This window comes from Schistocerca gregaria, chromosome 5, assembly GCF_023897955.1.
Source record: "Schistocerca gregaria isolate iqSchGreg1 chromosome 5, iqSchGreg1.2, whole genome shotgun sequence".
Classification (NCBI taxonomy): Eukaryota; Metazoa; Arthropoda; class Insecta; order Orthoptera; family Acrididae; genus Schistocerca; species Schistocerca gregaria.
In genome coordinates, this window is record NC_064924.1 from 284,314,546 (window position 1) to 284,386,634 (window position 72,089).

Below are 72,089 nucleotides of genomic sequence, written 5' to 3' on the forward strand. Positions count from 1 at the left end.
TAGTACAGTTAACAAACGTGGGTTTTTGTTAAGGCAGCTTGACTGACGGCACGTAAATACGCGTATTGTTTTTGGTCTAGTATTTAAGAAAGAGAGCACGTAGCGACTTCCAACGAACCTTATTCATGATTTCAAATAACATTAAACTAATGCAAGGTTTCCTATAACTAATTCTCGGTGCCCTCAGTTGCACCCACATAATTTCTGTCCCACTGACCTCTCCATGATCGCCTGTTACTTCAATACCATTATTGCTATAACTTAAGTTTCGTCTGAAATCTGCATAATAACCGAGAATTAGATGAGGGTTATGTTTTATCGACTTCAGCTGAGCGCAACCCTCCACACATTAAAAAAAAACCCTAAATGTAAATACATATTGGAACAATTGTTTCAATGACCAACTTTCCTGGTAATAATGTAACATGGAGCAGAATGAGGCAATAATGCACAGTTAGTAAACAAGAATTTTTAATTATGAAAGGAATAAATCCAAACACGTTTATGACTGGTCACGAGAAATGACAGTTAATATTGGGCACAAACGCACGGCTCATTGACAAAAGCAAGCAGTTGCGATGAGTTTGATCACTTATGCTTGATCGAAACCTTGATTTATTCATTTTCATCACCGAGAGAAATCTTCCACAATTATTTGTCGACCCGAACCTGGACACAACTCTCGCGGCTTCTCGGTGCAGGCGTGGAAATTCTTGCGAAAAATTTTCGTGGAATTCTTTTGTACTTCGCACTGCAAAGAACTTGTCCTTCAGTCTTGTATTGCACGGTAGGTCGATCAGTTCCGCCTGTGGATCATTCAGAGCATCAACTGACGACGAGAACGGTCGAGCAAAGAGGCGAATGACAAGAGACAAACTCGTAACACCTGCAAATCGTGCTCGAAATTGTTCCTTAATTTTTACAATTATTGACACGTATTCGTGAAATCTAGCACTTTCATGGACCAGTCCAAGAATCGGTAATGTTCAGCGTTTTCTGTCAATAGCTGGCTCTCCCGAAGCGGAAGCTTCCTTTCAAAAGCTTTTACTTTTTCCAACATGTCAGAAATTAAATTATTTTCACCTTGCAAACCGATGTTGAGGCTGTTGATGTGAGACGTAATGTCCACGAGAAATGCAAGGTCAGATATCCAACAAGGTTCTTCCAACATAGGTCCACTTTTTCGCTTCTCATTTAAGGATGTTACTATGCCCAAACGTAAATCAAAAATATTTTAAACATTTTACCTGGACTGAGCCGGCGTACCTCGGTATAGGAAGGTATGTCGCCGTACTCCGCTCCTAATTCCTCCAAGAACCGCCGAAACTGGCGATGCGCAAGCCCATGTGTCTTCAGATAGTTTACAGTAAGCACAACAATTTGCATGACGTTTGCTAACGTTACTGTTTTAGCACAAAGCGCCTCTCGATGTAGAATGCAGAGAATTCCATGTCTCGTCTGTGCGCGCTAGCTTTCTGCGCACCCGTGCTGTGAGTCCTCTGATCATCTTGCATTGTTGGTGCTCCATTTGTGGTCACTGAGACTAACCGATTCCAGTCCATACCGACACCATCAATCGCTTGCTCACAGCTTTGAGTACGCACCTGTAGTAGTCCCTTTCAAAGGTACTAAGTCCCAGACGTCCTCTGTTACACAAATTGCGTTATCGACACCTCGTATGTATATTACAATCTGGGCTGTATCTGTAAGATCTGTTGCTTCATCGAGATCAACAGAGAAAGCGACAAAGTCTTTAGCCTTATTTACTAGCTGCCTGTGCACATCGCCGGCCACAGCATTGATACGTCTTGTCACTGTTTGTTTGGATAGACTGATATCTTGAAACCTGCTAACGTTCGTGGGGCACACAAGTTCTGCAGCATCAGCCAGACACCCTTTCACAAACTCCCCTTCGGAAAAGGGTTTCCCAGATTGTGCAATTCTTAATGCAGTTTTAAAACTTGCTCGCAGTGAACATTTAGTGTGGTTGTCATTCCGGAAAATTGAAAACAGTACATTGTACAGCTCACGGTCAAATAGACATAAATGTAAGAGTTGAAGAAGTATCTGTTACTTTGACGTACAGTAAAATCGAGTTGATGTCTCATCCACTTTCTTAAGGACATTTAATTTTGCTTGCCGTTCTTCACCGTTGAGTACACTACAATCGTCTTTGTGACATGTATTGTAGTATGTTTTAATTGAAAACTTAGGCTGGCCGCCTATTATTCGGCGGCACAGCAAACACTGAGTTTTCACCAACAGCTACAAAAAAGAATTGTAGTTCCCAGTCATTTTTAAACGACTGAGAACATAGATCTCCCGTCGTCTGCTTATTCACAGTACCTGCCATTTCTCAGTACTTCTCTGTTAAGGTAACGGTCACCAGGGGTAAAAGAGACGGGGTATGTTGCGCTCTTGCTTGTACTACATAAACCGGGAAGTGGAGCCGCTGCCGTTCATTTAGGACTCTTGTCTAATAACAGATGCCGCTGTCGCACACGTGCAGCACTTCTGAACGTCTCGCGTTTCCATAACTGTTAATTTGCATCTGGGCGTGTACGTACCAACGAGAATTGCATGTTCAAGAGGAATCTGCTATTGTCTAGTCTTACTGCTTAACAGTACTACAATATTAGAGTACTCCATATAAATGCCATAAAGGCTTATTTATAGCATTTAGTCTCTTCCGCTCAACAGTCCTCATTTCATACAAGAAAGGGTGCATAACGCAACTGATAAATCTTTAGGCATGATTTTAATTTTATTGTACCCCAGTACAGCCGTAACAAATTAGAAAAAATGGCTCTGAGCACTATGGGACTTAACATCTGAGGTCATCAGTCGTGTAGAACTTAGAACTACCTAAAGCTAACTAACCTAAGACCATCATACAGATCCATACCCGAGGCAGGATTCGAACCTGCGACCGTAGGGGTCGCGCGGTTCCAGACTGAAGCGCCTAGAACCGCTCTTCCACACCGGTCGGCAACTAATTAGAAATAGGCCTAAGGACAGTAGGCCTAAGAACAGTAGGACTCCATAATAGCAGATACCAATAGAAGATGCAATTCTCTTCTGTTCGTACACAACTAGTTACGAGTTAACATATGTAGAAACGTAGATTTTGTGGTGAGTTGAGCGAGCGAGCGCAGAACTACCTTCGTGACGTACGCACTGCGACCTGTCTTTCCCGTGGGCCGCTGTCCACGTGGCCAGCCAGCTAGTCCCTCTGTCGTTCGTGCCGTCCACTTCTTCCTTACTATGCACTTTGCTGTCCTGCTGTCAAACTGCCATCTGACCCTTTCCACATCGTAATTTGCGTGTAGTGTGACTATCATGTTAAAACTGACAATTCTTCATCACCAGTGCGGCCTCTTTGTTAAAAGCTTTTTAGCGTCCGCTCACTATAAAATATTTCCTTTTCCTTTTCGGATGCAGGCAAATTTTAAAGAATGGGACACGTCTTCTTTACCTTTCGCTCGCCATAGTGAAGACGATATTCTCTAAATAGTAAATTTTGACTTTTAACGTTGTAAGCATATTTCACACATTCTGCTACTAATTTTAATATCCATAAAATGTGTGTAGGTTCACATGAAGATGCGGCTTAAAGCTGTGAAACCGGTCATGTTTTCTTAGAAAACAATTTTACCATTTGTGAGCGGAGTTCTTCCTAACATCATGCCATATATGATCGATTGGAGAAAGATCTGGTGATAGAGCACGCCGAGGAGAAATGTCGACACTCTGTAGAGCATTTTGGGTTACAACACCGGTATGTGATCGAGCCCAATCTTGTTGGAAAACACCTATTACTATGCTGTTCATGAATGGCAGCAAGACAGCTCGAATCTTCAGATTGACGTACAGATTTGGTCAGGGTGCGTGCGATAACCACGAGACAGCTTCTGTTAATCACGTCCCAGACCATTACTGCAGGTGCAGTGCGACTAGCACGTAAACACACTGGTTACAGGCCCTCAAATAGCAGCCTTCTGCCGAGGCAGAACTAGCTTTCATCAGGAAACATAACAAAGCTCCACCTTGCACTCCAACGAGCTCTCTCTGGACACCGCTGTAGTCGCAAATGGTTTGTGGTCACTGGAATGCAGACCACAGGGCATCTGGATCGGAGCCACCCATGGAGTAACAGAGTTTCACCAGTTCGTCGTGCCACTGTTCTGCCACCTGTTGCTCAAATTCATGTTGCAGATACTGCACGATGCCTTACGAGGAACTCGACCGTCTTCCCTCTCGGTAATGCTGCGTTGACGCCTGGGATAGACCGTCTTGGGGCCGTATATTCTAGTGACCATTGCTCCTAGCACTCAAGTACAGTGGCTTAACTTCTCGTAGCTCTTTTATGCGACAACTTTCAAACTCAGTGAGGTGATGATAAATGTCGCATTAAAGGCATTCTCGACTGACATAAACTCACTACGTCCAATCTCAAAGCAAGATAGCGCTAAGGGTCGTTACAGAGTGTATTTAAAGCAAACCTGACTTGCATCCTGACAGTGGCGCTACTAACGCCACTCTAATGCGACCTGCGCGACATCTTTCAGATGTAAAAGCACTCCTGCCGGTTGTGCGACCGAGCGGTTCTAGGCGCTTCAGTCTAGAACCGCGCGACCGCTACGGTCGCAGGTTCGAACCCTGCCTCGGGCATGGATGTGTGCGATGTCCTTAGGTTAGTTAGGTTTAAGTAGTTCTAGGTTCTAGGGGACTGATGACCTCAGAAGTTAAGTCCCATAGTGCTCAGAGCCATTTGAAGCACTCCTACCAACTCACGTTTATATCACACAGCTCCATTTTGGTGATTATTTTTCCGTCAGTATTTATATAGACAAGGCTACTAGCGCTTTGAATTCTTATTTTCAAGACCGGTCTCGAGTCACACGCTCACAGTCAGCGATCCTACAGAAGGTACGTGCCATAGACAGTATTTTATGCGTATTTTGCGTTAGACTGTCTAGTCGTTACGTGCATTCAGTTTTAGGCTTTATTGATGTTTTGCGTATGACTGGAGATAGCAGTTATTTTATCTGGTTTCAAGCACGACCTCGTTTTGATATGAATAAGGCTAAGGGTGCCCATAACACCAGTGCTATATTTTCTCATCGAAGACGTCAAAGAAAATTTGAAACTCCAACCAACGTCTTGATAAGGTAGTCCGCGAAGCATTACACGTACAGAAATAAACTATAATGAAATGTTACATGGCAAAGCTTTTATTTGCGGAATAAGTAAGGTAACGTGATAACGAACTAGTTGCCTTGGGGCTAGACAGGCTTAAACGAAACTTCACTCAAGAAAGGAATCTAGTTATTAATTTCCTGAACCAATTTGCAAACTGTGACACAAATAGTTAATCTCAAAGGAGATCTGTAATAACAAAGGGAATGAAAAATTAATTCATTCTCATTTGTGCAAGTTTAGCGTGGCACAGCAAATATTACTCAGGTACTGCATAGCGGCGGCGGTGCTTCCAGTAAATTTAAATCTCATCACCCTTGAATAGAAGTAATTATATACAAATTTTTGCACGAGCGGCGCCTTTGTTCACCGTTTATGCTACGTCCTCCACCTGAGGAAGCCAAGATAAACCTTTTCTCCTGTTTCCAAATACCCTACTCAGCTTTACCGTCACTTGTCTTAGACCAATATTACACCATCATCGTGAAGAAATGGAAAAAGAAATTGTCGGAAGGACACGCTCAGCATATGGGAAAGTCAAAATAACCTTCGGTGAAATTAAATGCAAGGCGGGTAGCATTAAGAGAGCAATGGGAATTCCACTGTTAAACGCAGAGGAGAGAGCGAATAGCTGGAAGCAGTACACTGAAGGATTCTATGAACGGGAAGATTTATAGAAGAGATAGGGGATCCAGTATTAGAATCGGAATTTAAGAGCTTCGGAAGACGTAAGATCAAATACGGCAGAAGGGCAAGGTAACATTTATCAGACCCCCCCCCCCCCCCCCTGCGGGTTCATGGGTTAGAAAAGGCCCGCGGTATTCCTGCCTGTCGTAAGAGGCGACTAAAAGGAGTCTCAAACTTTTCGGCCTTGTATGATGGTCCCCTGTTGGGTTTGACCTCCATCTCTCAAAATTTTCCGAAGAGCGTGCCGATTGGGGAAGGGCGCCTTACTTGGTGCATTGTGACCATCTTGGGATCAGACCTTTCGCCAGCTTATACACCGTTGAACTGCAGTCCTGTCCGCTCTCCATCTCATGGGCATGACTCTGTTTCTGCGTGCAGATTACACCATGCACTGTGCAGTGCATTTAGAGGACAAGTTTGGTGAGGTGGAGGGCTTGTCGAAAATGCGCTCTGGGTCAGTCCTGATACAAACGGCATCCTCTGCCCAGTCACGACGGTTACTCGCTTGTGACAAGTTGGGGAATGTTGCCGTTACGATCACACCCCATAAGAGTTTAAATATGGTCCAGGGAGTTATTTACCATAGGGATCTTCTTTTGCAGTCTGATGAAGAGCTGCGCGCCAATTTAGAGCGCCGGGGTGTACATTTCGTCCGGCGCGTTCATCAGGGTCCGAAGGAAAATAAATGCTACCGGTGCCTTCATCTTGGCCTTCGAAGGGGATACATTACCGGAAAAGGTCAAGGTGATGGTCTACCGATTTGACGTTAAGCCCTATATCCCTCCCCCGATGCGGTGCTGGAAGTTTGGCCATATGTCTTCTCGCTGCACTTCCAGCCTCACATGTCGAGATTGATGACGCCCATCACATCCCAATACTCCATGTGCCCCGCCTCCCATCTGTGTCAACAGCGGGGAGCACCATTCACCTTGCTCGCCAGACTGCCGAATTTTCCAGAAAGAGCGTAAAATCATGGAATACAAGATCCTGGACCGACTAACCTATACTGAGGCCAAAAGGAAATACGACCGACTCCATCCTGTGAGAATGACATCTTCCTACGCTGCTGCTACAACACCTGTTCTAGCCCCGTCTGTTTCTCCAATTGTGGACGGATCGCCGAGTAGTAAAACTCCTCCTGCCCCCTCGCCAGTGGGGGGCTCTACCCACTGGGTTGATCCTGCGCCACCTACCTCAGAAGCAACACCATCCCACCCAACGGGGACGTCCATCCCAACTTCTAAGCCGGAGAAATGTCCAACTTCTTCGGCTTCTCACGCTCGCGAGGGGTATCTTGGGTCCCTCCCTTCCTCGGTTTACGCCAGCGAGAAGGCTGACGACCGACAGTGGCGTAAGTGCCCGCAATCAGCTGGTCGTAGGGCTTCACGATTCTCCTCCGTTCCGGAGACTGAATCGGTGAAGCCCTCCCAGCCGGTGCGACCCAAGGAACGGCGTGAGAAACCCAAGAAGAGCTCTCAGCCCAAGGAACTCGTGGTGGCAGCTATCACACCGCAACCTACCAGTTCTGCGTCTGAGGATGCGCTGGAGGTTCTGGCGTCCGCTGAGGACCTCGATCTCGCCAGTCCATCAGACGCCATGGAATGCACGATCACAGGTGCTAAATCGGAGGTGACCCAGCGGCGTAATCTCCCTTCCCAGTCCCGTCACGTCTTTCTCAGCCATGGACAACACCATCCTCCAGTGAAACTGCACCGGTTTCTTCCACCATCTAGCTGTGCTCCGCCAACTTATCAGCCTTCACCCTTTCCTCTGCATTTCTCTGCAGGAAACTTGTTTTCCGGCAATGCGAACCCCCACCCTCTGTGGGTACCGGGGTTATTATAAGAACCGGGCAGCTTATGACAGGGTGTCTGGTGGCGTCTGCATATATGTCCTGAACTCTCTTCACAGCGAGTCTGTACCTCTCCAAACACCTTTAGAGGCTGTCGCTGTTTGGGTGTCGACGCCACAGGCTGTTACCGTCTGCAGTCTTTACCTTCCACCGGATGGTGATGTCGCGCTGCATGTCCTGGCTACTCTGATAGCCCAATTGCCGCCACCTCTCTTGTTACTAGGCGACTTTAACGCCCATAACCATCTGTGGGGTGGGTCGGTGGCAACAGGTCGAGCCGCCATCGTTGAGCATTTATTGGCGCAGCTCGATCTCTCGATATTAAATGATGGTGCCTTCACACACTTCGGTGTGGCACATGGCACATACTCCACCATTGACCTTTCGATCTGTAGCCCTAGCCTCTTACCGTTTGTCCAATGGAGAGTGCATGACGACCTTTGTGGTAGTGACCATTTTCCGATCTTCCTGTCACTGCCACAGCGTCAGTCTTCTGGGCGCCCTAGCAGATGGGCTCTGAATAAGGCTAACTGGGACTTGTTCTCTTCCACTGCCGCTATTGAGCCTGTCTCTAACGATGACATTGATGCAGTGGTTCAATCGGTCACCACCGGCATCGTTACTGCCGCCGAATCTGCCTTTCGCCGTTCTTCTGGGTCCCCTCGGTGGCGGACTGTGCCTTGGTGGTCGCCTGAGATAGCTGAAGCGATTAAAGCTCGCCGGCGGGCGCTCCAGCGTTACAAGCGACACCCCTCAATCGAACACCTTATCGCCTTCAAACGGCTGCGTGCGCGAGCCCGCCGCATTATCCGCCAACGCAAGCAGGAGTGCTGGGAGCGGTATGTGTCCACCATTGGCCTCCATGTCACTCCATCGCAGGTCTGGGCCAAGATTCGCCGCCTCTATGGCTATCGGACCCCTGTCAGCGTCCCTGCGCTCTCACTGAATGGAGCAGTTTGTACTGACTCCGACGTCATTGTAAACCGTTTGGCAGAGCACTTTGCTCTGAATTCCGCTTCTGCCAACTACCCCTTGGGCTTCCGCTCCATTAAAGAGCGGATAGAACGTTGGAGTCTCTTTTTCCACCCACCATCCTGAATTGACAATGTTCCATTCAGTGAGTGGGAATTCCGCAGTGCCCTCGCCGCTTGTCCTGATACCACTCCTGGCCCAGATAGCATCCACTCTCAGATGCTGAAACACCTTTCAGTGGACTACCAGCGACGCTTCCTCGACCTTTACAACCGCGTTTGGGTCGAGGGTGAGTTTCCGTCTCAATGGCGGGAAAGTCTTGTTGTCCCCATTCTGAAACCGGGGAAGAACACTTTGGAGGTGGACAGCTACCGTCCCATTAGCCTCACCAACGTTATTTGCAAGTTGCTTGAACGGATGGTGAGCCTGCGCTTGAATTGGGTACTAGTCTCGGGGCCTTCTGGCTCCGTCTCAGGGTGGGTTCCGTAAAGGCCGCTCCGCCGCCGACAATCTGGTGAGCCTGGAGTCGGCCATCCGTACTGCCTTTGCCCGCCGTCAGCATCTGGTCGCTGTCTTTTTCGACATGCGGAAGGCGTATGATACGACATGGCGTCATCACATCATTTCTACGCTTCATGGATGGGGCCTTCGGGGCCCTCTGCCGATCTATATCCGCAATTTTCTGTCGTATCGTACCTTCCGCGTGCACGTCGCGGCCTCATATAGTTCCTCCCAAGTCCAAGAGAACGGTGTGCCACAGGGTTCTGTTCTAAGTGTCTGTCTGTTTTTAATAGCCATTAACGGGCTCGCTGCGGCCGTGGGAGATTCTGTCTCAGCTTCCCTGTATGCTGACGACTTCTGCATTTACTACAGCTCTATTGGCATTGCAGCTGCTGAACGTCAGCTACAGGGCGAAATCCGCAAGGCGCAGTCTTGGGCTGTAGCGCATGGTTTTCAGTTTTCCGCAGCCAAGACCTGCGTTATGCATTTCTGCCGGCGACGCACTGTTCACCCGGAGCCGCGGCTTCATCTTGACGGCGAGCTTCTTACAGTGGTGGAGTTACATAGGTTTTTGGGGGTGGTTTTTGATGCCCGGTTGACTTGGCTGCCTCATATTCGGCAGCTTAAACAGGCGTGTTGGCGGCATCTAAATGGTCTGCGATGCCTGAGTCACACCAGGTGGGGCGCCGACCGATCTACTCTCCTACGGCTTCACCAGGCGTTAATCCAGTCCCATCTGGACTATGGGAGTCTAGCTTATGGCTCAGCATCCCCATCTGCTTTGCGGTTGCTGGACCCAATCCTCCACAGCGGGATACGCCTTGCCACTGGTGCCTTCCGGACCAGCCCTGTGGACAGCATGCTTATGGAGACAGGTGTCCCTCCACTGCGGTTACGACGCCAACAATTACTGGCTGCTTATGCTGCCCATGTTTTTAGCTCGCCCGGGCATCCAAATTATCGTGTCCTGTTCCCGCAGTCAGTGGTCCGTCTGCCAGAACGTCGGCCCCGGTCGGGTTGTCCGATCGCCGTACGCGTCAAACAGCTTCTCTACGGGCTTGGGTGTTTCCCTGTACCACCTCCTTTCCGGGCCCCTCTGCGTACACCTATGAACCCGAAATCGAAATTAGAGGTACTTGACTGATGCTTTTTCTAGGGTTTCCGCAATTCATCACGTTAATAATGGGCCAATAAAACCGTTGACTGAAATAAGCGTCCTCAAATTTCAGAAGGCCACATTTAATGAGATACTATTCTATCATTCTCATTTTCGAGTCAAACAACAAATTTCACACGAAAACAGCCAGAAATCTACACAAGTCCGACCTGTTCATGTTTGCAATCTCACAGTCTCTGATTGAGTACTAGTTGCGAGTTTTACATTCGGTCTCATTCAGTGGTCTTACATAAAAGACGTGCTCGCCAAATACTTCATAAATGAATACAGAATATGCCACGCGGAATTTTCACTAAGGCCGAAGGTTCACCCGCTAATAACATCAAAACAATCCAGAAACTTCAAATTTTCATCAAAATGTTCGTAAATGCGACAGATTTAGTCACGACTCGTACTAAACGCGAAACAATATTTCTTCATTTTACACGTAATGAGCACCGTGTCATTTACCACGACCTTTCGCGTCAGATAGCTGGCGATCGACTCTCACGACACCTCCCACTCCCTGGATATCTAACTTTCTGCGCACGGGAACAGCTTAATCCTGATTGGCTGATCAGTCTGACTGACCAATCAGAATGATCTTTCGAGATCATTCTCGCGCTAAAACTTGCCTAAGCCACTCACTCTTCAGAAAGCAATTAACGTCATTCTAAAATGCAAATATTAATTAGTTTTATAAAAAGACCGAAAACAAAAATAATCCTGAAATTAATTTAGAAACCGATTACACTTCAAACTGATATTCAGGCTACCGTCCCACAAAAGCAGTCACACTTTGACATACGTCATCAGCACCACCGGCTCCACATCTACTGCATCTTACTGCAATAAATGTTACACGTAATAACTTGCGACATCACAATACCATCTGATTTTTGTAAAAATATTATCCGCACTATTGGGAAAACTGCAAGAGCTGACAAGTGCGAGAACCATCGCACAATTAGCGGAACAGACCATGCATCCAAGTTGATCACAAGAACAATATATAGAATGAAAAAGAAAATTGAGTATGAGTTAGGCGACGATCAGTTTGGCTTTAGAAAAGGTAAAGCCTCCAGAGAGGTAATTTTGTCGTTGTGGTTAATAGAAGAAAGTGTAAAGAAAAATCGAGATATATTCACAGGATTTTTCGACGTGGTAAGTGTTCAACAATGTATAATGGTGCTCGATGTTCGAAATTTTGAGAAAAATAGTGTTAACTATAGGAAGAGACGGGTAATATTCAATACGTACAAGAGCCAAGAAGGAAGAATATGAATGGGCGACCATGAGCGAAGTGCTCGGACTAAAAAGGGTGCAAGACAGGGATATAGTCTTTTGTCCCTATTGTTCAATCTGTACATCGAAGAAGCAATGATGAAAATAGGAGAAAGGTTCAGGACTGGAATTAAAACTCAAGGTGAAAGGACATCAGTTGATTCGCTGATAACACTGCCATCCTGAGTAAACGTGAAGAAGTAGTACATAACTGCCAGTTCATCTTCACCAAAGCAGTTATAATCCCATTTGTATCCAGTATGTTAGATTTATTACACCAGAACATTCCGTGACTCAGAAATAAAGTTGATGAACTACTCATTTGTATCGATGAAATGAATTCATCTAACGAAATCGACATAGTCTGCCTTTCTGAATATCAAGTGACCACTGGTATGGATATGTCAGACATTTCAGGATTTAAGCTAGCTTCCTACTTCTGCAGAGTTGCCACATTTATTAAAAACTGCCATAAATTCAAGAACATTGACATTAATAAATTCTGTTTAGAGCAGCATCTAGAAGCATGTGCAACAGAATTAGTTCCATAACAGACCCTATAAAATAGAAACTATTTACCGAGCACCTGCAGGAAATTATAATCTATTCGTAAATCATCTTGAAGCTCTTTTGGGTTACTTAACAGTAAAAAACAAAGAAATTTTGATTGCTGGTGACTTTAATACAGATTTTCTAATTCAATCTTCCAGTAAACATTTACTGCAGTTAGTAATGTTGTCTTTCAATCTAACTCAAACTGCTGTAAACTTTCCAACTAGGATCACTAAATCCTCAAGGAGAGCCATTGAAAACATTTTTATAGACAAATCAAAGGAACAAAATCATATCATAAAACCAGTAATAAATGGACTATCAGATCATGACATGCAGCTCCTTGTTTTAGATGTAAATTCTAAGCAGATTATCAAGACTGCAAAATGTGAGTACAGGAGAGTATTCAATCAACCAAAAATTGAGTGTTTTAGAAAACTGCTCAAAGATATGAACTGGAAAGATGTTTATAGTGCTCATGACATGAATGAAAAATATAACCCATTCATGAACAATGTCAGTACCATGTTTGAAAACAGTTTTCCTCTAAAAGTTACTCAAATTAAACAGAAGTCTATAATAAAACCATGGATCACACAAGGAATAAATATTTCTTGTAAGACAAAAAGGAAAATGTATCTGTCGACCAAGAATAGCTCCAATGCTGATGATTTAGCTAAATACAAGGAATACTCTAAAATATTTAAAAAAGCAATTCAGACATTTAAACAAATACACTACGAGAAGAAGATAGCAATGTCAGGGAACATAATAAAAACAATATGGGATATAGTGAAAGAGGAGACTGGTAGAAACAGAAAGGAACAGGAACAAGTAGCACTAAGGGTAGATGACACATCAGTAACCGATGGGCATAGTGTGGCAAATCTATTTAACAAGTACTTTATATCCGTTACTGATAAAATGGGATTGTCAGGATCAGTAAATAATGCCCTTGAATATCTGAAACTAGCCTTTACAAATAGCTTCAGGTACATGAATGTCACTCGCATCACCAAAAGAAATTACTTCCATAATAAAATCATTAAAAACAAAGCATTCTAGTGGTTATAATGAAATATCAACAAAGTTAATTAAGGTATGTTCTTGCGAGTTTAGTACAATTCTAAGTTACTTGTGTAAACAGTCAGTTATTCCTGACTGATTGAAATATGCAGATGTTAAGCCCTTATTCAATAAAGGGGATAAAGAGATGCCATCAAACTACAGACCGATTTCACTTTTGCCAGCATTCTAAAAAATTTTCGATAAAGTGTTAAACAGGCAGCTTCTCAACCATCTGACCACAAATAACGTATTATCAAGAACACAGTTTGGATTTCGGAAGGGTTCTGATATCGAAAAGGCTATTTACACCTACAGTGAAAATGTGCTTAATTCATTAAGTAACACGTTACAAGCAGCAGGTATTTTCTGTGATTTGTCAAAGGCATTCGATTGTGTAAACCACAACATCCTTTTAAATAAATTAGAATTCTATGGTGTCAGGGGCAGTTCTGCAAAATGGTTAAAGTAACACCTCGCTAACAGGAAACAAAGGGTGTCAGTGCAAGGGACTAGAGAATTAAGTCATCAGTCATCATCAGAATGGGAAGAAATTACATGTGGTGTCCCACAAGGATCCATCTTAGGGCTATTGCTTTTTCTTGTGTACATTAACGATCTCTCATCAGTTACACTGCCAGAAGCAGAGTTCGTTTTGTTTGCAGATGACACAAGTATTGCAGTAAATAGTATGTAGTGTAGTTCCAGAAAGATCTGCTAATGATATTTTCATGGATATTAATAAATGGTTTAAAGCCAACTCACTGACAGTAAACTTCGAAAAGACTCACTATGTGCAATTCAGAACCTGTAAGAGGTTTCCACACAGCATATGCATAAAGTACGAAGAAGAGCAGATAGAGGTTGACAGTCTTAAATTCCTGGGATTACAACTTGGTAATAAATTCAATTGGGAGGAGGACACCACAGAACTGCAGAAACGCCTTAACAAATCTGTATTTGCAATTCGAGTGTTCGCAGACATAGGCGACATAAAAGTGAAAACTCTTGCATACTTTGCCTACTTTAATTCCATATTGTCATATGGTATAATATTTTGGGGTAACTCTTCAAGTCAAACAAGTTTTCAGAGTCCAAAAGCGTGTAATACGTATTACTTGTGGAGTAAACTCACGGACGTCTAGCAGAAACCTCTTCAAAGAACTGGGTTATACTAACTACTGCCTCTCAGTATATTTACTCGTTAATGAAATTCGTCCCAAATATCTCTTTTTCCAACAAACAGCTCAGTTCATACATACAATACCAGGAACAAATCTGCACAAGGATTTAAAAGCACTTTAGTTCAAAAAGGGGTCCACTACTCAGGAACACTCATCTTCAATAATTTGCCAGCAAACATAAAAAATTTAGTTACAAATAGAGATCAGTTTAAAAGGAGCCAGAAAGACTTACTAGTGGCCAACACCTTCTACTCCATTGACGAATTTTTTAATAGAAAGAAATGATGTGTTGTATATATTAATACTATTAGTATTATTTCAGCTTAAAAAAATAAGTGACACGTTCCACATCCACGAGGATCTCCTCAACAGTGATCTATGGAACGAAAAACTAATCTAATCTAATCTATCTGCTGACTGGGATAAACAGTCATGTGAGTACAGAATATGGATTTATGGTACATCGAAGAAAGATGAAAGTAATGAGAAACAGTAGAAATGAGAACCGCGAGAAACTTAACATTGAGATTGATGGTCACGAAATAATTTAAATTACTGCAGCAACATAACCAATGACGGACGGAGCAAGGAGGACATCAGAAGCAGACTAGCACCGGCGAAAAGGGCATTCATGGCCAAGAGAAGTCTTCTAGTATCAAACACAGGTCTTGAATGGAGGAAGAAATTTATGAGAATGTCCGTTTGGAGTATGGCATTGTATGGTAGTGGAACACGACTCTGGGAAAACCGGAACCGAAGAGAATCGAAGCATTTGAGATGCGGTATTACAGACGAATGTTGAAAATTAGGTGTACCAATAAGGTAAGGAATGAGGTCTTGAGCAGAATCGAAGAGGAAAGGAATATGCGCAAAACACAGACCAGGAGAAGCGACATCTGTTAAGACTTGAGGGGATGACTTCCGTGGTACTAGGAGCTGTAGAGGACAAAATCTGTAGATGAAGAGAGAGATTGGAATACATCCAGCAAGTAACCGAGGATGTAGGTTGCAAGTGCTACTGAGATGATGAGGTTGGCACAAGAAAGAAATTTATGGCGGGCTCCGTAAGTCAGAAGACTGATGAAAAAAATACACCAAAAACCAGAACCACCAAAGTTCTGACAAATCTTTGACAAAAACAGACAGGAAGGACGTCAGCAATCAGTTGCGATTCAATATATACTTTGTTCAAAATGGTTCAAATGGCTCTGTGACTTAACATCTGTGGTCATTAGTCCCCCAGAACTTAGAACTACTTAAACGTAACTAACCTAAGGACATCACACACATCCATGCCCGAGGCAGGTTTCGAACCTGCGATCGTAACGGTCGCGTGGTTCCAAACTGAAGGGCCTAGAACCGCTCGGCCACACCTGCCGGCATGTACTTTGTTGCAGATCTAAATTTCAGCTACAGAATAGCAGTCAGCGCGTATGAAGTGAGTTAAACAGACTCGACAGGCTTGTAAAAGCACTACCTTAGTGTGCATAGTGTGATTAAAACTGAGGCTGTTGTTTAAAAACCTATAAAAATTAAGACAACACTTTTATAAAAGATACGATAAAATTACCCCAGTTAAGTTAAAAATTTCATAAAACGTCTTTCATCGAAGATGTTTTACTAAGATCGAAACAAAGTGCAATGCCGGTTTTATTGACCCACTATTAACGTGATGAATTGTGGAAACCCTAGAAAAAGCATCAGTCAAGTACCTCTAATTTCGGTTTCGGGTTCATAGGTGTATGGGCATATTGAATACAATACCAGCATAATACATCTGCACAGATCAGTAACATATCTAACGTGATATAGTCACGAATATTTTAGCTTTGTTGGTGTTGACACCTTCAAAGTACTGTAAACTTAGAATTTCAGACCACATTTTATAAATTCACTATACGTCTCGAAACCCTCATTTGGTATATTATTTTGGGTCATGTCACCAAATCCTATCGCATCACTTAAAAACATCTAAAATATGTGAACCAGTATGAAGTGTACGACAGGGGGTATTTTTTGCATAATATTGGGCGCTTTGTAACCTTACACTCGTAAACGGAGAGAGGCAAGAATTACTGCTTACATCGTTCTATGCCAGCTGTTACTAATTAATTTTACCGTCACTGGCTTATGAGCTGTAAAATATTTGCACACACAGACTACAGAAACGGTTTTTAAAATGTTCCAATTTGCAGTTCGCTTGGTTTTAGGTGATTTTCATTCCTTCTTTGAGATTTGCCAGCTGAAACTTTTAGTACCCCCGTTAATCGTTTGCTAGGCAAATATTCGTACTGTCCTTATTTTTATTCGCTCAATGTTATGACAGACAATTGTTAATTTAAAATAATCCCACCTGTTATCGTACATTTCCACGAAACCGACTTCATGCGTTTGTAATACTTGCCATATTACTGATTTTGACTTTGTTAACTCTGAATTTTGTGGTAATTTGAAACTCATATAATGCCATTCATATTATAAATCCACACGCTGGAAGGCACGTACGTAAGAAAACTGTCCTGAATGGAAGGATTTCCAAAATATATAACTACAAGGAAATACTTGAACTTCATAAGAGGAATAAATTCCTTGTCAAGGTATGCAATCATCACGCGAGTGAACTCTGGTCCCTGCTTATGAATCAAAGAATTCCCGTCAAGGGATTATTTTACGCTGTTAGACTTTTCCAATTATTGGATTCTAGTGGTTGATCTGCAGACGGCACGGCACTGATTCAAAATCTGTCTTTTAATAGAATAAAATAAAATATAAATTGCGTCGAAGTCTCTTCTATCTCGTACTGAGTGTTGAAATAATTCATATGTTCTACTGCCAGAACCAGTCACAGGTTCCTACACCATATAGTTAGAGTAATGTCATACACAACTTCCTCCAACTTTGGGGAGAGGGGAAGTGGGGGGGGGGGGGGGGGGGGCGACACCTTCAGCTGCATCAATAATGATTTGAAAAATGAACTGCAGTACTGATTCCAGTACATTTCTTACGTTTTTGTGTATGTTTATTTTCTTATGTATCTTCGTACTGTATTATGGTCTAATGTAAACTCACTCAAAATGATACTTATGTGTGAGAAGTTCTTCGCGATGAAGGGAGCACAATGCACATAAGTAATATTCACCAGAAATACTACCCTAGAAAAAGTGAAATTTTATCAGATCTATTTGGCGGGCTTATGGCTGAAGTGAAAACATACTAAACCACTCCGTGGATAGAGAGAACACCACACAAGCAAACATGCCGAAGCAAAACAAATCCGCTCCTCTTCGTATCCGTGCGTCGCGATACGTGCACCTTTAGATATGAGCCCCATACGCTAGCTGTGCTACAGGTTAGCGCCATCTGCCCTCAGAGGGCGTGACTGATGCTACGCTATATTACAGGGGATCGCGTCAGGAGTCGACACTTCTGCTCCGAAGTTCGTCGGCGATAAGCGGTATTTCATCAACAGGTAGGTAACCGCTCGTTCCCTTCAGATTCAAATTAGAATATATCGTAGAAGGCTCTTGGTTTGTTTTCAGCTTTGGACAAGGGCACTCGTTTCGTAACTATTATCAATATTGTGTCGTATAGTTGGATTTATCCTCTCAGTACGTGATTTCATACATGTGCCACAGAATTCCCTCGGCCATGTATGAATTACAGTGTTGCTTCAATGTTCATATATTGCTCTGTAAACTTTATCTGGCATTGAGCGTGTTGAGCCAAGTTGTTGCTTTAGTCCCAGTTAACGAGCAGATTTCAGAGTTTAAATATTTCTAGCTGCAGGTTCATTACGGTGGGACTGACTTGTTTCCGCGAGTACTACCTACTGGAAATAGTAGCAAAATTATATAGCGGTTTTTAGCTGCTGTTACGGCATTCAATTGTACGAAACTATAGAGCTATTCTTTTTATATTTGCCATAATCCTGACCTTTCTTTCCTCACAGATTTTTGAAGTGTTTAGACAAGCGTATTATGCTATAGCCCTTCATACCTAGCTCATTTTGCTAATTTAATTGGGCTACGTAGACGGGACGTTAACCGTTCCTGAATTTCATCGCCTTTCTGCTGAATGTTAAGGTAGGATAGTGATTTTCTAAAGTAAATAAATGTTCGTAGACTAATGGGAAAAGAGAAAATTTAAACCTAGAAGATGCTCTACGTATATTCAGTTTCATAGAATCGAACAGCCACTCCTTATTTCGTGGTGGTAGTGGTCTTACACCGAGTGATTCGAAACTTGAATACCTACCAAAACAGTATAGACAGCAGTAATCATTAAATACAAGCGATGCGTACTGCTAATCGTTTCCGTAAGTCTAAGAAATCACTTGTTTCTTTTTTTTATAAAGTTTCCAATCTAAGCCTCCAACGTTAAACGGTTCCAAATAGTATTATCCAGATAATAGAGTAGATTCTGCAGTGCTTCAGGTAGTTCAAAAGGTTTTATGCAGCCGTTACTAACAGTCAGTTCGTACTTCCAATAATTAAAATCTAGAAATTACTGATACTGCAGCGACTAAAATAAGTTCTCGGTTATCACTGGAGTGTACTCAGCGTTCCAAATAAAACTGAAGCCAATTGATTATTAAAGTTTTATGTTGGTCATCCAGCGACTAATTGTGTAAACTATTTCTATTGTAGCGAGTGTATGCAAGTAATCCGTTACCTACTTGTGCAGATCAATGGCGGCTCCAGCAGACGACGGCAACGAGCAGCAGCAGCAGGTGGTCAACGGTGGCGACGAATTCCCAGGAGACCAACCGCCGCCCTATGCTGGAGGTACGCAGCAAGCGAGCAGTAATTTACATACGAAAGGTGGCAGCAGTGACTGCGGTTTCCTCGTATCAGCTCATTTCGTAACGTCTTAATTCTGCCAAGATTTAAAGTGTCGAAACGCAATCAGTTAAATGAGGAAAAATAAGGAACCATGAATTACGGGTATTTAAAACCGTAGCTTCATTTGTGTAGTCGGATCGAACAGTTTACTTCCGGTAACAGAAAACTTCATGCAAGTAAATAATGTAACGTATTCCTTAGTCGCCATTGTGTAAAACGACGATCAAATGAAAGTCTGTCTGGACAGGGTTCGGATCTGAACTAATTAGAGGGCGTTGCTTGACACCGCCACTTGATTAAATTTGCACTATCGGCTCAAATGCGTTTATGGTGTCAGTGGCTCTTGCTCAGTGTGCATTTGCTAGCAATTCATTGTCACTGATCACAGCCAATCGGGTGATAGTATACGGTAGCCAGCGAGAATCACCCTAAATGAGTTCTTTTGGCAGAAGGTAATTACATGGTTTCTGTATGGAGGAACAGCGAAATGTCACTGATCTGGTTGCTAGGAATTGAGAGGTAGGTTGGTGATTTTTCGTATTTAGTGAACGGTAACTACATGGACACCCAGCCTGATATTTAGCGAATCTAAAGGCCTGAGTTGGATTTGAATCAAAACACAATTGTGAATTGCTGAAGCCAAGGAAAATTAATATTGCCGTAATAGACTGATGGGAAATGTTCCACCCCCCAACCTCCCACGCGCGTGCCATTGCACTAACATAATTCTCTCATTTCAGTGATTATTGTAATGTAATAGGACGATATACCAGCTACTTTTATTTACGAACCATACGAAATTTCGACCGAAAATTTTGTAGTTACTGACAAAGCTAGAGGTACATTGCATTAACTTAACACTGTCGGTAACGCGTGTTAACTGACACGCAACACAACGGCCGCGTGCACCGTAAGTGCACATTCACTTGATTTTTTATCGGTGTTAAAACGGTTCTCAACTGGATCACGAACGCTATTCCTTATTCACTGACTTCTTCACCTTCACCTTCACCTTATAAGGCTACGGTGGAATAATGGTTTCAGTCGGATAATGGTATCTATCTCGGAACATCAATGCAGTACAGTGGCTACGATTTTTCTCCATTTTCTTTGATACTTGGTAAAAACGGTGTCGGTTTCACCGTCCTAGTGGAGACGAAAAATTCAAATAATTCTATTCTTCCAAACAGCAATAGCCGCCATTGAAATAAAATCACAGGTTTCTGATATTAGGTAACGATGGCGGATATTTTCACATCTCTAGTTATCCTCATTACACTGAAATTTTATTGAATTTCACTAAACATATAAAATGTTACGCCGATCGGGCAACTAAGCGCTTTGACAGATTTCCAATTCATTTGCGTGGTCGAGGGAGGGCTATTCCGCTCCATGGTTCAGCCACTTGTTTACCGAGCTATTGGGAGTAAACTTCGGACCTCCCGAATTTCTTGTTGTAGAGCTTAAAATCGTTTAAAAAAAAAGCAGCACAAACATCTGTAATCCGCGTTTGTACATCGAAACACGGTGCTGAAAAAATTTTTCAACACATAAGCCTTCATTGCAGAGGGCTTGGATGGAGACTGGAATTTTTAATACGCACAGTTGTATTTTACGTATTAACGTCCACTGAATGCCGATACTTCCGACAAGTATCAGAAAACCCCAAAAACAGAAATGCAGAAGGTCCACGGACCTTTATTCTGTGCCACGCGAAACCATTGCGGATTTCTTAAAAAGATGGAAAAGAGAATTTCTTGCATTTGTTGTGCTATGCATTGCACCTGACCCAGAAACTGCAGTCGTTACCAATTTCCAGAAAATTGTCGGACGATTAGCACTATACAGCGTTACAAACAATTTGTTGGATGGAATGATGACGAGGTCGGCTATCGGCTGGTTCTCACCGCCAGACATACCGACAAGGAAATTTCGTCGGTCGATCACACGTCCGTTTGGTCGGTTGTGACTCATTAGCAGCCTTACTAATGGTCTTCAGAGTAAAATACCCAACGCAACATTGTTGCCACTAACACCGGTACGCTGCCCCTCTTCCCCGTCCAAATAAGGGGCATATCGATCAAAGAAATGACTCTGGCAAAGTTTCGCATTAGTTCCTACTATTTCAAATTGCGTGTAGAACGGCATGTAACTTGGATCTTGTCGTTTGGTAGTGGTCACCGATGTATCCGGACGCCTGCTTTGCAGGAAGCTGGGCCTATTATTCTACTTCATACATCAGATTGCTTATAAATGGCTCTGAAACCAGTTAACGTAATTGATAATTCATCCCTGGGCTTAAGTAATTGAAAGGTCCTTGCAATATGTGCTCTCTCTCTCTCTCTTCCCCCCCCCCCCCTCCCCCATTCCTATTTCATAAGCTATGAGAGATGGCAATAATAGCACCCGGTTTTTGCCTCATGTTGCAGCAGGGGACAGCCGTTGTGGATAAAGGTTTCGGCGGGTGTGCCAGTGGCGGCAGCAAGCAGCAGGCGCGCAAACAACCCCCATTGGAAACCATTTTTAACTTACAGAATGCCCTCAGATTCGTAACACCTGCGGAGAACCTGATAATGTTAAGTAATACTCGGTAATCCTACTTTGTAGGCCCTAACGGCTGGTGTTAAACTGAGAAACGTTTGGGCTCAGTGGCCGTGGTCCATATGAACTTCTCCCTGACCTTTAGTTCAAAGCTACAGAAGAGATCTTCGTTGCGTCATGTGGTTTCAAGTGCATCTATCAGAGAGGAAATTATGCATTAGATAGCATTGGTCGCTGCAGTTACGCTTAACTAAGAGCAGTTAGCGGGAGGAAATCGCTGGCGCAGTAAACGTGTACAGTATTGAGATAAAATGAATAGCGGTTTACGTTAGAAGAGCGGCGAGGAGGTAGCGGAAAGACACTATCGTTGATCCTGTTGGCATATCCTAAGATTGAGCGACGTGGCGCAATGGCTACACCAGTTGTAGTCTGGGGGGGCAGAGTCCAAATTACTCGTGCCATCCATGTTCCGTATTTCAGTAATGCCACTAAGTTACATGAATCCAATTTCGAGAAAAACTTGATATTCAGGAAAACAGGGTATTTTCTTTCCCGTACTACGAATCAGGACTCACTGTCTCGTAACTAAACCCTAATTTTTGAGTGTTTCGATGCAAATACATCACGGAAGTACTTAAACGTGCAGTGTCATGTTTCTGCGAATCATTTTTCCACATGTTCGTCTTACCAGCGGGCAATAGCGTTTTTAATTTTAAACTTACCAAGGGTCATATAACTGAACTGTGCAACGGATAAAATTGACTAAAAAAAGATCGTCGTGGTGACAGCTTGGTTGACCATGTAGTAATGTTTAGTGTGTCAAAGCTATTCATTTACTAAATTAATGATAAGAAATAAATTACTACAGATTTAGATTAGAAAATATGACTAGGGATCAAAGTACACAGGATGAATAGTTGTTCAACATGAACGATACTAAAATCCTGTCGAAGGGAGGGTAGTGTGGATATCTAAGGGTATCTAATCTGTAAAAATACAAACCTAGGGTACTTGATCGGTGAAAGCGACTACACCAAAACGATCGTTAACCAGCACGCTTAACAGATGAACTGAATGTGCCAGTAATCTTCCCATAACATCATTCGAAATTATTGCTCAGTCCCAACATGGCGCCTCCCAATAACTTCGGAGATGATTCAGTACTTTATCTGAGATCAACTCAGCTGATCAGATATGGCACGTCATTAAGCAAAGCCATGGTCTGAGTGTGCGGATGCGTCGGCTCTCGGTGACAAAGGAAACGTTATTCTCCAGATACTCTAGCGTCAGCATGTGTACGTCTTCCTGGCACCAACGCGACGATTTTAAGACACTACAGACGATATTTACAACGTTTCAGTTAACGTTGTTACCCTATGGAGAGAAGCAACCAGTACGTAACGCAAAATAGTGTTCAGTGACAGCTCATATTTTTACTGCAGTAGATTCATAAGACTAAAAACACCGGGGAGTGAATAGCTTAAAAGCTTCGCCACACAGGATCTCGTGCTACGTGGGTTTAACCGAAAACTGGTAGCTTTCAGTGCTGTAAGAGACTTCATCTCGCTGTCCGAAAAACGATCCGCGATTCACAAGACGACAGAAAGATTGGCCTGGAACTGCCAGTGTACAGGTAGAGGTAATGTTAATTGGTGTAATAATCGTAAAAATCGCTGAATGTTCACTCTAAAAATGTAAATATCGAGTAGTACCAAATCAAATGGAATTAAACTACATTATGATATAAAACTGTCAGTCAAGGAATACCGCTACACATCACGCTCAAAGCCGACCGTGCAGAGAACTCTTGTCTTACCGTCTCTACACCTACAAGGACACTCGGCAAATGACATATGTCGGGTAGAGATTTATCTGCCTATCACCATTATCTATTATTCCAATCTCGAATAGCGCGCCGAAGGAACGAACACCTGTATCTTTCCATACGAGTTCTCATTTACCTTATTTTATCGTGGTATTTCTCCCTGTATAGGTCGGTGTCAACAAAATATTTTCGCATTCGCAGTTTATCTGGATAGCCTCATATCAGAAGCTTAGATTCTGTACCGTTTTCCCCAGTCATTCACTTCCATACTGTGCTGTTCGCAAACGTTTTCTGAAATATCTTCATCAAATTAAGGCCGATATTGGATACTAGTAAACTTCTTTTGACCATGAATGATTCATTCTCCTTTTTGTGTCGTCTTTGCTTCATCCGTCACATGTTCTTTCAATTCAAAGGTAGCAGAACCAGTTCATTAGATTTGTCCCTAATTTTCGTTAGCTTTTCGCTAATGTCACTGCTGCTATTCATTACTTCATTTTTCCATTGATTCCAGTTCGTGTACTCACCACTGTTAATTCGGTTTTACGTCGTCGTATTTTTCTCTTTAACTCGGAACAGCAGTGTCAATACTGAAACATTCAATCTTTCCCGTGAAACTTCAATTCGGTTCTCTTTAATCTGCTACACTCGAATATTCTTAGCTGCTTCTTTGGTATACAGGTCGAACAGTGAGGAACAGGCGGCATCGTTGCTTTACGCCTTGTTAGAGCCAGGAATTTCCTCTGGTTTTAAATTTTAGGTTTCCTTGTGAATCTTCTGTGTACTGCTAATTGCACCATTTGACGTTGTCAACGCTTTTTCTGACCTTAATCGACCTTTCCAAATTTGTGTTCTACTTTGTCTCCGTTATCGAACGCAACGTAAGAGATGTCTCTCGCCCTTTAGTTCCTAAACCCGAACAGACCCTCTGAGAGTTTACTCTTCCATTTTTCTATGTATTGCCTGCAGCTGGACGGCGTCAACTGTCAAGGCCAACATATAGTACATCATGGTGGATGGCCTTTGTTTCCATATGGACTGGTTCAGTCTCACTACATCAAGAATTTTCTCCCTGCCCCACGCCGCAAAGGCCTTCACGGTGTCACTCCACCTATTTTCACACAACGCTTACATTAAATCCTCTTGGTGCTCTCAATGCCTACCCACCATTATTGTAGCTGCCGCTGGGTACGAGCTTATCACTCATCTGCTTTCTGTGTCTGATCATCCCTTCTCTTGTAACTCTGAATCATAAATTGGTATTGCTAGTTTAAATTTAGTGTGAACTTTTCTTCCTCCTTGCGAAACCCTAATATTTCGGCTGTATTATCAAACCACATACTCCCTGTCCGACTGATACTACAAAACGGGACTAGATTTACATATTTTACGTACTGAGTTGCCAGTTCAGTGTGGTCACATTTAGTTGACAGCAGTAAGGACACCTGGACTTATATCCGAAAATTTGATTTTTGTCGGCTTCCGAAACAGTTCCGTAATTAAATTCACTTGCGTCCAGGTATCCGAAGCGAGCCCAATTATTGTCAGTGTTCATTTGAATCAGATCAAAGTTGTTACGTACAAAGAGAAATTAATTTTTGCTATTTGGGATTTCCCTTTACAGTAATAATCCGATTTTTAACTCTGTAATTTGTTTTTCTATTGAAATATTTCCTTTGACAGTCTAAATTCTGAAATCTTTCTCCACATCGGAGGAAGATCAATGGTTCAAATGGCTCTGAGCACTATAGGACTAAACTTTTGTCATCAGCCCCCCAGAACTTAGAACTACTTGAACCTAACTAACCTAAGGACATCACACACATCCATGCCCGAGGCAGGAATCTAACCTGCGGTTCCGAGCTGTAGCGCCTAGAACCGCTCGGCCACTCCGGCCAGCGGATGAAGTTCCTTTTGATGTTTCGGCGTTATTCGGATTTTATTACAGCACTTCTTAAAATACTTGTAAGTCTCCTATTTTGTAGGTTTGAGATGTTACTAAACCTATACGTTCTGTAGTACAGACCATACATTTTGAAGCTTTTGGTCCCGGAAATTTTAAAACATATTGTTTACCTTCACTATAGCAAGCAAAACGGCAGCCGTCCTACACTGGCACTGTAGCAGTTACAAAACTCTTCGAAAGACTCAGATGCTACATAAAATAAATGGAATGCAGTACTGTTGCCCATAGGTTTGCCGGCAGGCCTCATCAAGGAAATACTATACAAACTTAAAATTGGCGGTTGTGGTATTAATGCAACTGACAATTCACCTACTGCGACACGCGTGGCATTTAGTAACCTGGTAATTCCTGTTTTCGCTAGGCTCCAGGGTCACCGGCAGCAATCTCCCTCGTATGACCCTCTAACCATAAGGCAAACTGATTATAAAACGGGCTTCACTATATTCCGTGAGTTGCGCGTCAACTTGCTTATTAGTTGGTCCTGGGCCTAGGTCGCCAAGTTCCAATACAAAAAGTTTCGTGCAGATTGTTTCCCTCTTTTGTGAGCGTAAAGCCCAGATTGACTGTTGCCAGCGTGTACACACTTCAGTTGCAGTGCGAGTTCACATGCACGCGGGCTCAATGCAGAATTGATGTTCACGAGATCTGCGTCATTGTGAATCGCTAATGATTCATATCACATAGCTTCTGTATGAGCGACAGATATTCCGGAGGCGATTTTAAAATTGCCGATGCTAGTCTAACCTTTACCCATGTTATCCAAACGGCGTTGGTTGGCTTGTCATGCACAGGTAACTCGGTAGCTCTGGTCATTAAGAGCCTGGTAGACGGTTGTTCCTTGCATGCGGTCGTTCAGCGACGTTGTGTTTACTAGTAAACCAGCTCAGATCTATGTAGTCGTACCTCACGAGCTACATGCTGCAAACAAAATTTCGCAGGTACATTGAGTGGTACGTGTGGATCTCCTCTGAAAACGTGCCGAAAGATTGATAGAAAAATATTTAAACGTTATACCTCAAGCACAGGTTTCTCTGCACCAGCTGCGAAAGGTAGTAGTGATAAATGCATGCGTGCGGGGGTTTTCAGTGAGAAGTTAGGTGTAAAGGTTATTGAAAGTCACGGAGTGCTCACATTCTACATTACTAGATTAATGTAGTCCGGGTAATCTGCGTGCTGCGAACTATGCTGCCTCAAGGTATACGTGAGTTGTAACTGGATTTAGTGTGGTACATCTTGTACATAATTACAGCTCTTCATGAATGGATTGACAGCATTTCAAATTTTTAAATTCGCTCAAGAACTGCGTAAAACTTGTTCCCTCTGGAAGCAGTGACACGTGAAACGTGTAAATAAATGGATCCACATTCCCGTATCAAGTTCCGTAATACAACTTCTGACCTCCGTCCGCAAGCCCAACTTCCCCCACAAAAATGCTTGTCCACTCTCAATCTCCTTTAGTGTACAAAGCGCTTTAAACAATCAAATAGACGGATAATGGAGACTCGACGGACACCATCCATGGCCACTTCTAACGGTAATGTTTCTTCACTACCCCCGCCGTGTTAAATTACATACCACTAACGGAGGTTCGCTAGAATGAGTGAACGAGTTGTTCAGCATCGTGTTCAAATGTTCACACTAATGAAGGGCATAATAGAAAGTAAAAATCACGTGATGGCATGATTTCGTAATTACATCCTAGAACAGAGGTCTGATATATTGTAAAAGGACACATTTGTCAATGAATTTTATTAAGGAAATTAAAAGTAGCATACGAATATTAAGTTTGAGTGTGAAGCTCGTCCATTGGGTTTTACCGTGTAAACCCATCCCCAGTACTAAAGATTGACCGAAAGCTAATCGTATACACGGCTTCGTATCAAATTACAGCGCACGTTGTGGTACTTCGCCTTCACGTTTTTTTATTTCGGAGAAAATAATGAAATCGTGACAAAATACATATTAACGTATGCGGCTAATGATCTATAACGAACACTGCACTCTAAAAAAAATAGTATTCCGAGCGAGGTGGCGCAGTGGATTGCACACTGGACTTACATTCGGTAGGAGACTGTTCAAACCTACGTCCGGGCATCATGCTTTAGGTTTTCCGTCATTTCCCTAAATCGGCTCAGGCAAACGCCCGGATGGTTCCTTTAAAAGGATACGGCAGACTTCATTCCCCATCCTTTCCTATTCCGATGGGACTGATAGCCGCGGTATTTGATTCCCTCCGGCAATCAATCAACCAACCAATTGAATGTCACAGAAAAAGCTCTCATTGTCTCAACGTCACTAATAAAACTATGCATTCTGAATACACGGTCGAAAAATACCGAGCTATTAAAATGTAATTTTTCATAATGTAATGATAGCAAAGTCATTAAGTGGAACTATTGTCCAATGAAATGAATTTTAGTAAAACGATGCATAAACGTCTTCAGTCGTGGAATAAGAATTAGTAAACAAAAATGTCATGTGTTCTTTTCTTACATAGATGAATTCTAAATTGCGTGGTTTTAATTATTTCTAAATTTTCTACGGTACACATGTATACTTTGTCTTACAGTACAAGAAAAAATATTAAGAAATAAGATTTCTGCTCACGAATTTTTTAAAAATCGGTTAGGTAGCGCAAATGTTAGAACTCACGCACACGATTCTGCGTCTTTCATAGTGGCGTTCGGAGGCATTATTCTTCTACAAATTGTTAGAGATTACCAACCTAGTTCAGTAGACCTATGTTTTTTGGCTGGGGGAAATGTCTTCGCTAGGTTCATCATATCCACAACTGTCATACGTTAACCCACAGATGCTCCTGGAGAGCTATGAGGGGCTTCCCACGTTAAACGACTGTACCACCTCATTAGTCAAAATAAACTGAAATACGTAAGGGATAGTACGTAAAATTTTGGTACTTCATCCCCTGTAAAAAAAATACTTTGTACATAATCCAACAATTACGAGCGAAATCAGTAAAAGGTGGAACAATGTAACTGGTCCTTCTTTGTTCTGAACTTTGACATATTTTTGAGCTCTTGACCATAGCTTAAAAGTACCTCGTGGCTCACTCCAGTACAGTAGAACAAACGACTGAAATCGCTCTCTCCAGTAAGCAAGGTATTTCTTCATTGTTGATAACTAAAAACGTTTCCCAACAGTCGGGTTACATACAGCCACAGCACAGGTGTTTCCCTCACTCACAGTAAAAAAAAGGTACTCTTTACACCCTACAGCAAATACAGAACAAGCTTTGAGGCTAAAATCTGAAGGACACGTATACATAATTAAAATTTCGACAACTGCTGTAGTCGACTAAGAAATTATTCCAAGAAAAATGTAACAGGAACGACTCATTCCACGTATTAAAAGCAACAAAGAGTAAATATGGAGTATCGTAGTATTTCAGAAGACCTTGAGTGCGCCCTGTGGGCAGTCACTGTGCTGAGTCTTACATCCAAACATTAAATATCACTGCTAGCAGTGTGTGGTACGGTCTAGCAGCAGGAGCTGAAACTATGCAACCTACAAGAACGTCATGTTTTGTTTGTAAAAACCGTTTATTAATTTTATAAAGTGGAAACTCTAAATGTATACCCACGGACTGAAAATGTTAATGAATTTGATAATGGTTACCAGTTATTTCATACAAACGTAACAGCTGATCCTTGTCTCTTTGTTCCACATCAAATTTTATGTGGTGGGTAAAACAGCTATTACACCTCCCCTTTTCTACTATTACTGGGATCAGAAGGTAATCATAAATTGACATAAAGGAAACATTGTCAAGATCCAGACTTAACCGTCGTTAACAGTCGAATAAAATGAAAAAAATTCTGCTCTTGAATTGTTGCAGTTTAATGGTCCAATGTGATTTTCGAAAACAAGTTTCAGTAGTTGAGCGTCCTGAAAGTGTGAAGTGGTTTAAACTGGTTCCATCGTTGCATAGGGTGGCCACCTTCACGCAAGTCCGCAGCTAGCGGTCGCGTTCTGGCTACCCGAGCACTGGTCCTGGGCTCGATTCTACATCTACACTCCGCAAGCCACCTGACGGTGTGTGGCGGAGGGTACCCTGAGTACCTCTATCGGTTCTCCCTTCTGTTCCAGTCTCGTATTGTACGTGAAAAGGATTGTTGGTATGCTTCTGTGTGGGCTCTAATCTCTCTGATTTTATCCTCATGGTCTCTTCGCGAGACATACGTAGGAGGGAGCAATATACTGCTTGACTCTTCGGTGAAGGTATGTTCTCGAAACTTTAACAAAAGCCCGTACCGAGCTACTGAGCGTCTCTCCTGCAGAGTCTTCCACTGGAGTTTATCTATCATCTCCGTAACGCTTTCGCTATTACTAAATGATCCTGTAATGAAGCGCGCTGCTCTCCGTTGGATCTTCTCTATCTCTTCTATCAACCCTACCTGGTGCGGATCCCACACTGCTGAGCAGTATTCAAGCATTGGGCAAACAAGCTGTGGGGCGGCGAAGAAGTCGTCGAATGAGTTGTTTGAATGTTCATTTCACGTAACAGACTATTGCCGATGCAACATATGTAGGACGGCGAAGAAGTCGTTGTTTAATGTTGAATGAAAGTTGAACATTGCCACCTTAAATCACGCGAGCCTGGCAACTAATTTGGTCGCCAGTCAGAAAGCGAAGGGAAACTTACTGACCTTAGTTCCCAGTCTGCACGGCCACATTCCTGTACAGCCCAGCTAAACGAAAAATATCCATAGTTCTTCACGGGATTAGGGCTGCTTCAATAAAATTTAAAGTTCCAAACAAGATTTTATTATCTTAAAGGCTCACACAAATTACTCGAAACTTCTGAAAATGCTAAAGACATTAAATATTGTTAATTCAGCCAATCGTTTAATAGTTCAGAGGCGACTTCTACAGCCAGTTCCTCCCGAATAGTTCATTACTCTAACGGTGCTCTATTAATAGTTCGCAATAATGTTAAAAAAAAAGATTAATGCTCGCCTTAAAAGTGGAGTTAGTCACCACTTGCCACGCGGAATTATACTTCACACGGACGGCACAATAACAGTTTGTTACCGAAGTCTAAACGATCCAGGACGGTGTACAGTCCTCGCGATTTTCAATGTCCGTTTACATTGCTAAGTACGCGCATGTCACAGCCCGCTATGACGTCACCCGAGGCGAGGCGCGATCGGACGTTAAGCTCGCGTGGACTAGGCGTTGGTCTAATGCGGAGTGAGCTTACTACTGCCTCTGCCGCTCTTTTTATATAGCTCCGGCGCGTACCGCCAAGAGAGCATCTGTTCTTTCCGTTCCTATGCAGATGCCTGTGCCTCCAAATGATCGCTATCTCAGGCACATAATCTTAAATATCACATTTAATAATAGCTTTACAAACTTCTCAATTTTTGTATACATACATCTGAGCAGTACAGAAGCACGTAGAAAATCTCAGCCAGTTAAAATTAAAACTTTACTCTCTAGAATTTTTACAATGGAACTAACGGTAGATTGTTACCTCTGAACCATAGCTTTATCAAGACTTGTATCAGCTGTTAATTATGCTACAAGACTAAAACTTGGTGTAGCTTTGTTAATTGTCCTATCTGATCATTGGTCTTAAAGAATTTGTTTTATCATTAAAATTTAAAGTACTTAATCTATAATGCTTATGTACATTTTACTCACAAAAGTAGTTTTTACTAAATTACTAAAAAACTAGAAGAGGTAACTGATTGTGGTATTTCCATTATTATTATTAGGGTGAACTGAAGCATCCTACCAATTTTCAATATTGTAGCTCTATTATTTCGCGCCTCTGATTTTTCCGAAAAACGCGGATTCTGGAGTCAATTTTAGTTTTATGGTTTTGGAAACCAGCACCACTCATTAATGACTTCTTACTGCACCTTCTCACCAAATTTTGGCTTCCTAGCGTCATTATTTAGCGCCTCCTATTTTTCTTTCAAAACGTGAATTTTACGTAAACTACTAATTTTATAACATTAAGATTTGTTACCTGAAACATTATTACATAGAACTATACTTTAACAAAGTTTTACACACAAATCTTAATTTTTACTTTTATGTTAAATGTGGTGCAATACTGTATGCAGGCGCGTTACGATGACGTGACGCTACTAGCAGTGAACTAGGGTAAGTCCCGTGCACTCGCTCGCCTCTGTATCTTATACATGATACAGCGCTTGCTTTGCTTCAAAGCGTACTGTAACCTACTTCCTTTGTTGTCGGATTGCATTTCCTTAGGATTCTTCCAATGAATCTGTCTGGCATCTGCTTTACCGACGATCAACTTTATATAATCATACCATTTTAAATCACTCCTAATGAGTACTCCCAGATAATTTATGGAATTAACTGCTTCCAGTTGCTGACCTGCTATTTTGTAGCTAAATGATAAGGGATCTATCTTTCTATGTATTCGCAGCACATTACACTTGTCTACATTGAGATTCAATTGCCATTACCTGCACCATGCGTCAATTCGCTGCAGATCCTCCTGCATTTCAGTACAATTTTTCGTTGTTGCAAACTCTCGATACACCACAGCATCATCTGCAAAAAGCCTCAGTGAACTTCCGATGTCATCCACCAGGTCATTTATGTATATTCTGAATAGCAACGGTCCTATGACACTCCCCTGCGGCACACCTGAAATCACTCTTACTTCGGAAGACTTCTCTCCATTGAGAATGACGTGCTGCGTTCTGTTATCTAGGAACTTCTCAATCCAATCACACAATTGGTCTGATAGTCCATACGCTCTTTGTTCATTAAACGACTGTGGGGAACTGTGTCAAACGCCTTGCGGAAGTCAAGAAACACGGCATCTACCTGTGAACCCGTGTCTAAGGCCCTCTGAGTGACGTGGACGAATAGCGCGAGCTGGGTTTCACACGATCGTCTTTTTCGAAACCCATGCTGATTCCTGCAGAGTAGATTTCTAGTCTCCAGAAAAGACATTATACTCGAACATAATACGTGTTCCAAAATTCTACAACTGATCGACGTTAGAGATATAGGTCTATAGTTCTGCACATCTGTTCGACGTCCCTTCTTGAAAACGGGGATGACCTGTGCCCTTTTCCAATCCTTTGGAATGCTTCGCTCTTCTAGAGACCTACGGTACACCGCTGCAAGAAGGGGGCAAGTTCCTTCGCGTACTCTGTGTAAAATGGAACTGGTATTCCATCACGACCAGCGGCCTTTCCTCTTTTGAGCGATTTTAATTGTTTCTCTCTCCCTCTGTCGTCTACTTCGATATCTACCATTTTGTCAACTGTGCGACAATCTAGAGAAGGAAGCACAGTGCAATCTTCCTCTGTGAAACAGCTTTGGAAGAAGACATTTAGTATTTTGGCCTTTAGTCTGTCATCCTCTGTTTCAGTACCATTTTGGTCACAGAGTGTCTGGACATTTTGTTTTGATACACCTACCGCTTTGATATAGGACCAAAATTTCTTAGGATTTTCTGCCAAGTCAGTACATAGAACTTTACTTTCGAATTCATTGAAAGCCTCTCGCATAGCCCTCCTCACACTGCATTTCGCTTCGCGTAGTTTTTGTTTGTCTGCAAGGCTTTGGCTATGTTTGTTTTCTGTGAAGTTCCCTTTGCTTCCGCAGCATTTTTCTAACTCGGTTGTTGTACCACGGTGGCTCTCTTCCATCTCTTACGATCTTGCTTGGCACATACTCATGTAATGCATATTGTGCGAAGGTTTTGAACTTTGTCCACTGATCCTCAACACTATCTGTACTTGAGACAAAACTATTGTTGAGCCACCAAGTACTCTGAAATCTGCTTTTTGTCACTTTTGCTAAACAGAAAAATCTTCCTACCTTTTTAATATTTCTATTTACGGCTGAAATCATCGATGCAGTAACCGCTTTATGATCGCTGATTCCCTGTTCTGCATTAACTGATTCAAATAGTTCGGGTCTGTTTGTCACCAGGTCTAATATGTTATTGCCACGAGTCAGTTCTCGGTTTAACTGCTCAAGGTAGTTTTCAGATAAAGCACTTAAAAATATTTCACTGGATTCTTTGTCCCTGCCACCCGTTATGAACGTTTGAGTCTCCCAGTCTACATCCGGCAAATTAAAATCTCCACCCATAACCATAACATGGTGGGGAAATCTACTCGAAATATTTTCCAAATTTTTCTTCAGGTGCTGAGCCACAACAGCTGCTGAGCCCGGGGGCCTATAGAGACATCCAATTACCATGTCTGAGCCTGCTTTAACCGTGACCTTCACCCAAATCGTTTCACAATTCGGATCTCCGTGAATTTCCTTCGATACTATTGCACTTCTTATCGCTATAAACACGCCTCCCCCTTCACTGTCCAGCCTGTCTCTGCGGTATACATTCCAATCAGAGTTTAGGATTTCATTACTGTTTACGTCTGGTTTCAGCCAACTTTCTGTTCCTAGTACTACAGGGGCGTTGTGACCGTTTATTAATGAGAGCAGTTCTGGGACCTTTCTATAGACGCTCTGCAGTTTACTATTAGCACATTAATATTGTTATTCCCTGTTGCATTTTGCCTACTCCTGCCTTGCCGCGTCTCAGGAGGCGTCTTGTCGGGCCTAGGGAAGGAATTCTCTAACCTAAAAAAAAAACCATGTGGACTCCACACGTACTGCGCTACCCTCGTAGCCGCTTCCGGCGTGTAGTGCACGCCTGACCTATTCAGGGGGACCCTACATTTCTCCACCCGATAGCGGAGGTCGAGAAATTTGCACCCCAGATCTCCGCAGAATCGTCTGAGCCTCTGGTTTAAGCCTTCCACTCGGCTCCAAACCAGAGGACCGCGATCGGTTCTGGGAACGATACTACAAATAGTTAGCTCTGATTCCACTCCGCGAGCGAGGCTTTCCGCATTCACCAACTCCACCAGCCGCCTGTACGAACTGAGGATGACCTCTGAACCCAGACGGCAGGAGTCATTGGTGCCGACATAGCAACAATTTGCAGTCGGGTGCACCCAGTGCTCTCTATCGCCGCCGGTAGGGCCTCCTCCACATCTCGCATGAGACCCCCCCCGGCAAGCAGACAGTGAACACTGGCCTTCTTCCCCGACCTTTCCGCTATTTCCCTAAGGGGCTCCATCACCTGCCTAACGTTGGAGCTCCCAATAACTAATAAACACCTCCCCCCGTGTGCCTGCTCGGACCTTGCTGAAGGAGCAGCCACACGTCCACTCAGTCAGAGCGGGCGATGCCACACGGCCAGCCTCCACATTGACCCTCCGCCTCGTGCGCCGCGAACGCCGCTGAACCCGCCACTCCCCTTGGGGAGAGGGTGGCCCAACCGCGCCCGGTACCCGCGAAGATGTCTCGACAGCAGGGATAGTGGGTGAAGCATGTAACACCTGGGGTGTACCTAGCGACGCACCAGACTCCCCACTTCCGCTACACTCCGAGGCAGCAGCCTGAAGACGGCTGACCGCGGCCATCAACACGCTCAGCTGTTCGCGAATAGTGGCCAGCTCCTCCTGCGTCCGTACACAGCAGCCACACATCCTATCCATCCTAAGAAGTCAATTTACTATAGAGTGTTAATCAACTTTTAACTAGACTGCTAATCCACTAAAGGCGGTTTATTATTGACTAAACTGTGATTGCTAACCACTTCTTGTAGAAAACAAGGAAAATAGCACTACCTGTCTCTGGACTGTATTCAAAACAAACACGAGATCTATGGAACACTTAATAGCACTCGACTATTAAAGCTTCCTAAAAGCAAAAACACGCAGAAGAAGTGACAAGTAAGAAAAATACAGTTAATACTTAAATTAAGGTAGCTCGCTGCACAGCAGACGTGAAGCAGACGGCGGTTAGGGCGACACTGATTCCCGGCGGGGTCAGGGATTTTCACCTGCCTCGAGAGGACTGGGTGTTTGTGTTGCCATCATTTCATCAATCATGAAAGTGGCGAGATTGGACTGAGCAAATTTGTACAGGGTCAGATAACGCATTTTAGCGCCCCACAAGGCGAAACATCGCCTTCACAAACAGGAAAGTGTTAATGGACATAATTCTTTGACTCGTGCATTCATACATTTCATGCTATTTTGAACCCTAAATCACATTTACGTCTTAAACGCTATTGCGTCATATCGCTGTGGTATTTAGAAACTGATTCTTACCCAAGAATGTACTGTGAATCTTGGGAAGATTCAAGCGCACATAGTAAATTTGACCATTTGACACTCTGGTTTCAGGTTGCGAACACACGTCCCTAACATAAGTCATCGAAAACACTCTTCACACAATTGTATTTGGACCTGGTATGCCGAGCCGAGAGGTACCACCTTCTGCTGCCACTAGTGTGAATTTCACCCAGTGACTTAAGGCCATCAGTGCTGAATCAGTGAAGTTACCTTTCACCTCCCAAAACTCTTTTTATAGTTCATTCGCGTTCACTTAATCTTGGATATTTCGACTGCATATTGAAAGTCACAATTTTGTACTTTCCCATTCAAAGAAAGATATTTGACAGCGTGATCAGTCCTAGCTCACAAGCTGTGATACTGGCTACAGATTTCAGTTTCCACAAAATCTTAACACAATCGTGGTTTGACTATTTCGTTCAACCGATTCTTTCGTACTGCGTACGTTGCTTGAGACCAAACTGTCCATGTGAAGTGGTGAATTCCTTCATGTACTAGTTACACAAAGCAAAGCTAATTAGATGATCCCGGTGTAATCCACGTGGACGTATCTTACCATTTCGTTAAGAACACTACAATTTACAGGTGATGCTTGAAGTTTCCTGTTGGCTGGTGAAGCCATTAAGATTCTCGAACAAAAGTAAATTCCCAAAACCACGGCATACATTGTACAGATTCAAAAAATTATCATTGCATCAAAGTTTACGAACATGTATATAACAGATTAAAAATTACAGAATGATTACAAATATTTCATCGGGTTCCGACGCTTTATAGCTTGAGATAAGTGCCCATTCATTTGCACTAATAACCGATCGAAAAGCTTAATTCAAAGTTTTGCATTGCAGGTTCCATTTTGACTCTACAGGTGGCAAGGTGATAGGTCTGCGAAATGGTGTAATCAACAGAAAGCATTTCATGTGTTGTAGTATGACAGAATCTGTCACTACTGTGAAGGGTGCGTTCCGAATATAGATATAAAGCCACCAACGCATTTGGCGATAGTATCGATGATTAAGACACAGGCTCTCTGTAAAGGAAAAGGCTCCGTGCGACCACCTGTTGCAGAGGCAATAGTGCAGTGTCAGAAATGGGTTCCTTCGCAGCCAAAAGAAATCCACTCGTCGTGCGAGCGCCGGAAAGGGTATTCCTCAGCCAACTTGCGGAAGATCCTGTGGAAGGGATTGTCAGAAACCGTATCGCATCCAGCCGTTGCAACACTTCAGGGCCAAAAACACCACCATAAGACAGGAATCTCATAATGGTTTCTAGGAATCCATGGAAGACGACGAATTTCCCCGGCGACTCCTGTTCAGTGATGAGGCGACGTTCCACCAAAAAGTGAATCGTGACAATGTCCACATACGGAGCACCCCATTGTTACAGTGGAGATTGAGATTCTCCAGAGGTAAACGTATTCCGTGCTGACCCGTAGCAACGTTTCCGATCCCTACTTTTTTCCGGGAAAACTGTGATCGATTTGAGGTGCCTAAACATGTTAAAACTTGTTGTTTCAGAGACTGTTAGCGGATAATGAACACGTCGTATTCCAAAAAGACGGAACTCGTCCTCGTTAGCATAAAGCGCTTCGCCATCTGAAGAAGGGACATTCAATAAGGTGGGTTCAACGATGTTCACCGAATGTTGCACCCCTCAGGTGGCCACTAAGGTCTCTCTACCTTACAGTGGCTGTTTTTCTTTGAGAACACGTTAAAGGCAATGTGTACGTACAAGCCTTCCGAAAATATTGGATGACCTCTAGGACATAGCATCACTACTGTGCTAGCGAATATTGACTGTGTGTGTGTGTGTGTGTGTGTGTGTGTGTGTGTGTGTGTGTGTGTGTGTGTGTGTGTGTGTGTGTGTGTGTGTGACAAGAGAAGACACAGGATGTCTACGAATATTGAAAATGTGCTAAATGTATCAATAACTATTTCGTATGTAATAATTCGTAAGATAATCTAACCACAAAACCGATGAATCATTTTGGATATCCCTGTACGTCGACACTAGATTGTGCTATGGACTGACCTTCAGAAGTACTAAAGAGTACGCTAAAACCTACATCGAAGCGCCAAAGAAAGTGATATAGGCATTCGCATTCAAATACGGAGATACGTAAACATGCAGAACACGGCGTTGCGGCCGGCAGCACCTATATGACAAATGTGTGGCTCTGTTAGATCGGTTGCGGCTGCTACCATGGCAGATCTACAGAATTGGCGTCTGAACGTGATGCTAGAGTTGGTGCACGAGAAACAGGACACACGTCTAGGATGTAGCGCTGAAGAGGGGATTTTCCCGTGCGACCATTTCACGAGTGTACCTTGAATATCAGGAATCTTGTGAAACCTCAAATATACGACAAAGCTGCGACCGGAAAAGATCATGCAAGAAAGGGCCTAACGACGACGGAAGAGAATAGAAAATCGTTCGACGTAATAGAAGTGCAAACCTTCTGCAAATGGCAGCAGATTTCTCCGCTGGGCCATCAGCACGTCAGCGTGCGAATCATTCAACGAACCATCGGTACGTGGGCTTGCGACACAGCTTAACATCTCGCCTGAGATCGTCAAAACTAATGAAAGACGGTTGATTAGAAACATGTTGCCTGGTCGGACCAGTCCAGTTCCAAATGGCATCGACTGGATGTACGGGTATGGACCTACCTCATGAATCCATGGACCCTGCATGGCAGCAAAATACTGTTCAAGCTGGTGGAGGCTCTGTAATGGTGTGCGAGTATGCAGTTCTAGTGATACGGAACCCCTGATCAGTCTAGATACGACTCACAGGTGACACCTACGTAAGCATCCTGTCTGATGATCTAACGGTTCAAATGGCTCTAAGCACTATGGGACTTGACATCGGAGGTCATCACTCACCTATACATAGAAATAATTAAACCTAACCTACGAATCACACATGCATGCCCAAGGCAGGATTTTAACTTGCGACCGTAACAGCAGCGCAGATCGGGACTGAAGCACCTAAAACTGTTCAGCTACAGCTACTGGCTGTCTCACCACCTGTATCTATTAATGTCCTTTGTGCATTCCGACGGACTTGGGCAATTGCAGGACAATGAGACACCCCACACATCCAGGATTGCTACAGTGGCTCCAGAAACTCTCCTCTGAGGTTACACTTCAGCTGGTCCGTAAACTCCCCGACATTAACATTATTGAGCCTATCGGAGATGGCTTGCAACGTGTTCAGAAGAGATCCCCACCCTCATTCTTCTATGGATTTATTGGTAGCCCTGTGGGATTCATGGTGTCAAATGCCTCCAGCACTACTCCAGACATCAGTTTAGTCCATGCAACGTCGTGTTGCGGCCCTCCTGCGTGCTCGCGGGGGTCCTACATGATACTAGCCAGGTCTACCACTAGGTTTGGCTCTTCAGTATACATCAGAATAACAAACGTAAGTGCGCATTTTTATTGTACGTTTATGAAGGGATATACTTGGGTTCTACAACATCCCAGCGCCATATATTAATCGGAAGAAAGTGCTGTAAGGGGATACAGAAAACGCAAGGTTAAATCAACAGTACAAAACGTGAGAATGTGGGGAAAACGTAAAACCTGGCAACCCTATTGTTGCAGCTTCGGTCCGGGAGGAGCAGAGGACGCCTGCGAGACGTCGCGGTCCGGCGCCCACCACGCTCCAGCTGTGTCGGCGGGCGCTGCGGCTGTGCCGGTGTGTGGTCGCTTGGCTGCTGCGGTGGTTCTCGGCGCGGCCGCTGGGCCAGCGAGCGCTGCAGGCCGTGAGCGGCACGATGATCGCTGCTGAGCGGGCAACCGTCTGGGCTGGGTCCGCCACGGCTGGCTCTGCCGGTGAGGCTCCAGTCTTAGAGATGTGCAGAGATGTAAGCTAGTCAGATGTTTCTCTTCCACGAACCAATGCGCAAGTACTCGCTTTACGATGTTCTAAAATTTCCGAGAATAATCCTGTAATAAAGATTTAATTTATGCTTTAATGTAAAGTCACCTTCAAAGTACTCCCCTCGAGCTCGTATGCAACCCTTCCAGCTGGTAGATGAATGGCTAAACAGTTCACAAAACCAGTTTATCCCATGACTCCTATGGACTCAGAAACGATGCTCTTCCAGTTTTTCGTTTTCGGGTTGAAGGAATACCAATGGGCTACATTAAGTGATTTACGTGATACTGTTGTTTCTTGCCAATAATTACTTCAGTGAGGGAATTATGTGAATGTGTTGTCAGAAGTCTCAATTCTCTAATCTAGCAAGTCGTTTACATCTAATATTTTCCCTCGAATCTTTCTTTCAGTGCACGGTGGATAGTTTCTCCATGTAGCATTATTTGAAATGAAATAATGGAACCAGTTGCATCAAGTTTCAGATTACGACCTATTTTTGGCAAGACCTGATTCCAGTGGCTATCTGAAAATATTGAAAAATGGTACAGTGGAAAAGTTAAATGAAAAAGTAATAAACAGCTTGTAAAATTTGTCTACAGTCGTGATAAGGCTTGCTTTGTGGAAGACATATTAGGTGTAGCTATTAACGCTGATACGAGGTTGATGGACTGGTGTGAACAGTATTTTGCTACTTTGCATCGTCAGTTCCACCAGTGTATTTTATTTTGTCTGTTAAGATACACGTCGTTTCTTCAGTCTTCCTTGACTCCTTCCTACAACTGGCTTAAATTTTATTTGTAGACGTAATCTTTCTCAAGTCCACCCTTCAAGACGTTAAAGTTCCTGCTACTTTTTAGTGTCAACGTATAAATCACGCCCAACCGGTTGCAAGTAACTGCTCGGTATACTGATCTGTTTCCACACCTCTAAGAATGTACTAACCCGTTTGAAATTTTAAGAAAACGGAAAGTTTTATTGCGAGATGGCAATGGATAAAGTTCAGAGAATATACGCTCAAACTACCCAAGAATTAAAATTAAACACGTTCAAACCTATGGCACGCATGCCCTGCCAGGAACATCAGGTGATCCTATAAAGGCAAACGTGCCAAAGGCTGGGACGAGTGTAATTTTAATTTCTGACTATGGCGTATCTGCTCTAAACTTTGACCATTGCCTTTTCGCAATGTAACTTTCCTGTTTCTTAAAATTTCATCCTTACAGGTGTGAAAAGCAGATGTACCAAACAATTATTTGCAACCGGTTGGGTGTGTGATTCCAACTTTGAAACTTACTTACGGTTACTGAGACACAGCCGCGTCAAAAACTGTAACATTTTCTTGTCCGGTATGTTAAATATCTTAAGCTCCATCTTCCGAATATCTGAATCTGTCGGCTCTTGGACAGAAATCTCAACGGCTGCTAGTCTTAAATATTTCGATCTTGTTCCTTTCGTCGTTTAAATTTTTAGTCATCTGCATATAAAAGGCAGTGCAAGACGAATTTCTGTGAATCTTAAATCCCCGTTAAAAATATCCTTTTAGTGTGGATGAAATTCTGCGTCCTTGTTTAAATCCTTTGTTCGTGGTTAAGGCTGCGTTAGTGCCATTTATATCTCAAATAGGTCATGTTTGTGATGAAAGTTTGATAGGTTTGTTACCTGTTGAGGATACCATCTTATTCATAACCATACAGTTTTTATCAACATTATCGAAACCCTTGATACAATCGGCGAACGCTAAAAGGATTTTCCTGTTGTGCTTACTCTTTCAACTATCCGTTGAATACAAACCCTACATAGGTTGTCAACGTGAAGGAATGATCTTCAGAAACAAGCGAGAATTCCGCTTTATTGTCCAGAATACAGCGGAGACATACAGACTGAACATTCTTGACTCAATGAGTGCACTTCAGTATGCAGGAGGTTAGTATGGACTCCTAGCCAGGTTGCACAAACTGGTAGAGCCCTTTGCACCAAAGCACGGTGTAAGACAAGATGAACGTGATAGTATAACTAAATTACGAAAGGAAGACAGTGTCTCCTCATGGTGACTAGAGGCTCATTGCAGACGCTTCCGCCAAAAGAAGCGACTGCTTACCCAGGCGTCTTCCAAAGAGGAACTGCTACCTTGCTCCACAGGTAGCCAGACTTAAGCTTTCCTTATACCTAGCCAAAATTGAGCATATAAAAAAAACTCAACATAGCGTCATAAGATTGTAATGTCACAACGTAATGACGTCCTCCGTTTCGTATTCCGATAAGAAAAGTCTTGTAGAACCCATTTCCTTCAATTTTCTTAAGAAATAGATTGTAACACCGAAAGAACATCCTGACGGAAAAAAGTCGCAACACAAGGGGTTGCGCAGATAAACGTTAGTTAATAGGGACGATTCTATATCAGAAACGTCTATTCAGATTTCATGCCAGTTGCTTAATATTAGCGCTAGTGGCGAATCTGAAGATGTAAATCGTGTCTGCTTTAAATAAGTTAAAACGGCCATGAGACTGTTACCTTCGAGATTAGACGAGGTGAGCTGATGGTAATCAAGGACGCCCCTAAGGCGACAGAAGCATAGATGAACACCTCACTGAATTCGAATGAGTTCACGTAATAGTGCTACTGGAAGCTGCATGTTCCTTGTGTGGTATTGCGGGAAGACTTCGTAGTAACGCAGCCCGTGTACATGACTGCTGGCAGCGATGGTCAAGAGAATGTACGGTAGCAAGTAAACCGGGTTCTAGACAGCCACGTGGCACTAGAGAGGGAAGGCCACCGTCTTCGGTGTCTGGCTCTGAAGCTTCATAATGCATTTGAAGCAGCAGTTAGCACCAGTGACTCGCTGAACTGCTACAAATCGGTTACTTCAGGGACAGCTCACATCCAGGTGCCATATAGCACGCTATCCACTGGCTTCAAACTACCACCATTTGCGACTTCAGTGGTGTCACGCGAGAGCTCATAGGGCAGGGTTGAAGTCGGTTGTTTTCTCATGAAAGCCGGTTCTGCCACTGATTGTCGTGTTAAAAGGAAGCCAGCGTAGGGACTGCAATCAACCTGTGTGCTTGCTAGACACAAAGGACCTACATCTGAAGTCGTGGTGTGCGATTTGGTCTGATAACAGGACCACTCCCGTGGTTATTCCACACGGGCTGAGGGCAAAACCATATCAGCCTGGTGATCAGACGTCTTCGGCTGCCATTCATGAACAGCACTCCAGGCCATATTTTCCGACACGATAACGCTCGCCCAACTAGCGCTGCTGTAGCACAACGAGCTCTATGAAGAGTTGACATGTTGCCTTGGTCTGCTCGATTACAAGATCTCTCTCCAATCGGGCACATACGGGACATGGGAGAAATCTAGCGTCATCCACAACCAGCATTAACCGTCCCTGTATCGAAGTGCAACAGGCATGGAAGTCCTGCTTCCAATGTTACATCCGGCATCTGTAAAACAGAATGCATGCACGTCTGCTTGCTGCCATTTGACCATCTGCCGGCTATACCGGTTAGTAATTTAGAACCATTTCTTATTAGCGATGGCGTTTCTCGCGTTTGCATTAACTTACGATCTGGCAATGTTAATCACTTATATAAGCCACCTAGACAGTACCTCAGGAACTCCTTTTCTCTAGATTTATCGATTTTGGTAAGATTTCCGTCATTTTAGTTTTTCAATATTGGGTTTCTCATACATCAGCTGTAGATTGTGCCCCATACTATGTGGTTAATCTACAATAAGCTTCAAGAAGAAAGTATTACACACACTGAAATTGTTGCAGATCGTCAGCCAGTACCTTTCACGTGGTGCCCCATGATGCCTGTAGTTGTGGCGCTCATGGTCATCCGGAATGGATCTGCTCTCGCAGAAAGGTACCTCAACGTCCAGCTGCCGGGCAACAGGCAACTGGTAAGGTTATAAACAACTGGTAGCCATTGCTCGTTAAACCTTCTGACCTAATGCAGATTGAATACAGTTCCAATCTTGACGCTCTTCAGTTTGACTAAAGAACTATTTCAAAAATGCTTCTGAAGACGACGAAATATTAAAGGTGGTTCTGGCTTCTTAAACAGGCTGATCTTCGTTGACATCACAAAGATGAATACCTTATGAAGAGATAATACACGAGCTTAAGTTGCATACGTCACCTTGGTTTCTATTCGTTGCACACTTGAGCCTCACGAGACTTTCCATTGACTAAGACCTTCCACTAAGATAGTTGAGCGTAAATTATGCATAGGGTCGTAGCACTGCTTCTCACCTTAATTCCTGCGAGTTCGTTCTAATAGATTCCGTTGTAATAATGTGAATGTGTTGACGTGTGCACGCAGTTACCCCAGCCACATTGGTGCTATGCACTGCAGTCACATATCCTCACCGACATGATAGTACGGAATAAAGTAATAAAAGGTAAGTCTGTTGAAGACAGTTGGCAGGAGGAGACAAGTTAATATAAAACGTATGCATGTATATTTGTTAATTTAAGCAGGTTTTCTGGATTGTTCTGTGATTGTTATTTAAGATATAACAAACCATAGTGTATCCAGTTTCATTTCCGACATTTCGGAGGCTCGTCTCATCAGATATCAGTTCCGTTGATTCGCTCATATGAATTACTTCCGGAGAGCCAACAATGTCGAAACATTTAGAACCTTTTTAAAATGAATAATTTTTACTGTAGAATATTTTGGGTGGATTAGTAAGAAAGTAGTCCAAAATTACTCGACATGCCTGTAGTCCTATGTATCTATCGTATTTTCCTTGACACCATTGCATTAAGGACTAACAGGTTTACTATTTATCAACTTCACTAACTTAGTCAAATACTTACATTTCCTTGGATTAGATTTTCTTCCCAGAAAATATTATAGATGTACCCCCAGAGAATTATTTTCTGCACTTCACCTTCATTTCTATGTTTTATAGGTACAACAGAAATGTTATTTTTCAAATGTCACCGAACATTCCCAGTTTTACTGTAGGTCAAATCTCATCACAATCGAATCACATTCTGAAAACAAAACGTAGTATCAGATGGTCTTGACAGTGGCAAATGTTAAATGTGAATAACTCTTTCCCCCACAGGTGAGCTGGCTCCAAAGACAGCGCGTAGAGCTGGAACAACTTAAAGCTTCGGCAGCGTGCAACATACGCACCCATTGCATCGATGAAAGTGTAAGTTAATCTTTTCGCACCGTCTACAAAAAGTAAGCCTTGAAGGGTTGTTTGGAAAAACTGGTACTCGGGAGAAGTGGTACATCACTAAATCTAAAAAACCAAATGGTAAAAAAGCTGAAAAATGCTCCTTTCACAATATCCTCAACAGTACAGAATTAACTGTGTATCATTACACACAGAGGACGAAATAGCATACACAGGATCATCAAAACGAAGCGTTTCAGAACGAAAGACGGCGCACGTAATTTCTTCAAAGGAATTTTAAGACATGACTGCCATCAGGAGTGGAACGGTAATTGAGCGACGAGTACGACGCAGCTTCTCTACACTGTGCAGCGATTTTGAGTAAAACATTGTTCGCAAGCGTTCTTAGTATCTACTTAAACTTAGTTCGTACTATACATAAAGAATTGGTAATGACTGAATCTAGCACCACATTTATCTAAGAAAACACGATTGTGGTGTAAAACTTTCTTCAATGTTACATTTCATGTGTGAAAATGAAATTCAAAACGGCCATCTTCCTTAAGTTTAAGTGTGATACACGAAAATAATACAGGTCTATTAACAAAATGTATGACATGAAGAAAAATATTACATGATTATTTTAGTTTGTTTCCTTCCGTATACTCACGCCTTTGATCATTGCTGTCGTTCACCATTGTAGGGGCACTTCCCCCCCCCCCCCCCCCCCCCCCCCCACACACACACACACACACAACGGAAATCGCGCTCTGAGCCTCTCCCTGCTGCTCCACCCTCACTGACAAAGCGAATTGCAGAAAGGTGATGCCGGAAATTTTGGGTCGTCATGACATTATTTTTATTCAGAATTTAAGCAGTGGGCAGGATCGAACCTGGGACTCGTATTTCTCGTCACTAGACAATTATGCCACTAAGACGACGACCGCTCTAGCTCTGACGCTCAGAGCGTCTGCCGATTTGACGAGTGTGTTTAGTATGGGTCTCGATATTCGTGAAGTAACAGTGCTGTGGTGTGCTGGGAGAAACTGCTCCTCGGCATTTCACGTACTTTCTATGGCTTATCTGGCCGGCACTAAAATGGTTAGATACGTGAACCACTGAAAGGTAATTTTCGTGTGGTACAAACGTTAATTTCTGATACAGGACCCCATGCACCGGTTGCTGAACACGTGGCCGCTCAACATTCCGTACAGGGCAGCGCAACAGCTTGGAATCATTCCGGTGAGAGTTGATAAGGTACGTACCCTAACCTTGCTATTAAACAGCCTTCCAGCTAGATGCTGCCAAAAATGTAAGCACAAATTTAAAAAATCTGTATAGATATAGCGCAAAAAAAATACTTAATGGGAAAATGTAGTGAAAACCTAGGATTAACTTGCATTTTTAAATATTGATTCCACTTTTATACACAGCCCTGAATAAAGTACTCACTTCTCAGTAAGGTTGGAAAAATTTACTATACATTATAAGATGGTTTCTTTTGCTTGCATGCAAACCTAGAAATAAGCATTTAAAGATACATTACTTACAAAGAGCATTTTCTTAAAATGTAGTTGCTTCAGCTCATAGCATTTCTGATACAGTAAAAAATGGTAAAACAGAATTTGTTTCATTAATAGGCGACAAACCTAGCATTGCCCACTTAATTTACTAATTTTGTTGGAAACTGAAAAATGAATTGTATGTAATATCGAAAGTATTTCATTCCCATGTATTCGTGAAACTCTTCCAAGTGTTCCGTGAACGGAAATCTATACGGACAGCTGGTTCACGTGTCTACAACGCTATTTTGTAAACGTCTCTATGGCAACGCCTCCACATTGCTCTGGACACTGCTATCTCTTTCGCTCACCGTTTGCGCTTAGTAGTTAAAAGCACTAAAAAGTCCTACGAAGTATCGACTCTCACTTTGACTCGACTAAGAGTATCTTAGTACAAAAGCATAAATGTATTAATACTAAAAGCATGATGCAGCAGCAGCAGCAGCAGCAGCTTTTCACGGAGCTGAGTCTTGATAACGTTACGTGTCGTGAACTGTTCGGCAGGTGGTTCTTAATCCCACGGCGGTTGTTGCTTAGCAGTAAGGGATACGCGTATAAAGTGTGCTCGAAATCGATCCAGTGATTCAGACTCGATTTTAAAATCGTAGACACAGACGCTCATCGTAATTCTGCCAGAATTTCCCTCTGAAACGGTTTCGTATCATACGCAAATTTTTAGTACGGCGGGGCCACAGTCAACTTTCTGAACGTTCAAGCCAAATGTTATTCAGGCTTTCATTTGCGAGAGTGCGTAAGTGAATGTTTTATTTCCTGAGATAAACGTACATCGTCTTACACATAAATAATGCCTTTCTGCGGTCTGTGAATAACTTTGCAAATTTTACCAGCACAACACAAATCATTGCCATTAAACCACATCATCCTCTAATACCTCTAATATGATAAACAATCAAGTTCTTAAAGGGTAATTCTGCCTACTTGCTTTCCATCCACAAGGGCTTCATATCTTCTCATTGAGCAAGCAACGAAACATACCACCAAGCCCCTCTTCCATGTTGCCAGCGTATTCCAACTCTATTTCAGTGTTGCATAGTGATGTAAATCTGTGAAGGTTGCTCTAGCTGCGAGTGCACATATAATAATTTTGATACTTTACAGGCATTTCTGTTGCTGCTGTCATTAAAATTTATTCGTAACAAAAATAAACTCGGTAAATCAACAAAAGCATTTTAAAAATGTCATTCCGTACTCGGTCTTGGTGCTCCATTATTATTTTTTACTTGTACGTTGTACACTAGGGTATTACTGATTTTTCCCAACAGCTTGACTCCCGTTCTCATACTGTCGAACGTCTAGCACCTCTCCAAATTATCAAACCCGTTTCCTAGATGAAAAAACCGTATGAACGCGTCCAGACTTAGCTTCAGTCTTGCTTCCATTATAAGCTTGACGTCAGAACTGAGCCTTACTCCTTGGCTATCAGCTAACATCTGCGAAAAGAAGTCTGACCGCTCCTCGGTTTTCTTTGCCGTCCTTATGTATATTTTCATCAGCAACCTGGGTGCTTCACCCGTTCAGCTAATTGAGTTCAACGTAAACTGTCGCTATTTTCATTATTCTGTGGTCACCTTCACGAAAACAAAATGGTGTACTTCTGATTCTCCAGATACTACCATTTGGTATAAATCCCTCCAATGATTGGAGAAATTGCTTACGCCATATTTAAAGGATTTGGGGTGAGATCCTTAAAGGTAGACGACAGAAAAGGGTGGAGTATGATGGTGAAGGCCAAATGGCGCTCTGTGCACACATGAAACAGCGTTAGCAAGATACGAATTAGGTGCTGAGGTTGAATCACCTCCATGGCCATGACGAGGGCGATGGATGCGCCATGTTGACTGGGGCACCTCAGCAGACTGCCGACGCTATTTCCGTTACAGCCATCCATATAAAAGCTCAAGTCTCTAAGGGGTAGCAAGCTTAGCTCGTACGGTGCTTCTTAGAAACTCACATGGACAGATGTGCGACAGTGTAAATGCCAGCAGCTCTGAACATGATACATATCTCTGACCGGAAGTAGGGTGTGGGTTCTGGTGTCTGATCACATACGCAATTAGGTCAGATGCCTTAAGTGGCAGGTGCAGTGACAGATTGACAGTGTAAAAAGGATGATGCGCTTAGCTCTTGGCTAACCAGGGGCAGCCTCAAATGAGACATTAGTGACCGGGTTCAACAGTCAACGCATGCAACGATCTCGAAGACAGTCATATGGCAAATGGTACGCAGCATGACGTTAGTCTTCTGAGCATGACTGTTTCCCCTCGTTTCTGGCCTCAGCAGTTTTATAGCACGTCAGTGAAAAAAAGTGGCTTTGAGGTCTCAAGCTCGGGTTTCCGCTGTCAGTGAGCTGAAAGGTCTTCTACAGATACGTGTGACCATGCTACGGTATCAAGAGGTTATCCCTCTGCAGCGAAGCTGAAGTACGTTACTCTCATTCGTGCAGTGCGAAGAACTAGCTTCTGCGGGGTACCATATTATTTTCAGTATTAGCCGCCTGCCTGTTAATCTTTCTCCGGTTCTCGCTGGAGAAAGCTTTGATTAAAATTTTGCTTTTTCCCATATTATTTCACACTTGGCGTAGCTTCTAGAGAGAAAATGAAACGCTGGAGAGTAAGGTTTTTGCATGTATGTTCCAGCAACCATCAGATACTGAATCTACAAGTATACCTCCTCTGGAAGTTGTTGCGAGTTCCTCCGCATCAGATTCGTCGACCCTGACTGGAGATCAGGAAAACACAGCACCCAGCTCCAGAGAGGTTAGTACCGAATTTTGTTGGCAGCATAACCATTTCTGGAATTGATTGCTTAATTAGAAATTTGTATTAGTAAATCACTCGCATTTAAAACTCACATGGAAAATACTCTTATTCCAGTTATGCTGTAATGTTTCGGGCAGAAATTTTAAAAGGTCTCCATCAGTCAAATTTTGACATTTGTAAAGACTTAAACATGAGGCCGCTGATGTATTAATCTTCATACATTCATCTGGCTTATTCAGAGAAGTAAAACACATTATAGGTAATTATCTTGGCTCCATTAGTCAGACAAGGACGTCTGCAGGGAGTGTTCTTCAAGAACGCTTCATATTTTCTGAACTCCCAGGCAATGTTTCTGAAGACTGAGGAACTACTGCGAAGCTTATCTCGTTTGTCCATTGTGGTGGATAGCATCATGCGTCTAGGGTGTTCATAATTCTTTAAAATTGCAGTTAATTTATGTGCTTTCTCCCGGTAACTTCTTCACTTAGGTGGCCAAAAAAATTGTTCCAGTACGTGATGCCTCCAATTAAGATAAACTTTGTCACTTGTCAGAAATCCAGTGTACAGAAAGGTTTTAAATTTCGATGGCACAAAGAGATCCTACAGTAGGCAGTCAGTTTAAGCTGTTACGTCGGGATTTAGTTTCCGCTACTGTAAATCAGCAGTCATAATGCTTGCCTCTGTTCATAATTTCAATAAACTAGTCCTTTGTTGACCTGAGATCGGGAACGTGCCTCTCACAGTTGGTTTTGAAATCATTAGTGTGAGCAGGGTTGTTCAGAGACCTCACATAAAAAGTAAATTGATCACTGTACCGAAACTCCTGCAATAAAGTTACTGGTTAGAGGAAAATGTAGAATGTTGGTTAGAGGTAGCCTTGTAGTCTTCTGCAGTTCTTCTGAGAAATTAGGTATGCTTGCATTAGTGGAGAAGGCTCCTTAGCAACAGAGGCGTCCACTTAGTTTAATACCAGAATTTTGATGCAAACGCTTAGCTCACCATTCGAGCTGGTAAGCTGCAAGTATGTCTTCGGATAATAAACCAGTGTAGTACACATCCAGAAGCGAACCGGCTGTGGTTCTTTAATCTAAAAATAATTTGGAGCATTTAGTTCCTACGTTGCAAATGGATTCGTAATGCGAAATATAAATCCGGACATGGAGTGGTTGTAAAAGCGATCAGAACAAAATACAGAAGCTAGGTATCAATCAGAACAATAGCCCAGACAAGGCCACGGCAATAAGTCACAAAACCACTTCGAATTAGTAGAAGGTTTAGTTCCGTCTGTCGGCTTATCCTCGCACGACACAGGTTATTGAAATAGTAACCATACAAATAAAACGTCGAGCAAACAAGCGTTCCGCCTTCTCCTTACAGGTGACTCCTCCGCCAGAAGCTCTTGGGGAGAAAAGCATGTATTTCAGTCCTGAAGGCGACAGGCACACGGAGGAAGAAACGGAGCCAGAGGAGCCGCAGAACGACAAACAGGAACAGGAAGGCGAGAAAGCCCAAGAAGAAAAGGTAGTTTCCCCACATACATTGCATTTAAAATGTAAGATTAAGTAAAAGGTTAACCAGCACGCTTATGAAATGAAATACTGCAGTAAACGACTAAATGCATTAGTGATGACGTGACAGTGCTACATAATAAAAACGAATCTTCAACTCGGCACCAGTTCGAACGCTACTATGGAACTTCTTGCCATACAGACTGGAATTTCCGGAACTACATTCGTTCCAAATAGCACATGTGTACAGCTTATTTCATTATTGGTACAAGTCCATTTGTTTCTTCTGAGAGTCCTGAAGTTACATGAGCGCCGAAATCTGCAGTTCAGATAACAGAAATATTAGTGTGTGTATAAATACACGTGAATATTTCTGGTATCTCAACTGCAGATCTTTCAGTGCTAATTTAACTTAAGGACGATCTCAGAATAAACAAAAATGGACTTCCACCTCCACTGGAATAAGCCCTTCATGTGTCTTTCCTTTACCAGACCTTACGTCTGGTTAAAATTAGAAAGTGACGCGGACCTTCATCAAGCGTGACTCTTAACTGCACAGTATGTCACATTGCATTTACGAACTTTCGGCTAATTGAACATGTATCAATAATTACCGATTTCTGTAGTTGAGTGTACTACGTTTGGATATAGCTGTATTGCGTTGATGTACTGGTGGATATTGTGTGGTATGACTCCTGTAGTTGGTAGTATAATTGGTATTGGGTATGGATATTTCGATTAGTTGTTAATTTCTTCTTTTTATTGGTATGTCAAGTTGATGAGGTATTTTTATCTGTTAAAATGGTTGTTCCTGTATATTTTGTATACATCACTCTAGAGTACATTTTCTGGTGCATACTTATGTGGGAACGTGTTTTATAACTACATGTTGTAAGGCAAGCTGTTGTATTTTTTGCTACATTGTCATGTCTTCTGGGTATTCTGTATTTGCTAGTATTGTACATCCACTTGTAATCTACTGTTTGCAGTTTGCAGAGTCTGCATTTATCTGTTGTGGTATTGGGTTCTTCAATAATATGCTTGATGTAACATCTGGTGTTCATTGTTTGATCCTGTAATGCAATCATGAATCCTTCCGTCTCATTAAATATATAGCCTTTTCTTAGCCGTGTGTTCGATGCGTCTTGATGGATGTGTGGCTGTTAGATGATACGGGTGCTTCCCATGTAGTTACTTTTTACTTCCTTCGTGTCTGTTAATGTTATGTGATCTAAAGGGTTGTAGAATTGGTTATGAAATTGCAGTAGTGTGGCCGATGTATTTGCATGAGTGATTGCTTTGTGTATTTTGCTAGTTTCTGCTCGTTCTATAAAGAATTTTCTTAAATTGTCTACCTGTCCATAATGTAGGTATGTAATGTCGATAAATCCCCTTCCTCCTTCCTTTCTGCTTAATGTGAATCTTTCTGTTGCTGAATGTATGTGATGTATTCTATATTTGTGGCATTGTGATCGTGTAAGTGCATAGTGCTTCTATGTCCGTGTTACTCCATTTCACTAATGAGGTCAATATCAGTATAGCGTAAGTATTTATAGCTTTTGTCTTGTTTCTTGCTGTCAGTTCTGTTTTCAGTATTTTTGTTAGTCTTTGTCTACATTTTACTTTTACTTTTAGTTCTTATTAATTTGTATTATCTATTCCTATTTTTCTTACATTTGTCTGTTCCAAAAGCCATTTTTATATCATTGCTGACTGTTATCTTTAGTAATTGGTTGAGTTGTAGATTTGTTGCTACCAGTAGTTTTAGATAATCCATGTATAGCAAATGTGTGATTTTGTGTGGGTATGTCCCATTAATATTATATCCATAATTTGTATTATTTACCATGTTGGATAGTGGGCTCAGAGCAAGGCAGAACCAGAAAGGACTTGTCTCCTTGGTATACTCCACGCTTAATCTGTATTGGCTGTGATGTCATATTGTTCGAATTTGTTTGGACAGTAAGTGTGGTTTTCATTACCATGTTTACTGTCAATTTAGGATCTAGTTGGTATATGTCCAATATCTGAAGTAACCATCAGTAGGGTACACCATCAGTAATCAAAGTATGGGTACTGTAGCTACCTTCTAGTTTTAGCTTGATATGTCATCTCTGTATTATTAGTTGCTCTTTACATTGTCGTGCTGCTTTGCAACAGCCTTTTTGTTCTTCATTTATAATCTTGTTCTTCATTTTATGTGTCATTCCTGTGACGACTGAAGTTATGATTTTGTATGTTGATGGTAGGCATGTTACAGGGCAATATTTTGCTGTGTCTGCTTGATGTTCAGGTTTCATATAAGTTATTCCGTGTGAAGTGTATCAGGGAATGTGTATGGGTCTGCAATGTAACTGTTAAATAATTTAGATATGAATGTGTTGAGTGAACTTCTTTAGCCAGAAATTTGCTATTTTATCTTTTCCAGAGGCTTTCGAATTGTTCGTTGAATTACTTGCGTAACTTCATATTAAAAATTTCACTTCAGGCATTGGTGGTATCATATTGTCAGTTTGTGCTTGTATCCACCGTGTGTCTGTTAAGTTGTATTGGTTTTGACCATATGTTGCTCCGGAAGTGTTCCATGTCTTACGTTTGGTGGATTGTCTATTTTAATGTGTTATCTATTGTCTGATAAAATTGCTTTTGGTTTGTGTTGAATGTTAGGTTTTCTTTCCTTCCATTTTCACTTTTTGTATCTTCCAAGTCGTTTGGCCAAAGTTTGCAATTCATCTGATTGCTCTATAGCTTCTTGCTGTGAGGTATAACCTAACCTTCTCCGTTTGTCTGATTCCATTCCTTACAAATTGTGTAAGCTGTCCGATGTCTTTTCAAAGCTTTCCTATTCAGATCTGTATCCTGTGTTGCCATGCTGGTTTTGTTTCTTCTGTGTTATCATCTCTGTCTAGTGTGTGTATTTAGTGTAGTGAGTGCTCCTACGTAAACCAGTAGTTGTAACTCTTACATAGTTCTATTTTCATTTAATTTGTGTGTATGATTGTTACTAGTTGCTGTTTCAACTTGTGGGTTATTTAGTGGTCTATACAAGAATGGTCTAATGTCTGTATTTGTGTCTTTGTATTGTATATATGTTAACTTAAATTTTTCTTCTATATCTAACATGTGTATCAATTCGTGATCTATTTGTGCTTGTTCTGCTGGCTGTCTTAAGATTTCCTTTTCCTCTGATTGTTTAATTGATGTGTGTTCTTTGTTTGCTCTGGGATGTTTGAGTCCATTACTGTTTTCCGATTTTACATTATTTTCTTCTAGTATTTGTTGTTTGTTCTGTGATGTTTCTAATTCTGACTGGGGTATCCCGTTTCCGATTGCACGGATCTGATCAGCTAGTCTTTGTGTTAAAAATTTTAATTCTGAGTATCTGGTAATGTTGTGTATAATTGTGATCTGTATCCAGTTGTGTTGGTTCCCAGGTTTGTTGCTTGTTATAACATGTCGATTAACTTCATCTGACTGTCTCATCCTCCGCCTTTGTTTCCCTTATAGACAGGTTGCAGGAAGCATATCCTTCAAAAACACCTATTAGGATTTAAATCTTTTTCCGTGTGCCTAGCAGTGTCATTACCATTGTGGACGGGCATAGGGGTCAAGCGTCGTCCCCGACCATGACAGCGCTTGTCCGAGTCTTCATTCTCTCTGTCCTGAACAAACTAATCAAATTGAATGGGGGTTAGCGCTTTTAGTGGTTTGTTCCTTTAGTCACCTTTAACTACTGGCAGAACGTACCGGAGGCCTATTATTTTCCCGGGCCTCCACCGGGTTTATTATTATGAGGCAGTGTTAAACGGTCACTTCTCTCCCACACTCGATGCTCAGTCGTCGCAAGCAATTCTGAATAGCACCTGTCTGGCAGTGTCGAATCTTGTTCATACTTTCACCACACATGACCAGCTTATTTGTCTTTCTTCATGTGACCCAGTTTCACGGGAAACTGGCACAGTCTTTGGCTTTCGCACTTGGACAGGTACATTCCAGAAAGTATCTTCGCATCCCGTCTCAGGAATAGAAGAATCGATACTCCTTCGTACATTTAGTGCTGCTCGGCTTCAATGTACTGAAATGAGCTAATCAACAGCTGTCAAGAGACTAAGCACTAAACTATCGCGCCGACAACATCGCATTTCATACTAACTACGGCAAACTAGCTATCTAAATTCATTAGGCCTACCGCAACCAAGCATTAGTAGCATCACCCTCGGCAAGAAACGCCACAAACAGGATTGCCATACTCCGTTCTGTGCATTCAGTTTAAGCACCATTCTTACTACTGTCTATGGACGATGGCCTTGTCTGATGCGTGCCATGTTCAATCGAAATGATAATGATCTTACAGGGCACTAGTTACGAGGCTGTAATAAAGGTAAGAAACATATAGTCCCCTACTTGAGCGAACGAGTCCAAATCTACATATCCGCAATGTTTTAATAGGCGCTTACCTTAAGAACGTAAATTGTAACTCCTACCAGTAATGCTTTACAATCCCAGCCATCGAAACCAAAACATTTTTACACGCAAGTGCCATTTTGAGTGAATGTTAGACATAATATTCTAGAACACCTAAGATACAATACATACCTTGCAAATTTCCCTTTCCCTTTTCCTTTTCCTATTTAGTGTTCGTTAATGAATGCTCAGGCTCCGGATAGCTCGCAGAATTCTTGACAGGAAAGTCACAAGAATAGTCCTGCTGCACTGTATTAACGCAGAGTGCGTGTTAGTTGTACCGTCTTACGCAGATGAATATTTGCTCCCCGATATGTAAGTCCAGCTACACGTAAATGCATACAAATTGACATTAGGCCAATAATGATTACAGTCCATATACATCCAGAGGTTTATCTATGAAATTTTACCATTCGCGTGAGCTAGGAAGTCCCCGTACGATAGCTCCAGAGCGCCAAAGAATATCTGTGAATGCTGTGCTCTGTTAATGTCGCATAGATAAATGTTTCATGAGCACGTAATATTAAATGGTTTGGAAGAAATGTCACACTGTATATTCACTTTGTTGGTTTATTCTAATTTACGCACATTATATATTTGATTCAAGGTAACCTTTCTTTACGATTGGTGGAATTTGTTACGTAAATTCAGTTTACAGCAAGATCCAGATTACGCTATTTGCTTTAAGGCGCTTTACATATATATTCCTCACAGTTTACACTATTCATAACTTCCTACACGTTGAACTGTTGTCCATAGCATTGGCTCTAAGTTCCGTCTTTCGTTCATAATGAAATTAAGACAATATATTAGGTTATTTTCCTACCTTTAATTACTTCAGATATTTTCAAGCTGAGTCACCTTCTTCAGTTCCTAATCATTTGTAGCACATAGGTCTTCAAATGCACAAACTCCTATCACCTAATATTACGTACGAGCGCACAAGTTAAGACACAAGACAAGCGCCCGAAGCACGTTAACAATGTAAGACTCCAGCTTCTGTATTTCGCAGTGTCCTCAGAGTACTTACAAGGCGTATTCTTAGAGGTCATTTGTTATACTGAGTAATCTGGAAGTGTACTACTTCGCAATCTATTTTATCTAGGGTCTAATGGATTCTGTTCCTTTCTTATTTTTCAAAGCATTTCCTGATACCAAAATTCTATTTCTTTCAATGTTACTTTCTTTTCAGTCTACTTGATAAATCATGCAATGTTAATACAGAAGGTATGTTTTTTCTATTTTTGAAATTTGGATCTTGTGCTTGGGGCTTGTATTGGGTGTGAGGACTAGATTCATATTCATTTTTGCGTCCAAAGGGTAGCGGCGTTACATTTATATGAGAGGCATTAAATTGCGACCTAATACGTAGCATTATGAGATAGGTCCCAAAGAGATACACAATTTTATTTCCTTAGAGCATCCTGACGTAAAGACATAGCAAAATTATTTTTCGCTCTTGGCTCAAGAGTGGTGCATTTAGAAAATATTAATTAGAACGTCATGCAACGTGCAGGAAAATGCGTCAGATCCAGTGAAATTGGTTATCCAAGTATTAACTGTAAATGCACTACTTTGGGCCTGCCTCTGAAATGGCAGTCAATTACACGATTGCGCGGAATTACAGCTCCTTGAAGAGCTGGTACGAGTTTTTGTGGACATTGAAAATAATTACGAAGTCAAAAGTTCTGATGCGTAGATTATTCCTTTGATGCCCATGTAGCGATGTTGAAGGCAAAAATTAGTGTGTGCAGATTTTTAAAAAACAAGCGAATGATAATATACTGACCCTGTTGAGAAGTATCTCCGTACATAAGGGACAATTGCATTCAGATTTGATGATTAAAAACAGCCACATTAATAGTACCAAGTCCCAGTTACCGGGCAAGGTGGCGCAGTGGTTAGCACACTGGACTCGTATTCGGGAGGACGACGGTTCAAACTCGCGTCCGGCCATTCAGTTTGTAGGTTTTCCATGGTTTCCCCTAAATCGCTTCAGGCAAATGCAGGGATAGTTACGTTGAAAGGAAACTGCAAACATCGTGTCCCAATCCGATGGGACAGACGAGCTCGGCTTCTGATTGGTCGGCGATTACGCGCTGCTGTCTCAGACGGTGTCACTGTGTGCGCCGGTGGAGCCACCGCTTCCGTTGGAACGTAAACCTTGGAAGAAACGTCTCTGCTGCTTCTCTGCATCAAGCACTCGTTTCCATGCACAGCTCAAATGGTATCCGCTATCGCGGTTGAAGTTCTTTTGGCTCATTCTTAATTCAACAGCCTCCTTCATAACAGAATCCCAGTACTTGGAGGCATGGGACAGAATTTTAGTTTCATCGAACAATATATTGTTTGTTCGTGAGGCTGTGCTCCGAAATTGCCGATTTCTCCAATTATCTATTTTTAATATGGCGTTGGTGTTCTGCACAGCGGTCGGAAACGGTACGAATCGACTGACCTATATAATTACTTACACACTCACAGGGTATATTATAAACTCCAGCAAAATAACGTGTCCTGCGTAGACGTGGTATGACAGATATTTCGTCCTCCTAACAAAATTAAGGCGATGATGCCCCTGTTAAGGATAATCTCGGCCTCATGGTCCCTAGAGTTCATAATATACACTGTGAGTGTGGAAGCAATTAAATAGGTCAGACAATTTGTACCGTTTCCGACCGCTGCGCAGAACACGAACGCCATATTAAAAATAAGGAATTGGAGAAATTGGCAATTAGGCAGCACAGCCTCACGAACAAACATAAATATTGTTCGATGAAACTAAAATTGTCCCATGCCTCCACGTACTGCGATTCTGTTACAAAGGAGGCTGTTAAACAAAGAATGAGCCAAAAGAACTTAAACCGCGATAGCGGATACCATTTGAGCTGTGCATGGAAACGAGCGCTTGATGAAGAGAAGCAGCAGAAACGTTTCTTCCAAGGTTTACGTTCCAACGGAAGCGGTGGCTCCACCGGCGCACACAGTGACACCGTCTGAGACAGCAGCACGTAATCGCCGACGAATCAGAAGTCGTCTTCTCTATATATATAGAGGGTACCATAGCAGCAGTGGAGACAGTCAGCTCCTGACGATGACGGTGGAGGTAATCGTCGAAAGCTCGAGATTCTATCTAGAATTGACGTCGCAACAATACCGAGAATGTTTTATACATAAGTGCCGCCGCGAAAAACTTCGTTCCCAAAATTCATTCGTGTCTTCAGGAACGTAGTAACGGTTCTGGAAGAGCTACGTTCCAACCAGTTGTAGACACTGAACAAGTTACGGCAGTACGCAGAAGAGCTGATTTGACACACAAGCTGGGAGACATTAAGCTATATGATTTAAAACTGTTTTTAGGCTGAAGAACTGCCGACGGTAACTGCGGAGGAAGCAGAAGGGGCAGCTAGGACCGTGGTGCAGCCACAGCCACCCGCCTCTGTCCTGTCAGCTGAGGAGGCGGAGAGGGCAGCCATGGACGTGGTGTCTCCACTTCCGCCACCACAACCAGCGGTCCCAGCTGTGTCCTCAGAGCAGCTGCTGGCTGCCGAGGGCGCCTCTCGCTCTGAACTTGGCACCAGCACGCGAGAGCTGAAGGCGAGCTCCAAAGCCCTCAAGTCGGCGTTCTTCCGCAATTTGTTCTGAGCAGAGATACGTTGAATCTCGGTACACAACTATGCTAGTCTCATTAAGCACAAAAATGTATTGGCTTTCGATTTATTATCCAACGAAAATTTTAAAATGTATGTAAATGTATTTTAATACACGAATAACAATGAAATTCGTATTTTACGAAAGCTTGATTTCGTATCTGGTAAAGGTTAAGAAAAAGTTTCAAAATTTATTGTAAAAGTATGCTTGTCATGAATAGCAACTTTCACTGTTCAAATTGGTAATCCATTAATAAAACCAATAAACTACCAGCATCAAATCTTGTTGCTAAATCATTCTACCCCATCTCTTCGTGCCTGAACTATGCTGCTCATGTATGATACAGATCGACGTGATCAAGTCTTCAACCTTCAAATTTAGTACCTCCATGCAGCAAGGTTATAGTATGACATGTTAAGCTAGAATTTCATACCTTAGTGTCTCCTCCAAGACAAACTTGGATATTTCTTTAAAATGAAACAAGAGTTTAAGCTGATCGATAAATTGATGTAATGCATGCCAACAGCAGTACTGAGAAACAAGTGAGATTTTTAAATGGCTATTTTTAAAATATTAGAAAAATAGTTGACAAATTACAAATGTTTTATTAATAAGTTACTTAATTACTATAATCTTAGTAAACTGTAAATATTAAGAAATAGTAAAACATCAGATCTTCTAAAACACAGCATATAACAGCTGTGTAACATTTGATTACGGATATTCGGCTGTTGGTGTGATCCAGATGTCACGCAAAGGCAAACAACTTCAGCGTTGATACTCCTAAATTTCTCCTGACTTCAGTACACGTTCGTATTAACACATCTTCTGCAGTGCTTAGATGCTTTTTGGGCTCTCTTTTATGGGCAGCACACTTCATAATCCGAACGATCAGTTTTCCGTTTCGTAGACTTACGCTTACATCTATCACAGAAGAAAAATCTAAAGGGGAATGTAAAAATGTCACCATTTCTGTCGCTTCGTGTTTAAGGAAACGTACGTTTTAGATCACGTCAGCTAATCATACACCACACGCTCACAAAAAGCTTCCCTAAACACATCGCTCCACGAGCGTGTGGGTTTTCGTCGTTCCACCAATGTGACTTAACATCACTAAACACACGAAGTGGTTTATCAGTATACGGTATAAAAGATTATTCAGTGATTTGCAATTGACAAAGACAAAATTCAAATTGTCTAGGTTTCCTCGTCCTCTTGAGGCAATTCAATCAAACAAATCCACAGCTGATAGGTGAAGATATGAATGTTACTAAGGCATAAGTAACAATGTTTGTGTATAAACTTCTATAAACATAATTTGGAACCGGGACTATCTTGAAATTTCCGTATCTTTTGTTGAGGATACGATGCAAGCGTTCTGGTATGCTTTTAGCCATTGGAAGCACTGTAAGATTATTTCGGTATGTCTGCAACATGGTCATCCCGGATTTGGTAGTAAGAACTTCAAACTAAATGAATTATCGCTGCAGGAGTAGTTAGCTGAATCAACGTAAGTAGAGGTAAATTTGAAATTAGGATATGCAGTATTTTCGTCTGAAACCCAAATTCTAGTGTCACATCTATCCACTTTTGTGGGATGGAACAAAGAAATTTCTCAGCCTGTCACTAGCATCGCATTCAGCGAGATTCGGCTTCAGCGTGGTAAGCATTTTACATAATATACGTATTTTGACTATTTTTACGTAAGTTAAAAACTGGTCTTTGCTGTAACAAACTGGTTGTAAGACGGTGGAACAGGGAATCGGATTTCGAGAAAGAATAGCATAAAATTTGGAAAATTAAGTTACGTAATATTCGTAGATTTCAAACATTAGAATTACATTTTTCTTATGGTATGGAAAATAAGTTAGCAAAAAATATGCCTCACACAATGCACTTCTAAAAGTACACTGCCTGACAAGTGAAATAACTGGAAACCGAGGAGGAAACAAAATGAAACAAGACTGGCTAAGATGGTATGTGATAGTGTCACTCAGACGGTGTTGACGTTCTGTTGGTCCCACATATGGTACGTCAGGGACAGATCTAGTGTCTTGCTGGTCACGGATATATCTCAGGCAGTTTATAGACACGTCTCGTGAGGGAATGTGCAAAAACGATACTGAGAGAACACGGTGTCAGTGACGTTCTGTCCTGCGTTAGTTCCCTAAATCAGTCAGTCGTGACCTGCAGTCATACACGATGGCTCCCGACTCAATGACCTTATGAGTAACGTCGATGTGCCTTTCAAGAAGATTGGAAAAGGAACCTCTCCACAGGTCACCCGCACTCTCTCGATGACATGCGGGCTAATGCATAATAATGCTAAACACACGACAGCGCTCATCTACAGCCACTACGTATATGTGTAAGGGTTACGATGGGACTGGTGCACAATACGGTGATCTCTTACGTTGAGCAAACATAGTCGAATGTGCCTGCCCTCACATATCCATGCAGTCAGACTTAGGTCCGCTGTCTGATACGAATGCACCACTAACCTGTCTATTGCACGGTTCGACAAGCCGACTATATGGAAACAATGACTCGTTTCAATTTCTCAGGTGTTGATGGCGCAGTCTCACATGAGTATGCAGTATCTCCACACCCTTCCCAGTGACAGTTCAATAGCTGCTGCTGTTCACATTTGCTACATACACAGTCACAATTGGTAAAACTAAACACAAACAACATTAATATACTCAGGTGGCCTTTCTACATTTCACACAGATTGGCGATTGTAACCATATGCGCAGATGGTCCTTACGTGTGCAAAGTTACATCGGCATCGGACGATGTCTCCTGGTTGCTTAGTTTCCTTTGTTAGGCAATGTTTATGGTGTAGAACATGTCTCGACAGGGAGAAGCTAACTTAACAGCAAGCAGATTGTGACATTCGCTTTCTATTCGCAACACAGTACCAGTCACACAACTAACGTTTCCTGCCGAAGAGGTGGTCCGGTGGTGGGAGAGAGGATATTTGTAAGTCGTAAATTATTAAAATTACAGATCTCACTTTTTTGCTCAAACCATTCGGACACATGGGTAAACATGAACGCAAGTGCCATACTCAGCAGCCAGCTTGCCCATAAATTACGGTAACTATCGTGACAGTTACTGAACATTAATAGTATTCGAAATAAACAAATGTGGTCACAAGTGAGCGTTTTGATTACATAAGAACTAGGGCAACTGGCTGGTTTGTTTGCATAAAGAGAACAATGGAGTCTATCACCACACATACATACCTCTACTACTGATATATGCTATACAGGTCGAACATTAATGAAACCGCCGGCCTTTGGTGGCCGAGCGGTTCTAGGCGCTTCAGTCTACAACCGCGCGACCGCTACGGTCGGAGGTTCGAATCCTGCCTCGGGCATGGATGTGTGTGATGTCCTTAGGTTAGTTAGGTTTAAGTAGTTCTAAGTCCTAGGGGACTGATGACCTGAGATGTTAAGTCCCACAGTGCTCAGAGCCATTTGAACCATTAATAAAACCGACAAACTGCTGGGACAAATTCCTGACTCTAAATGGAGGAAAAAAGATCCTATGATCTTTTGTAAGGAAATGCATTATAGCTACGGTAGAAGGCGCTAACGAATTTAAAGTTCCTCTGACCAAGTGCCGAGTGTTGCTTGTGTAGTGCAAGGGGAGTGATTGATGCAGCATACTGTAAGCAGAAGAATGGTCCCGTATTCATGACTGTAACAAGTTGAGACGGTGTTAGAATACGTCCAAGCAGATGGAAACGGCCGAGAGGAATCACGGTTATACCAAAACAATTACCTTCAGACACAAACCATATCTCACTACACTTCGTCCTTTTTGGGCGTTTGTGTGATCATGGGTGAGACAGACGAACGTGCAGGAAGGCGTCACTGAGCGTACACCATATTTGGAGGACCGAGTTCTACGGGATATCGAGACAGGCAAGTGGTCCGCCACCGTGCTGTAATGCAAAGTGCGATTATGTGAATCCTGCAAGACAACCGCTACTACCCCTATCACCTGCAACAGTGCAAGGACTGTCAGCAGCGGATTTCCCTCTACGGGAGGGAATTTGTCGATGGTTTACGCACCACACGTTCACAGTTATAGAATTTGTTTTCAGTATTCTTTCTAGAGAAAGCAACCTTTAAAAATTCGTTATCATCAGTCTGTATAATTGTCAGCTGTGGATTACAGGCAATCCTCGGAGAGTGGTTGACGTGTCTCATCAGCATAGGTTCAGCACCAGTGTGTGGGCAGGGATTATAGGCGACGACCTACCTCAACCGAATCAAACTACAACACCTAGATGGAGGATCATAGCTGAACATCTTGTGGAATAGTCTGCCTGGGCTGCTTATGTGTCTTTGGCAATACGACAGGTCATAACCTGCATGATGGAGCACCACCCAACCTCCGCATTAAAGTACAGTCTATCGGCATCTCAACATCAAAGCCAGACGTTGGAAAGGATGCAGAGGCCCTGTAGCATGACTTGCTAGATCACTGGACCTAAACTCCCTGGATATTTACCTTTGTGGGCATCTGGAAAACGTTGTGTATGCTGAACCAGTTCCTGATGTGCAGGTCCTTCAGAAGCATATTCACGACGCCTGTGATGCTCTTCGGAGAGAAGCCAGGACGTGCTAAAGAATGTGGTAATCTATGATGCTACGTGTGAACATGTGCATTGCATCCCTTGGTGATCACTTTGAGCATCTGTTGTGACATGGATGTGAAGCAACTCTTTAGTGTGTTCCGGAACGATTTGTTGTTGTCGCAGGCACACCATCCATTTCCGTGTAGATGTTCATAGGGCCCTTTTTCCGCCATTTCTCGTCAGGAACCTGTCCCTGCAGTTAGTCAGCTTTATTAATGTTCGCTCTATACATATTTTATGGGATTCGGGACACGTTTTTAGGCCCTTATGGCATTTTTTGCAGATGGCTATGGAGATGTAGTAATTTTATTTGGTTCCAGCATGACCTCATATTAGCATGAATGAGGCTAAGCATGTTGTTTAATATCACTGATATATTTTTTCGTCAAGGATGTCAAAGAGAACTTGGCAAGGAACTGCAACCAACATCTTGGCATGCTAAACTACTGGCCATTAAAATTGCTTCACTACGAAGATGACGTGCTACAGACGCGAAATTTAACCGACAGGAAGAAGATGATGTGATATGCAGATGATTAGCTTTTCAGAGCATTCACACAAGGCTGGCGCCGGTGGCGGCACATACAACGTACTGACATGAGGAAAGTTTCCAACCGATTTCTCATACACAAACAGCGGTTGACCGACGTTGCCTGGTGAAACGTTGTTGTGACGTCTCGTGTAAGGAGGAGAAACGCGTACCATCCTGTTTCCCACTTTGATAAAGGTCGGATTGTAGCCTATCGCTATTGCGATTTAGAGTATCGCGACATTGTTGCTCGCGTTGGTCGAGATCCGAAGACTGTTAGCAGAATATGGAATCGGGTGGGTTCAGGAGGATAATACGGAACGCCGTGCTGGATCCCAATGGCCTCGTATCACTAACAGTCGAGATGACAGGCATCTTATCCGCATTGATGGCACGTTGAACAGTGGACGTTGCATTTCATATGTGTTGCGATTCGTGGCTCTACACTTCCTTCGATCCCTGCGAAACGCTGCATTTCAGCAGGCTAATGCACGACCGCATGTAACAGGTCCTGTACGGGCCTTTCTGGATACAGAAAATGTTCGACTGCTGCCCTTGCCAGCACATTCTCCAGATCTCTCACCCACTGAAAACGTCTGGTCAATGGTGGCTCGTCACAATACGCCAGTCACCACTCTTGATGAACTGTGGTATCGTGTTGAAGCTGCATGGGCAACTGTACCTGTACACACCATCCAAGCTCTCAATGCCCAGGCGTATCAAGGCCGTTATTACCGTTAGAGGTGGTTGTTATGGGTACTGATTTCTCAGGATCCATGTACCCAAACTGCGTGAAAATGTAATCACTTGTCAGTTCTAGTATAATATATTTGTCCAATGAATAGCCGTTTATCATCTGCATTTCTTCTTGGTGTAGCAATTTTAATGTCCAGTAGTGTATTTCACGAAACATTACACGTACAGAAATACACTGTAATAAAATATCACATGGCAAAGCTGAATACCCTAGGTAACGTGTTAACTAACTGGTTGCCTGGTAGCAAGGTGGACTTAGAGGAACCATCACTCAACACAAGAGTCTAGAAACTAATTTCATGAGTCATTTTACAAATATGACTCACATAGTTAAACTGAAAGGAGATCAGTAAAGGCAAAGGGAATGAAAAATTAATTATCTCTCTCTCTCTCTCTCTCTCTCTCAAGCAAACTTAACGTGTCACAGAAAATATCATCGAGATACTGCACTCCGGTGGTGGGATGACCAGTTTGAATCCCATCATTCTTGAGTGTAAGTAATCACCAGCAGGAAAATATTTATGTCGGAGCAGAAAAACAAAAATATACGCGTATGTTCCTGTTTATTTAAAATATTCTGACTGAAAATTGGGGTATAGGTTGTGCAGGATATGATGGCCGATGTGCAGTGGCCAGTTTTCGTCCAAAGAGCTGGCAAGTTTGTTGAGAAGCGGAGGCCGACAAATGTTTGCCACCTTTTGGCCAGTCGACAAAGACAGAATCGACACACACGCCCTGCAGTCTATCTCAAAATACTTTATAGAAACTATTCGATAAAAAAATATTTTTGCTTTACTTGTAGCTTTATGTATCATGTTCGTTATGATGTGCCCATCATTTTGTTAATGGTCTTAGTTATTGTCATATTTGTGTGGAAATAAGACACTGTGCGAAATTCGAAAAAGTTTGCAATGAAAGATACAGGTCGCTATGATTTTGCGTCTGGTGCATATTACATTGTATGTTGCTGCATATGAAACTTAGATAAAATACTGAATTTTCTTTAGACTTGGTTGTAGGTTTCTAATGGTCGGCAGTCTTGAGAAAATTGATCTGACGTAGTGCACTCATTTGCGATTGCACTAGGCCAGCGATAAGACCAGAGTACAATATCAACAACATCCCTCATATTTCATAACGGTCTCAGATATCGAAATGACATTTTGGCAAATGACAGCACACAATGTGGAGAGTATATTGCTGTATTATTCTTATGCAAAACACCATTACCTACAGCGTTATTCAACTAACTACAGACTTTTTAGGTGAAAGAATGTAATTTTTAAGGGCCATCAATAGCTGGTGAAAAGAGAAATGCTATGGAGTTTGGAACAACATAATTGAAGTAATTATATGTTTATTTTACACTGAGGGTGTGCTTTTTCGTAAGATGCTTGCCTTACATTTTCTCAGTTCCTCACTTAATAAAATTAATAAACCACTATTTCAGAATTCTCTCTCAATTGCGTCTTGCAACATGTTAGAGGTGAGACTGTATAAACTTCGCTGAGTTATGGCAAAAGAAAGAAACTTTAACATGGCCACAAGAGAACTATGGAGGTTTCACTCAAAATTCAAAATTCCCCACTCGCGACTCTTCTCTAAAAGTTACAAATGGTTCACAAACCAAGCAAAAATAAATCGCAGCATTTTCGGGGGTATTCTTTTTAGATACTAACCAAAGAAGAAGTGACAGGTCTTTTTGAATGGCCACCATGCAAGTTTGGGCGTGGAAGAGCCCTGCTCCATATTTACCAAAAATCTGACTGGCGGCCTCAGTTTAGAATGGCACTTCCCCTGCCGCCTCGGCATTTTCCCTAGAGCCCTCTGAGCCACCCCACTGCGCATCTAGCGGCTGCGGCATTTTCTACGCACTATACCAGCCGCCTCATTCTACTTTCCTCAGCAAGTTACAAAACACTCGTTCGACCTATACTTGAGTATTGCTCATCAGTGTGGGATCCGTACCAGGTCGGGTTGACAGAGGAGATAGAGAAGATTCAAAGAAGAGCGGCGCGTTTCGTCACAGGGTTATTTGGTAAGCGTGATAGCGTTACGGAGGTGTTCAGCAAACTCAAGTGGCAGACTCTGCAAGAGAGGCGCTCTGCATCGCGGTGTAGCTTGCTGTCCAGGTTTCGAGATGGTGCGTTTCTGGATGAGGTATAGAATATATTGCTTCCCCCTACTTATACCTCCCGAGGAGATCACGAATGTAAAATTAGAGAGATTCGAGCACGCACGGAGGCTTTCCGGCAGTCGCTCTTCCCGCGAACTATATGCGACTGGAACAGGAAAGGGAGGTAATTACAGTGGCACGTAAAGTGCCCTCCGCCACACACCGTTGCGTGGCTTGCGGAGTATACATGTAGTTGTAGATGTTTAAAATCTCCACAAAAAAATTTTGACATGCGGAAATATTCCAGCTTTTTTTAACATGTAATTCACCTCAGACTCCAACAAGCTCCCCTAATTGTAACTAACTCGCGCCGATTGTTCCGTCGTTCATATCCATCCAATCTCAGCTGCCATTTCTCAGTCAATCATTCAGCCCCACTCATTGTCATCATCCCTTTCTGTCTCTCTGTCATTGTTTCCTGTGTCACAGCCACAGTCCCCTTTCGTTCTGTCTTACTACTACTGTCTCCTCTCACTGTTCCTCCATCTTGCTGTCTCTTATGTCTAATACTCATTCCTTCCTTCCTACTCCTACTATTTCTTCTCACTGTCACTGTATCTCTCTTCCTTTCTTCCTTGTTGTCTCTGTCATATGTCTCTCATTGTCACTGGCTCTCACCCACTTCCACTTTCTCTTTTTCTTCCCACCCCCTCCTCCCCCTTACCATCTGGCACTATCACCTTCACTCTTTACCTATTGTGTCAACTATGTTCCACTGCCAATGTATCCCTATCTTTCTTTCAAACTGCCATTATCTCCTTCTCTCTTTCTACAACACAACAACTGTATACTATCGTCCAGTATTTATCACATTCTCGTCTTTTTGCTCCTGGCACTGTCTTCTTCTCTCCCAACATAAAAATTGCGAATACATTCAGATGCGGAAATTATTAAAGATGCTGAGGAAAGCAGGAAGAGGCAGCTGCTACCCCAGTTCTCAGTCTTTTAAACAGGAGATTATTTGCCTTTTTTGTGCTCCAATAGGAGCATTTTTCAGCTGGCTGCCTTCTTTTCCCTGTTGCAGCAGGTTATTAAGTCACTTAAAAGAAGTGTATCGGTCAGTAACATTTAGTTTTTGCCTCACACCGGATTTTACGTGTACAAGTAAGGTAACTTTGAACCAATTTATCTTGGAAAAGGATAAAAATGTCCTGAAAAGTTTCAAGAATGTTCGGAATCTTTATATTAGGAACAGATCGTTAAAATTACAGCCATTTCCTGCGCATAGCCATCTCGAAATTTGCAGCTGGGTTTTGGTACTAAAAACAAAGTCAATATTGCGAAGTGTTTCTCTTTAACAAATAAAGATTTTTGAAAACAGGGAGATGTGTCTTCTAAATAAATGTCTAGAGTATATATCATTAAAATGATAGCACATGCTGCTGATGTTTCTTGTTTAAATTTCGCCTCATTCCGTGTTTTATGTGTAGAAGTAGGGTGACTTTAAACCTCCGTAATTTGAGAATTGATAAAGATATCAAGAACAGTTTCAGTGTTGTTCGAGATCGGGAACTTAGGAATATATCGTAAAGATTCAGCCATTTGCTGTGCATAGCTGAACAAGACTTCTGGTCAGGTGACTACAGGGTTATAAACACAAAATCAAATAGGGGTAAAGCAGGAGTAGGTTTAGTAATGAATAGGAAAATAGGAATGCGGGTAAGCTACTACAAACAACATAGGGAACGCATTATTGTGGCCAAGATAGATAAGAAGCCCACACCTACTACAGTAGTACAAGTTTATATGCCAACTAGCTCTGCAGATGATGAAGAAATTGAAGAAATGTATGATCAAATAAAAGAAATTATTCAGATAGTGAAGGGTGACGAAAATTTATTAGTCCTGGGTGACTGGAATTCGGTAATAGGAAAAGGGAGAGAAGGAAACGTAGTAGGTGAATATGGACTGGGGCAAAGAAATGAAAGAGGAAGCCGCCTGGTAGAATTTTGCACAGAGCACAACTTAATCATAGCTAACACTTGGTTCAAGAATCATAAAAGAAGGCTGTATACATGGAAGAAGCCTAGAGATACTGACAGGTTTCAGATAGATTATATAATGGTACGACAGAGATTTAGGAACCAGGTTTTAAATTGTCAGGCATTTCCAGGGGCAGATGTGGACTCTGACCACAATCTGTTGATTATGACCTGTAGATTAAAATTGAAGAAACTGCAAAAAGGTGGGAATTTAAGGAGATCGGACCTGGATAAACTAAAAGAACCAGAGGTTGTACGGAGTTTCAAGGAGAGCATAAGGGAGCAATTGACAGGAATGGGGGAAAGAAATACAATAGAAGAAGAATGGGTACCTTTGAGGGATGAAGTAGTGAAGGCAGCAGAGGATCAAGTAGGTAAAAAGACGAGGGCTAGTAGAAATCCTTGAGTAACAGAAGAAATATTGAATTTAATTGATGAAAGGAGAAAATATAAAAATGCAGTAAATGAAGCAGGCAAAAACGAATACAAACGTCTCAAAAATGACATCGACAGGAAGTGCAAAATGGCTAAGCAGGGATGGCTAGAGGACAAATGTAAGGATGTAGAGGCGCATATCACTAGGGGTAAGATAGATACTGCCTACAGGAAAATTAAAGAGACCGTTGGAGAAAAGAGGACCACTTGTATGAATATTAAGAGCTCAGATGGCAACCCACTTCTAACCAAAGAAGGGAAAGCAGAAAGGTGGAAGGAGTATATAGAGGGTCTATACAAGGGCGATGTACTTGAGGACAATATTATGGAAATGGAAGAGGATGTAGATGAAGATGAAATGGGAGATACGATACTGCGTGAAGAGTTTGACAGAGCACTGAAAGAACTGAGTCGAAACAAGGCCCCTGGAGTAGACAACATTCCATTGGAACTACTGACGGCCTTGGGAGAACCAGTCCTGACAAAACTCTACCATCTGATGAGCAAGATGTATGAGACAGGTGAAATACCCTCAGACTTCAAGAACAATATAATAATTCCAATCCCAAAGAAAGCAGGTGTTGACAGATGTGAAAATTACCGAACTATCAGTTTAATAAGTCACAGCTGCAAAATACTAACGCGAATTCTTTACAGACGAATGGAAAGACTAGTAGAAGCCAACCTCGGGGAAGATCAGTTAGGATTCCGTAGAAATGTTGGAACACGTGAGGCAATATTGACCCTACGACTTATCTTAGAAGCTAGATTAAGGAAGGGCAAACCTACGTTTCTAACATTTGTAGACTTAGAGAAAGCTTTTGACAATGTTGACTGGAATACTCTCTTTCAAATTTTGAAGGTGGCAGGGGTAAAATACAGGGAGCGAAAGGCTATTTACAATTTGTACAGAAACCAGATGCCAGTAATAAGAGTCGAGGGACATGAAAGGGAAGCAGTGGTTGGGAAGGGAGTGAGACAGGGCTGCGGTCTATCCCCGATGTTATTCAATCTGTATATTGAGCAAGCAGTGAAGGAAACAAAAGAAAAATTCGGAGTAGGTATTAAAGTCCATGGAGAAGAAATAAAAACTTTGAGCTTCGCCTATGACATCGTAATTCTGTCAGAAACAGCAAAGGACTTGGCAGAGCAGTTGAATGGAATGGATAGTGTCTTGAAAGGAGTATAGATTTAAGTGTCAGGAAGTCATTTCTGAAAGTATTTGTATGGAGTGTAGCCATGTATGGAAGTGAATCATGGACGATAAATAGTTTGGACAAGAAGAGAAAGGAACCTTGGAAAAGTGGTGCTACAGAAGAATGCTGAAGATTAGATTGGTAGATCACATAATTAATGAGGAAGTATTGAATCGGATTGGGGAGAAGAGAAGTTTGTGGCACAACTTGACCAGAAGAATCGATCGGTTGGTAGGACATGTTCTGAGGCATCAAGGGATCACCAATTTAGTATTGGAGGGCAGCGTGGAGGGTAATAATCGTAGAGGGAGACCAAGAGATGACTACACTAAGCAGATTCAGAAGGATGTAGGTTGCAGTAGGTATTGGGAGATGAAGAAGCTTGCACAGGATAGAGTAGCATGGAGAGCTGCATCAAACCAGTTTCAGGACTGAAGACCACAACAACAACAACAGCTGTCTCAGAACCATCGGCTGGGTTTTGATCCGCTGGTAACGGCGAAAACATATTAAAAAACCTTTTTGTGGGGTTTAACGAAGAACGAACCATGAACTAATGAAGTCTCCATAATTCCCATCAAGCCCACCGTCGAGCATATCAAATGCGAAAAGAACCAACCGATTTGCAGCATTTTCCTAAACGGGTATACTCTGAACTGTTGTATAGTGACACTATGACCCAACGGCTATCCAAAACACCTGATCCAGTATTTTTATCACCTATAGAACCCTAAATATGAACACCGGAAAATCCCGTTTTTGGGCGCGGTGTTTTGGAACATATCAGGTACATATGCCGTCGCACTCATACCGGTGCAGGGTGGTCAGAAACAGGCAGCAAAACTTACAAGGGTTTTGCAGTATAGGTTGTGCAAGAAATTTTTATTAAGAAACTTGATATGTTGCCTCATTTTCGAGTTCATTAGCACTCAAGTTAGGCAATCAGGCAGTTATGCGCGCACATTCAAGCGTGTTCTTCGTTTCATTTCCTAAAACCGAACAAGTGAGCAAAAAAAAAAAAAAAAATTAGACATGCGATGGTAGTAAGGATCGAACCCAAACCAAAGCCTGAGCAGTCCTATGCTCTATCATTTACGTTATGAGAACAACTGACACCGTATTCTGTGAGCCGCTCAACGGCCTGATTGGCTGACTTCAATGCCAATAACTCGGAAACGGCGCAACGTGTCAATTTTTTTGGTAACAATTATTTCTCAGCACGACTTACTTTGCTTCACCCGTATAAGGTTTTCAGATCCCTATATATAAGTGTTTGCGCGAGCGGCTCCTTTGTTTACTGATTCTGCTACGTCCTCCACCTCGAGCGAGCCAAGAAAAACCATTCTCTAGTACGATAGCGCAGTGCCTGTGTTATGCATGCATGCTTGTCCGAAGGAACTTTGCATCGTATTTCGGAATATTTATTCGCCGACAACGTGCAAGCGACTTTCAAGTACAAAAGAGTATCATAATGGATGTACGAGTACAGGCTGTAGACACATGATTAACGACATATAGAAGTTTGAGTCTAGCAGTGAGTCCTGCTCGGATAGCCAAATGGTTAGGCGACCGCGTGC

At 42.4% G+C, this 72,089-nt stretch overlaps 1 protein-coding gene across 1 annotated transcript; it reads left to right on the top strand.

The window, feature by feature from the left end:
- Positions 1–17,854: 17,854 nt before the first annotated feature.
- LOC126272425 (uncharacterized) lies at positions 17,855–59,059 on the top strand. The gene is made up of 9 exons (XM_049975277.1): positions 17,855–17,921; positions 19,136–19,236; positions 39,406–39,636; positions 43,465–43,592; positions 44,769–44,858; positions 45,990–46,082; positions 49,045–49,164; positions 50,545–50,688; positions 58,497–59,059. The coding sequence occupies exons 2-9, from the start codon at positions 19,140–19,142 to the stop codon at positions 58,779–58,781; spliced, it is 1,188 nt and encodes a 395-aa protein (XP_049831234.1). The 5' UTR covers positions 17,855–17,921; positions 19,136–19,139; the 3' UTR covers positions 58,782–59,059.
- The last annotated feature ends 13,030 nt before the right edge of the window (positions 59,060–72,089 follow it).

Bases quoted from the DNA above. Each gene is read 5' to 3' on its own strand.
- LOC126272425 (XM_049975277.1), top strand. From the start codon at position 19,140: ATGGCGGCTCCAGCAGACGACGGCAACGAGCAGCAGCAGCAGGTGGTC. The intron at 44,859-45,989 runs GTAAGTTAATCT...TTTCTGATACAG, and splicing joins CCCATTGCATCGATGAAAGT to GACCCCATGCACCGGTTGCT. The intron at 49,165-50,544 runs GTTAGTACCGAA...TTCTCCTTACAG, and splicing joins CAGCACCCAGCTCCAGAGAG to GTGACTCCTCCGCCAGAAGC.